We start from the raw sequence: 72,089 nt of genomic DNA, 5'->3' as shown, positions 1-72,089 counted from the left end.
TGCACAGTATTCCAGATGTGGTCTCACCAAAGCCTTGCACAATTGACACAGGAATTCCTTATTCTTGTACTCCAATCTGCTTGCAATAAAGGCCAATTTGCCTTTTGCCTTCCTAACTGTTTGCTGCATCTGCATGCAAAATGCTTTTTTTCCCTCATACGAGTACACCTAATTCCCTCTGAAAACATTTACAATCTTTTAAAAAACATTCTGCTTTTCTATTATTGCCAGCAAAGTGAATAAGTTTACACTTCTTCACATTATACTCTGTCAATTGTTGTCCACTCAGTTAACCTAACTATATGTCTTTGAGGCCATGCTGTGTTCACCTCACTGCTAACATTCCCAGCTAGCTTCATTCACCAAAAAACTTAGATCCAATACTGTTTGTCACTGCATGTAATACACGAGTATAGATTGTAAATAGCTGAGGCTCCAGAGCTGATCCTTGCAGCGCTCCACCAGTCACAGCTTGCCAACTTCAAAACTTTCCATCTATCCCTACTCTTTATTTCCTCTTCTTTAATTTTTCCTCTATCCATGTTAATATCTTACCCCCAACTCCTTGAGTCCTTATCTTATTATATTAACATTTTACACGGCACGTTATCAGGTGCCTTTCCCTTTATCTACCCTACTAGTTACATGCGCAAAAAATCAATTTGTCAAACATGATTTTCGTTTTGTAAAACCATATTGATTGTCTGATTGTACTATAATTTTACAAGTGCATTATTAAAGGTTTCCTTGATAATAGCTTCCATCATTTTCCCGATGACTGATGTCTAGCCAATTGTCCTGTCGTTCCCTATTTTCTCTCTCTCTCCTTTCTTGTTCAATGGTGTTACATTTCTTAATAAACTTCTCTAACTTATGCTGTACCCATTTAGCTATATCGTTTATCAGCTTGAAATGTTAGATGACGAGTGTTGCATAGCTTCAAAGAGAATCTGCATTGAAAGATGCTGTACTCAATGTAACTGTGATTAAATGTGTCAATAAACGGAAAGGGGAATAAGACATAATAAGAACAAAGTGATAGTTACTCTGAGTTTCTCTTCACCTCCTTCACTTCCTCAATGCTCCTAGGTCTCATCCAAGAGCTTATCATTTTTGGGCCCTCCCTGATCCTATTCTCTTGTATTTTATGTCATGGAAAAGTAATTTTGATATCAAAACTGAAATTGCTGACAATAGTCAGCAGGCCTGGCAGCATCTTAGTAGATATAAAACATTTTAGGCTGATGACTTTCTATCTGATTCTGCTGTTTGACCTGTTGAGTATTCTCCAAATTTCCTGTTTTTAATTCCAGATTCCCGACACCCACCTTGTAAGGAATGACCAGCAAGTGTCCAAACTGCAGCCAATTTTGTTTTTTTTTAAATTGCTAACCACATATCGTACAGCTAGGCTGTGTTCAAATGATTTTCTGTGTGGAGGACTGCTAAGTATGTTAATGTATCAATTTTAGTTGAAAGTTCCATCTTGACTGTTTGTGTTTGAGTATGAATGTTAAGCAATGAAATATTGAAAGGTTATCTTAGGTTTAAAATGTGCCACCTGTATTATGTGCAACAGGTCAACAGACAACAACTTCTAACAACATAATTGAGGCGTATACCACATACTATTGTGAACCTATACATTGGAAACTTTCATAGGTTCGACTACCATGTGTCCCAGATCCTGTGGGTACAGTGCATTGACCCTCACCAGCATCCCTTCTCGAGGCAGTGTCCTATGGGAAGGGGGTCTAAAGCCAACCTTATTCACCCTTACCTCATGCAGCAGTACCTTCCTTCTCCACCCACAAAGCAAGGGTTTAGGAAGCCATATCATTCTATTGCTTGATTATCTTTTTATGCCTCTACATTGCCATCAACCATTTTTTTTGCCCAACATAACCTTTGGAAAAATGCCATAACTTCTAAACTGCACGCTGCCTTTGAAAATTGCACCATTATTGTTTGTCTTCATATGCAGCCATTTATTGTTAAGATGCACTCTGAAAGATCAATCCAATTAGTCCCTCCTTTGCTAGTCCCCCTTGGCCTTCAGCTATTGGCTCAAATATCTTTGCACAAAACATATATGGGCCGATCTTACTGGCCGTTCACACCACGTTCCCGCTGTATGGAGAATTTATCACCCAGCCAGTTCTCTATTCACTGCAGCGGGCTGGGAAACTGCCACCAGTGTTAATGCCCGTAACATTCTGGCCATATGTCTTTTTGTAATTCAAAATCAGGTAAAGGAACACCATAGAGACATAGAGGTTTACAGCATGGAAACAGCCCAACTTGTCCATGCTGCCCTTTTTTTTTAAATCCCTAAGCTAATCCCAATTGCCCGCATTTGGCCCATATCCCTCGATACCCATTTTACCCATGTAACTGTCTAAATGCTTTTTAAAAGACAAAATTGTACCCGCCTCTACTATTACCTCTGGCAGCTTGTTCCAGACACTCACCACACTCACTGTGAAAAAATTGCCCCTCTGGACGCTTTTGTATCTCTCCCCTCTCACCTTAAACCGATGCCCTCTAGTTTTAGACTCCCCTACCTTTGGGAAAAGATATTGACTATCTAGCTGATCTATGCCCCTCATTATTTTATAGACCTCTATAAGATCACCCCTCAGCCTTCTATGCTCCAGAGAAAAAAGTCCTGGTCTATCCAGCCTCTCCTTATAACTCAAACCATCAAGTCCCAGTAGAATCCGAGTAAATCGTTTCTGCACTCTTGCTAGTTTAATAATATCCTTTCTATAATAGGGTGACCAAAACTGAACACAGTATTCCAAGTGTGGCCTTACCAATGTCTTGTACAACTTTAACAAGACGTCCCAACTGCTGTATTCAATGTCCTGATTAAACCAAGCATGCCGAATGCCTTCTTCACCACTCTGCCCACCTGTGACTCCACTTTCAAGGAGCTATGAACATGTACCCCTAGATCTCTTTGTTCTATAACTCTCCTGTGGTGAACCATCGTTGGTTCCCACTAGATAGTACTGAACCAGGGTCTGGCCAGTACTATGAGTATGTATATATGTTGCTGTTGGGGTTAGGGATGGGTTGTTCTACTTGTTGCTGTTGGGGTTAGGGTTGGGCTGTTACACCTTGTATTATAGTTATTGTGGTACATCCCAGTCGGGCTCCGCCTCCTGGGAGAGGTATAAAGGTCTCTGCTCTGTCTGGGACCCCTCAGTCTGGGATCGTGTATATAATTAGTAGCTGCATTGTTACAGCAAATAAAAGCCTTTATTTCCTGAGCTTCTCAAGCCTCGTGTGTGATAACGCGCATCAATTTTATTTGCTGTAAATAAACTCTCATCGGAAAAAAAAACGATATAGAGAGTATGGAGCAGATACTGAAGCCTGAACACCTTACACTGGATCCACGTGCAGCGGGCGCCTCTAACACCTTCGACCACTGGTTGAAATGTTTTGAGGACTACCTGGCAGCCCCCGCAGCGGTCACCACAGATGATGACAGACTCCGGGTCCTTCATGCGAGGGTAAGCGACACTGTCTACCTCGCGATCCGTGCGGCCACCGACTACACAAAGGCCCTCGAGCTTCTTAAGAAGCGTTATATTAAACCGCCCAACGAAATGCATGCTCGTTACCTCTTAGCCACTCGACGACGGCAGTCCGGCGAAACGATGGAGGAATACGCGAACGAGCTCCTACAGCTAGCCAGGAGCTGTAACTGCAAAGCAGTGTCGGCAGAGCAGAATATGAGCGACCTCGCTCGAGATGCGTTTGTGGCGGGAGTCGGATCATCTTACATCCGACTCAAACTACTGGAGAAAGGTAATCTTGACCTCACCCAGTCAATAGAACTAGTGGAGATGCTGGAGACGGCCTCCAAAAGCATAGTATTGTATCCTGAAGACCACGTGGAGACAACGTGGCAGGAGCAGTCGCTGATCCCTCCTCGTCCCTCGGGTTCGAAAAGCTGCGTGATGGCGTGCTCACACTCGGGCCAGACGACGGCAGCAGCTCCGGGCGGCCCGTGGTGTTACTTCTGTGGGGGAGCGAAGCATACTCGGCAATGGTGTCCCGCTAAAGCTGTGTTGTGCTCCGCCTGCGGTAAGAAGGGGCACTATTCGAAAGTGTGCCGATCTAAATCTGCTTCTCGGAACAGCAGTGCGGCCTGCGATTCCTCGGAGCCCGGTTCTTCGTCATCGGCATCGTCGAGGGTTTCGTCCACGTGCGAGGCCAGGACGACGCCATTACGGTCGACGGAGTCGGAGAGGTGTGACTACCAGGGGTCGCTGGGTTTGGCGCCATCACCCACGTGCGACCTATGGGAGCGGCCATGTTGGTCGGCACCGACCGCGAACGACCAGCAGGGGTCATCCTCGTCAATCTCAGCCGCCTGCAGTGGCGCTCATGAACCAACGGTGGCGTCGATCATCCTGGACCAGGCCAAGCCTCATAGACTTGACAAGTCTATGATGGACATTCAGGTAAACGACCACTTGATTTATTGTCTGTTTGACAGCGGGAGCACTGAGAGTTTTATCCACCCAGACGCTGTGAAGCGGTGTGGACTCCGGATTCAACCTGTCAAACAGACAATTTCTATGGCATCAAGGTCCCGGTCTGTCACCGTGCTAGGGAGTTGCGTGGTAACTTTAACGGTGCAAGGCACAGTTTACGAGCGTTTCAAGCTCCTGGTGTTGCCACACCTTTGCGCGCCAATACTTTTCGGACTAAACTTCATGGTCCACTTGAGGAGTGTAACCCTACAGTACGGTGGGCCACCCCCTTCACTTTCAGTGGGAGAACAGCAGCCTCCAAATTGCCCAACGCTCCCCGCCTGTAGCCTCTCGACGCTGAAGATTACCACACCCTCCCTGTTCCAGAATCTTGTGCCAGGCTGCAAGCCCATTGCGACTAAGAGTAGATGTTACAGCGCTGAGGATCGGATCTTCATTCGATCTGAAGTTCAGCGGCTCCTCAAGGAAAGGATCATACAACCTAGCGCTAGTCCGTGGAGAGCGCAGGTCGTGGTGGTCAAGAGTGGGAACAAACCCTGGATGGTCATTGACTATAGTCAGAGCATTAATAGATACACGCAGCTGGATGCGTATCCCCTCCCGCGCATATCTGACATGGTCAAACAGATTGCGCAGTACCGGGTGTTCTCCACCATAGACCTCAAGTCTGCCTACCACCAACTCCCCATTCGCCCAGAGGACCGACAATACACGGCTTTTGAGGCGGATGGTCGCTTGTATCACTTTCTCAGGGTTCCCTTTGGTGTCACCAATGGGGTCTCGGTCTTCCAGCGTGCTATGGACCGAATGGTGGATCAGAACGGGCTGCGGGCTACCTTCCCGTACCTGGATAACGTCACCATCTGCAGCCATGACCAGCAGGACCACGACACAAATCTCCTGAATTTCCTACGCACTGCATCTCGCCTGAACCTGACCTACAACAGGGAGAAGTGTATGTTTCGTACGCGCCGTTTAGCCATCCTCGGATACGTGGTGGAAAACGGGGTCATTGGCCCTGATCCAGACCGTATGCGTCCCCTCTTTGAACTTTCCCTGCCCACTAGTGCAAAAGCACTGAGAAGATGCTTAGGCTTCTTCTCTTATTATGCACAGTGGGTTCCCAATTACGTGGACAAAGCCCGTCCGCTCATCAAGTCCACTTCTTTTCCCCTAACACCAGAGGCCCGATTGGCCTTTGATAAACTAAAAGCCGACATCACGAAAGCTACGATGCACACTGTTGATGAGTCCATCGCCTTTCAGGTGCAGAGCGATGCATCTGATTTCGCCCTGGCCGCCACACTTAACCAGGCGGGCAGGCCCGTCGCCTTTTTTTCCCGCACCCTCCAAGGCCCCGAAATTCGGCATTCAGCGGTGGAAAAAGAGGCCCAGGCCATTGTGGAGGCCGTCAGGCACTGGCGCCATTACTTGGCGGGAAAACGGTTCACCCTGATCACGGACCAGCGGTCCGTGGCGTTCATGTTTAATAACACGCTGAGGGGCAAGATCAAGAACGACAAGATCTTGCGGTGGAGAATTGAACTCTCCACCTATAACTATGACATCATGTATCGTCCAGGGAAACTCAATGAGCCCTCGGATGCCCTCTCACGTGGAACATGCGCCAGTATACAGGAGGACCGTTTGCAGGCTCTCCATAATGACCTATGCCATCCTGGGGTCACTCGGCTCTACCACTTTATAAAAGCCCGCAACCTGCCCTACAGGTCCATAACAAGAAGCTGTCGGGTATGCGCGGAATGCAAACCGCACTTTTACCGACCTAACCGGGCACAACTAGTCAAGGCCACTCGTCCCTTCGAAAGACTGAGTGTCGATTTTAAGGGCCCCCTCCCCTCAACAGATCGGAATGTGTACTTCCTCAACATCATTGATGAGTACTCGAGATTCCCTTTTGTTATTCCCTGCTCTGATACATCCGCTGCCACGGTTATCAAGGCATTCCATGATCTTTTTACCCTGTTCGGGTACCCCAGCTACATTCACAGCGACAGGGGCTCGTCATTCATGAGCGATGACTTGAGGCAATACCTGCTCTCATACGGGATTGCCTCTAGTAGAACCACGAGCTACAACCTTAGGGGTAACGGACAGGTGGAACGTGAGAATGCTACAGTCTGGAAGGCTGTCTTACTGGCGTTGAAGTCAAAAAGCCTTCCAATCTCCCGTTGGCAAGAGGTGCTCCCTGATGCGCTCCATTCCATACGCTCACTCCTGTGTACGGCAACCAACGCTACTCCCCATGAGAGGCTGTTTTCATTCCCTCGGAAGTCTTCCTCTGGGACCTCATTACCGTCTTGGTTGACGTACTCAGGACCTGTCCTCCTGCGGCGACATGTAAGGGCCCGCAAGTCCGACCCGTTGGTCGAACAGGTCCATCTCCTCCACGCCAACCCTCAGTATGCATATGTGGCATACCCTGACGGGCGAGAGGACACGGTCTCGATCCGAGACCTGGCGCCAGCAGGGGACGTAGAAACCCCTGTCGCTCCCATAGCCCCTGTTACAAACCCCATAACTCTTGTTTCCCCTCCGGACACGGCGCGGGCAGCATCGGGACCATTACTTAACCCTTTTACTCCCGTGTACAGCTTGCCTGAGTCCAGAGGATGGTCGCCACTTCAGGGCGTGTCAGAACTCCATGGATTACCATCACCTCAGGGTCAACCGGCCCGTGAAACTGTGGAGGAACAGTTGGACATCGCCTTGGGGAGAACGCCACCGCGAGTGCCTACTCCGGTGTCATCGCCGGTATTGAGGAGGTCACAACGACGGTGCGGTCCCCCTGACCATCTGAACTTATAGACTGATGACAAATTATTCTGTTTTTTTGTACCCCGCCGGCCTTTGTCTTCAAAGGAGGGGTGAATGTGGTGAACCATCGTTGGTTCCCACTAGATAGTCCTGAGCCAGGGTCTGGCCAGTACTACGAGTATGTATATATGTTGCTGTTGGGGTTAGGGATGGGTTATTCTACTTGTTGCTGTTGGGGTTAGGGTTGGGCTGTTACACCTTGTATTATAGTTATTGTGGTACATCCCAGTCGGGCTCCGCCTCCTGGGAGAGGTATAAAGGTCTCTGCTCTGTCTGGGACCCCTCAATCTGGGATCGTGTATATAATTAGTAGCTTCGTTGTTACAGCAAATAAAAGCCTTTATTTCCTGAGCATCTCAAGCCTCGTGTGTGATAACGCGCATCATCTCCCCAATGCCCTACCATTAACTGAGTAAGTCCTGCCCTGGTTCAACCTACCAAAATGCATCGCCTCGCATTTATCTAAATTAAACTCCATCTGGCATTCGTCAGCCCACTGGCCCAATTGATCAAGATCCTGTTGCAATCGGAGATAACTTTCTTCACTGTCCACTATGCCACCAATCTTGATGTCATCTGCAAACTTGCTAACCATGCCTCCTATATTCTCATCCAAATCATTAATATAAATGATAAATAACAGTGGACCCAGCACTGATCCCTGAGGCACACCACTGGTCACAGTCCTCCAGTTGAAAAACAACTCTCTACGACCACCCTCTGGCTTCTGGCAAGAAGCCAATTTTGTATCCATTTAGATACCTCACCCTGGATCCCGTTAGATTTAACCTTATGCAACAACCTACCATGCGGTACCTTGTCAAAGGCCTTGCTAAAGTCCATGTAGACAACATCAACTGCACTTCCCTCATCTACCTTCTTGGTTACCCCTTCAAAAAACTCAATCAAATTTGTGAGACATGATTTTCCACTCACAAAACCATGCTGACTGTCCCTAATCAGTCCTTGCGTCTCTAAATGCCTGTAGACCCTATCTCTCAAAATACCTTCCAACAACTTACCCACCACAGATGTGAGGCTCACTGACCTGTAGTTTCCAGGCTTTTCCCTGCAGCCCTTTTTAAACAAAGGCACAACATTTGCCACTCTCCAATCTTCAGACACCTCACCTGTGACTAATGATGATTCAAATATCTCGGCTAGGGGACCTGCAATTTCCTCCCTAGTCTCCCACAATGTCCTGGGATACACTTCATCAGGTCCCGGGGATTTATCTACCTTGCTGCGCTTTAAGACTTCCAGCACCTCCTTCTCTGTAATATGTACACTCCTCTAGACATCACTATTTATTTCCCCAAGTTTCCTAACATCCATGCTTCAGAATCGTAAAGATCAACTTAATATTTCCCCATTCATTTATTACTTATTTATGGTTTGCAAACTCCTTTGATGTTACAAATGAGCTGCATCAGGCAGTGACCAAATCTATTTCAGTGTAATTGCCCATGCCACTCTCATTAGCCACCGGGAAAACAGATGCCTCTATGTGAGTGGAATCCCCTTTCAATCATCTCTTACTGCTACTTGTAAGGCTCATCCCATTCACTCACTGAGACCAGAATTTTTATTAAATGGAAATAATGGTTGTAAGCTAGGTTCCCACCACATTGTGACTTACCCTAGCTCTGTCATGTACAAGATCTTTTAACATAATATCGTTAATATGTTTTTACTAATTTTACACATCTTTCTTTTTTCGTTGCAGCCAGCACCTCTTTATGAACTGGTCGCTTCAAATACATTTCAGAATGCCATTAGGATCAAAGCTAACATGAGGCGAGCCCTAGAGGAGTACCTGATTGAATCTAGTTCCTGTCGATGTACCCCATGTCGAAACAATGGTGTTGTTGTTCTTAAAGGTACAAAGCAATTTGTGACTGGTGGACAATGAAGAACATTATTCTTAAACAATAACAATTTTTGTTCTTTCCTTCAAGTCAACTTACTGAAATAATTACAAAATCCTTGCTTACAACCACAGTAATATATAGTGCACGCTTTCAGATTGTCACTGGGAGTGTGGAATGCCTTTTTTTGTTGGAAAAAGAATAATGTACTTTAATGTACAAGGTCATATTCTCATAAATCACTGCTCTTCCCTTGATCGTTAGTAATCATTAATAATGATGAAAGCTCACAATTTTTAATTAAAAAAGGAATTTCACCATCATTCCTCAACAGTAGAAATTATAACACCAGCTTTGCGACAGTTGAATAAGACAACATTTGTTGGCTTTTACATGTGATAATAAAATTCTCCTTCATTTTTATAAATGTTTTAAGGATTATATTCAATGATTCCTTCCATATTTTCAAAGAAATGACAAATTAGTAGCCTTGATGATAATAAACACAATAGAATCCACATCTGGCTGCCTCAGTCTTTGCAATCAGCTGAATAATACAAGTCGCTACCAGTTAATTACAATTAAAGACTGCAGAATGAAAAGTTGTTGTCAAACATCAGTCATGAAATTATGTTATAATTGCAGGAACCAAATGTGTCTGTATATGTCCTGCTGGCTTTCGTGGAACTGCCTGTGAGATAACAACCAGAGAGGGTAAGCATTACTAATTGCGTTAATGAGAGGAATAATAATAACATTTTTAGCCCCAGAAGATTGCAAAACACGACCAATAGCCAATGCAGCATGATGTTGGAGCAGTGGCATGAGACAGGTTTGTATTCATCATCCTTTGTTTACTGAATCCCAGCTTCAGTTGCATGACAAGGGGAAAATTGGAAGCCATAAGCTTCCTATGAGTAAAAGAAATAGGATGCATGGTCACCCTTTACTACTGTTAAGATCCAACATGCCCACTTTTGCAGCAACTTGTCACTATGGTATAGAGAGAGCAAAACTTCATAGGGAGAGTAAAATAATTTAAAAATTAAAGGTGACTTTTTGTGAAAAATAATTGATTGTTAATTACTTTTGGATTCAAATTGACCACTCCATTTAATGAAATTCTACATATTTCGTTTTTTGATATCGAAAAGTAATGTAATGTAAGAAAGTAATATAATAAGTAATATAATAATATAAGGTAACTAAGTGGTTGATGAAGGAAGGGCATGTAAGAAAAGTAATATAATAAGTAATACAATAATATAAGGTAACTAAGTGTGCTGATGAAGGTAGGGCAGTTGATGTCATATACATGGATTTTAGTAAGGCGTTTGATAAGGTCCCCCATGGTGGGCTTATGATGAAAGTAAGGAGGTGTGGGATAGAGGGAAAGTTGGCCAATTGGATAGGTAACTGGCTATCTGATCGAAGACAGAGGGTGGTGGTGGATGGAAAATTTTCGGACTGGAGGCAGGTTGCTAGCGGAGTGCCACAGGGATCAGTGCTTGGTCCTCTGCTCTTTGTGATTTTTATTAATGACTTAGAGGAGGGGGCTGAAGGGTGGATCAGTAAATTTGCTGATGACACCAAGATTGGTGGAGTAGTGGATGAGGTGGAGGGCTGTTGTAGGCTGCAAAGAGACATAGATAGGATGCAAAGCTGGGCTGAAAAATGGCAAATGGAGTTTAACCCTGATAAATGTGAGGTGATTCATTTTGGTAGGACTAATTTAAATGTGGATTACAGGGTCAAAGGTAGGGTTCTGAAGATTGTGGAGGAACAGAGAGATCTCGGGGTCCATATCCACAGATCTCTAAAGGTTGCCACTCAAGTGGATAGATCTGTGAAGAAGGCCTATAGTGTGTTAGCTTTTATTAACAGGGGGTTGGAGTTTAAGAGCCGTGGGGTTATGCTGCAACTTACAGGACCTTGGTGAGACCACATTTGGAATATTGTGTGCAGTTCTGGTCACCTCACTATAAGAAGGATGTGGAAGCGCTGGAAAGAGTGCAGAGGAGATTTACCAGGATGCTGCCTGGTTTGGAGGGTAGGTCTTATGAGGAAAGGTTGAGGGAGCTAGGGCTGTTCTCTCTGGAGCGGAGGAGGCTGAGGGGAGACTTAATAGAGATTTATAAAATGATGAAGGGGATAGATAGAGTGAACGTTCAAAGACTATTTCCTCGGGTGGATGGAGCTATTACAAGGGGGCATAACTATAGGGTTCGTGGTGGGAGATATAGGAAGGATATCAGAGGTAGGTTCTTTACGCAGAGAGTGGTTGGGGTGTGGAATGGACTGCCTGCAGTGATAGTGGAGTCATACACTTTAGGAACATTTAAGCGCTTATTGGATAGGCACATGGAGCACACCAGGATGATAGGGAGTGGGATAGCTTGATCTTGGTTTCAGATAAAGCTCGGCACAACATCGTGGGCTGAAGGGCCTGTTCTGTGCTGTACTGTTCTATGTTCTATAATAAGACAGCATGTTTTTTTCTTGATTTAGATGTTGCTGTTGATGGGAAATGGAGTTGTTGGTCATCTTGGTCTGAATGCAGGAATAGGCAAAGAACAAGAACACGACAGTGCAATAATCCACCACCAGAAAAGGGCGGCCAAACATGCAAAGATGATAATCAGCACATAATATCATGCTGATGAGGAAGTAATGCTCTTTGAGCATCTTCACAGCTTCAGATTTTGGGTTCTTGTTTCAGTGGAAGAGAACATTTTAGTGCATTAAAAGTAAAATATGTAGTTAAACAATGGTTAATGAAAGTAAATGGAGATAGCTTAAAGAGGACAGTTAAATAAAACTCAATTCATCCTTAAATCTAAACCGTCTTTTTCCTGCTTTCCTTTATGAATGGATACATTTATGTGCATTAAGGTTATTGAGCTATGGATTTAACACAAAGGAACCATGTCAGAAACACTGCGCCAACTGAAGCTGTTTCAGCTGAATAAGCAAAAAACATTTCACAACTGGCATACACAGGAGGGTCAACTGGTAATATTCATAGAAATTAATAAAAAGATAATTAAACTCTTTTGTAACTTTGTGGATGGGGATGATGTGCCACTTAATTGTCTGAAAGAGTTAAAGGATTAGGCATCACTTCCAAAAACAAATGTATGGGTATAGTATTTAATTATTAAAAGTTTAAAGTGTATTTATTAGTGTCACACGTAGGCTTACATTAATAAGTTACTGTGAAAATCCCCTGGTCGCCACACTCCGGCGCCTGTTCGGATACAATGAGGGAGAATTTAGCATGGCCGATGCACCGAATCAGCATGTCTTTGAACTGTGGGAGGAAACCGGAGCACCCAGAGGAAACTCATACAGACATGGGGAGAATGTGCAGACTCCGCACAGTGACCCAAGCCAGGAATTGAACCCAGGTTCCTGGCGCTGTGAGGCAGCAGTGCTAACCACTGTACCACCGTGCTGCTCATAGACTAAAGAATTGTGAACCATTGTGAAAAAAATCTTACGAATTCCCAAGGATCAGTTGCATCAAAAGGATTTATACACGGTATGGGAGGGGGGGAATCCTGCCCTCTGTTTCTCTCTCCACAGATGCTGCCAGACCTGCCAAGGTTTTCCAGAATTTTCTGTTTTTATTTCACTTGCTGCCCTTGCTCTTTGAGCTGGTGGAGATCACAGGTTTGGAAGATGCTATCAAAGGAGCCTTGGAGAGTTGCTGCAGTGCATCTTGTACACACTGCAGCCACTGTACACTAGTTGTGGAGATGATGAATGTTTATGATGTTGGATGCTTTGCCCTGAATGGTGCCAAGCTTCTTGAGTGTTGTTGGAACTGCACTCTAGTACTTCATCATACCCCTGACTTGTGCCTTGCAGATGGTGGACAGACTTTGGGGATCAGAAGGCAAGTTACTCACTGCACTGATTCCTAACCTCTGACCTGCTCTCATAGCCACAGTATTTATATGACTGGTCCAGATCAGTTTCTGATCAACTCCCAGGATGTTAATGATGCCGCAATAGTAATGCTGTTGAATGTCTAGGGAAAATGGTAAGCTTCTTTCTTTGCTGGAGATGGTCATTGTCTGGCACTTGTAAAGTGTGGATGTTACTTGCCACTTGTCAGCCCAACCCTGAATGTTGTCCAGATCTTGTTGCACACTGGCACCGACTAGGTGCTGTGAATAGTACTAACACTGCGCAATTGGAGAGTTTGATGGGTGAAATCTACTTCTATTCCTCAGTTGCTTTTCCAATTTCTTACTGTACCTGTATGAAAATCAACAGTCACTGATGTAAAATATACCCAGATCCTTCTGATATCCACATTTCCTAATCTCTCACCATTTAAAAAATATTCTGCTTTACAATTTTCCTACCAAATGGAATAACTTCACATTTCTCCACTTTATATGCTATTTGCCACATTCTTGCCCACTTACTTAACAGGCAGAATCTTACCAAGTTTCTAAAGTGTCAGGCTCAGACTGAAAAGTGACGTGAAGCTCTCCAGCTACACAGACCAGTTTTCTTTCCAGGTCTTGAGTCTCCCTGACTAAAAAAATGAGAGTGCAGAGTTTACGCCCTGACTCTGGTGAGGTGGCAACTGATGGGGCCATTAAGGCTGACTTCACAGAGATCGGGGTGCCATCTTTGAAGGGCGCCCCATCGGAACTAAGTATAAACTCCCCCCCCACCACAGAGATATATCATTGGGGCGTCTCCCCCCCCCCCTCTCCTTGTCACGTACAATCATCAGGGACAGATCCCTCCTACCCCTGCTGACAATCAGTGGGAGATACCTACCATCCCCCACACCACGCCCTACCACCACCTCTGCAGCTCCGGAGGAATCCCTTTGACTGAATCCCATTTTGTAAAAGCTGCTCATGTTTGAATATCCAGTGGGCTGGGGTGGGGGGGGGGGGGGGGGGGGGTGAAATCATGTGGCAGGGTAATGACATTGAAATTTATTCAAATGCAATAAAATGATGTTCTCGATCTTTGTGGGCACAAACCTTGTGACGTCACCAGCAAGGAGTGGGGAAAATCAGGAAACATCATCTCTCCAGAGAGAATCATGTTTCTCGATTGTCTCCAGGTTTTCCACCCGTGTCGCCGTTCTCTCTGACAGTGAACAGGAGCTGAAATCACCCCCTCGTGTCTAAATCCATTTTGCTAGTTCTTTGTATTTTCCTCACAGCTTATTTTCAAACACAATTTTGTATCGTCAGCACACTTTGATGCATTACAGTACTGCACTCCACCCTCTCTTATAAGTTGTGCAGGTTGGTTAGCTCAGTTATTCTGATTTTCTAAGTTCCCTGTTAGCCTTAGTAATAGATTCTAGCTTTTTCCCGGCAGACTAACTGGCCAACATCTCAAGTGTTGTGAATGGAAATGAATGCTGTGTCATCATCAACAAACATCCCCACTTCTGACCTTACGATGGAGGGAAGCTTATGAAGCTGCTGAAGGAGGTTAAACTCAGGACACAATCCTGAGAAATTTCCGCAGTGAAATCCTGGGGCTGGGATGATTAACCTCTCATAGCCTTTATCATTTGTTCTAGGTATGACTCAAACAAGTGGAGAGCTTTCCCCATTGACTTCAATATTACCAGGACTCCTTGATGTCCCATTCAGTCAAATGCTGCCTTGATATCATGGTCACTCTCAACTCACCTCTGGAATTCAGCCCTTTAGTCCATGTTTGGAGCTAGGCTGTAATAAAGTCTAGAGCCAAGTGGTTCTCACGGAATCTAAACTGAGCATCAGGAAGCAGTGAAGCAGTTTCCCTCAGAATTGTATTCTGGGATTGTTTCCGCTCATTATATTACCTTACCTAAGTCATTGATGAAAGTGTATCTGGATGAGGCCAAAGCACTAATCCAGACAGTATCCTATTAGTTGCACCCAGACAGCCAACTTGGAAATGTCCACTTTATTCCTGCTTCACTGTTTTCTATCTGTTCTCATTCCATATTAATTTATTCCGATTTTTGTGAAATAACCTCTTGTGCGGCTACAGAGAGTCTTGTCAAATTTACAGAAAATACTTAAACAGGTGGCAGAGGAAATAGTTTGAGGTATGAAGAGAAACTTAAGAAAATAGGCATCAAGGTAGCAATCAGATTATTGCAAAATAAGTGCCACTTGGGATAATGATCCTTTCCATCACTTAGCCAATGATTGATAACAGAACCACCAAACATCCCATGCGATCTTTCTATTGGCTTTGCCTGATTGCCCTTAAATGATTGTGAATGACTGTGAATCAGTCTGATCTTTCACATAAATTAATTAATTTTAAAAATGAGGAGCGATTGACTAGGTTAGGATTGTTTTTGCTGGAGTTCAGATGAATGAAGGGGGATCTCATAGAGACTTATAAAATTCTAACAAGATTAGACAGGTTAGATGCAGGCAGAATGTTCCCGACGGTTGGTGAGTCCAGAACCAGGGGTCACAGTCTGAGGATTCGGGGTAGACCATTTAGAACGGAGATGAGGAGACATTTCTTCACCCAAAGAGTGATGAGCCTGTGGAATTCATTACCACAGGAAGTAGTTGATGCCAAAACATTGAATGTAGAACAAAGAACAATACAGCACAGGAACAGGCCCTTCGGCCCTCCAAGCCCACGCCGCTCCCTGGTCCAAACTAGACCATTCTTTTGTATCCCTCCATTCCCACTCCGTTCATATGGCTGTCCAGATAAGTCTTAAACGTTCCCAGTGTGTCCGCCTCCACCACCTTGCCCGGCAGCACATTCCAGGCCCCCACCACCCTCTGTGTAAAATATGTCCTTCTGATATCTGTGTTAAACCTCCCCCCGCTTCACCTTGAACCTATGACCTCTCGTGAATGTCACCACCGACCTGGGGAAAAGCTTCCCACCGTTCACCCTATCTATGCCTTTCATAATTTTATACACCTCTATTAAGTCTCCCCTCATCCTCCGTCTTTCCAGGGAGAACAACTCCAGTTTACCCAATCTCTCCTCATAACTAAGCCCCTCCATACCAGGCAACATCCTGGTAAACCTCCTCTGTACTCTCTCCAAAGCCTCCACGTCCTTCTGGTAGTGTGGCGACCAGAACTGGACGCAGTATTCCAAATGCGGCCGAACCAACATTCTATACATCTGTAACATCAGACCCCAACTTTTATACTCTATGCCCCATCCTATAAAGGCAAGCATGCCATATGCCTTCTTCACCACCTTCTCCACCTGTGACGTCACCTTCAAGGATCTGTGGACTTGCACACCCAGGTCCCTCTGCATATCTACACCCTTTATGGTTCTGCCATTTATCGTATAGCTCCTCCCTACATTATTTCTATGTATTCAAGAGGCAGCTCGATATAGCACTTGGGGTGAATGGGTTCAAAGGTTATGGAGAGAAAGCAGGATTAGGCTGTTGAGTTGGACGATCAGCCATGATCGTGATGAATGGTGGAGCAGGTTCAAAGGGTCAAATAGCCTCCTCCTGCTTCTATCTTCTATGTTTCTATGTTTAATTCATGGATTGTGAGCCTTGCTGGCTAGGCCAGCATTCATTGCCTTTCCCAAATTGCCCTTCAACTGAGCAGCAATTAGAGATGCGCAAAAATAACTCACAGAGTATGGAGTCACATGTAGGCCACACCAGGTGATTACTAGCCTAGTGCCAGTACTGCTATGTCACCACCTACATATCCGTACACCACCCCATTCAAAGTATAACTAACCTGATCCCCTTCACATTTACTGATTTGGTTTGAACATCTGCCACCATTTTCTTTCTTTTCCTACCTTCTGAAGTCTCTTTTCATCCTTCAAATGATTTCCTCAGCCACCTGTTTAAGTATTTTAAGATCCCCCTCTAGCCCTGTATGCAATGACCAGAAACAGTCCCAGAATATAATTCTGAGGGCAACTGCTACCCACTGAGAAACAGCCCCAATTTTAACTGGAGAAGAAGACCAAATATTAGACCAGCAGGTTGGCATCAGCTCACTGCCCTCACTGAGGTTGGTTTAATGTCTGGAGCTCATTCAAATAAACCGGGCTAGACTCCATCCTGAATCAGTTATCAATAATGCTAGCCTGGCATGCTTGTGCACCAAAAAGCCAGGCACCTGTTGGAATGGTTCCCAGCGATCAGGTAAAAGGTGTGAGGGGGAAGGGTGCGTCCAAATCCCAAGTGCTGAGGTTTCTTTCTGGGTGCCCAGAGGAGCATTCTTGGTCCTCCTGGTCCAATTGTGAAGCTTTTTGAAATTATTTACAATTTTATTCCTCTTCTGAATCTGTTGCTCCTTTGTACCTAGTGCCCCTGGTGAGGCCCATCCAGATGCTCCTGGTGAGGCCTATCCTGGTGCCCCTGGTGAGGTTCATCCAGGTGCTCCTGGTGAGGGCCATCCAGGTGCACCTGGTGAGGTCCATCCAGGTGCCCCTGGTGAGGCCCATCCAGATGCTCCTGGTGAGGCCTATCCTGGTGCCCATGGTGAGGTTCATCCAGGTGCTCCTGGTGAGGGCCATCCAGGTGCACCTGGTGAGGTCCATCCTGGTGTTCCTGGTGAGGCCTATCCTGGTGCTCCTGGTGAGGTCTGTCCTGGTGCTCCTGGTGAGGTCTGTCCTGGTGTTCCTGGTGAGGCCCATCCAGGTGCTCCTGGTGAGGTCCATCCTGGTGTTCCTGGTGAGGCCTATCCTGGTGCTCCTGGTGAGGCCCATCCTGGTGTTCCTGGTGAGGCCTGTCCTGGTGCTCCTGGTGAGGCCCATCCTGGTGTTCCTGGTGAGGCCTATCCTGGTGCTCCTGGTGAGGTCTGTCCTGGTGCTCCCGGTGAGGTCTGTCCTGGTGCTCCTGGTGAGGCCCATCCTGGTGCTCCTGGTGAGGCCTGTCCTGGTGCTCCAGGTGAGGTCTGTTCTGGTGAGGCCCATCCTAGTGCTCCTGGTGAGGTCCATCCTGGTGTTCCTGGTGAGGTCCATCCTGGTGCTCCTGGTGAGGTCCATCCTGGTGCTCCTGGTGAGGTCCATCCTGGTGTTCCTGGTGAGGCCCATCCTAGTGCTCCTGGTGAGATCCATCCTGGTGTTCCTGGTGAGGCCCATCCTAGTGCTCCTGGTGAGGTCCATCCTGGTGTTCCTGGTGAGGCCCATTCTAGTGCTCCTGGCGAGGTCCATCCTGGTGTTTCTTGTGAGGCCCATCCTGGTGCTCCTGGTGAGGTCCATCCTGGTGTTCCTGGTGAGGTCCATCCTGGTGCTCCTGGTGAGGTCCATCCTGGTGTTCCTGGTGAGGTTCATCCTGATAGGGTTGTTATGAAGGTGTACGGTGTGTTAGCTTTTATTGGTAGAGGGATTAATTTCGGAGCCATGAGGTCATGTTGCAGCTGTACAAAACTCTGGTGCGGCCGCACTTGGAGTATTGCGTATAGTTCTGGTCGCCGCATTATAGGGAGGATGTGGAAGCATTGGAAAAGGAGCAGAGGAGATTTACCAGGATGTTGCCTGGTATGGTGGGAAGGTCTTATGAGGAAAGGCTAAGGGACTTGAGGCTGTTTTCGTTAGAGAGAAGAAGATTAAGAGGTAACTTAATAGAGGCATACAAGATGATCAGAGGATTAGATAGGGTGGACACTGAGAGCCTTTTTCCTCAGATGGTGATGGCTAGAACGAGGGGACATAGCTTTAAATTGAGGGGTGATAGATATAGGACAGATGTCAGAGGTAGGTTCTTTACACAGAGAGTAGTAAGGGCGTGGAATGCCCTGCCTGCAGCAGTAGTGGACTCGCCAGCATTAAGGGCACTTAAATGGTCATTGGATAAACATATGGATGATATTGGAATAGTGTAGGTTAGATGGGCTTTAGATTGGTTTCACAGGTCGGCGCAACATCGAGGGCCGAAGGGCCTGTACTGCGCTGTAATGTTGTTCTATGTTCTATGGTGCCCATGGTGAAGCTTGTCCTAGTGCTGAATATGGTTCATAGAATCCCTACAGTGCAGAAGGAGGCCATTCAGCCCATTGAGTCTGCACCGACAACAATCCCCCCAAGCCCTATCCCCGTAACCCCATAGGTTGTCCTGCATTAAAATCCAGTTTGGTCTGATTGACATCATCAGATCCTGAGTTTTGAATTTTAACAAGGGTTCCACTAGACTAGTGTGAAGACCTCACTGGCTGGCCAGAAGGCAACAGTTAAAAGAGTAAATATCATGAAATCAGTGAGGAAGGTAATTGTAAAAAGGTCAAGTGACGGGAGTGCAGGAGTTCTCCCCGGATTGTGGGCCGAACACAAGTAGCTGCTCAGCTGGTGAATTAAGTATTGTTTGTTATAAGTCCTTGTGTCAGTGTTTGGGAACCCAGCACTTCTACATGATGTCAGGAGTTTAGAAATAGGAGACATGGTTCACAGCATTGTTGTCTGATGGATGTTGCAGTGCTGGATCCTCACTTGGTTCAGTGTCGCCAACCTCCCCATCAGCGCAGGAGTGGTCAACCTCCTCCCCAGCCAGCTCTACGGCTCTGTCCTCAAAGTCTGAGGACTGCCAGCTCTGGCATCCCTCCAACCATTTGGGATCCCTGCCTCTTGTTATGTGCCAGCTTGTCCTGCATGAAGGCGGATGGAAAGTGTGTAAGTAGGACATGCCAGGGCAGAATGAACGGATACTTGGCATGTGTGGATGGTGAGTGGGACCAGCAAGGTGGTGAGGACACAACCCACAGGGGAGATGGAGGTGTGTGTGGGAGAGTGAGTGGTGCTGTCCCTTGAGCTGGCAGTGAGTGAGATGTGTGAGAGGTTTGTGAGTGTGTGCGTTGAGAGTTATGAGAAAAATAACTTCCACTGGCAGAATGGACGAGATCATTTATCCTCTTCCTGCACTGGATGGCTGTCCTCTTCAGCAAGGCGATAGCGCTGACCATCACTGTCACCACCTCCCACGCCAGATTGGGGATCTTGCAGGCAGGTCTTCACTCAAAGCGCAGGTATATCACATTGCAGCAGGCCTCCACTGTGGCCAGCAGGCATTCCAGGGAGGCGTTGGTGAATTTTGGGGCAGTGTGCTTCTTCACTTTCACAGCCATAACTTCCCAGCAGCAAGTGTGCAGTTATGTGCAGGGACAGTCTTTAAATGGGATGCCTCGACCAGTAAAGTGCTGAGGTGACGGCGGGGTGGGCGAGTCAGTGGCGGCCTGCCAGTGATACAGCGTGGAACCAGTCAAAGGTTTGGAACTAAGTGCTGCACTATATGGTGTGAAAAACCACCATTGCTGTCAGTGAGTTCAAAACTGTTTTGCCCAATTTGTCTTTGCCAATTTCTGAGAAAACCTCATCATTTATCATTTCCCTTTTATTAATGGTATATATTTATTCTGTCACTTGGCATTCTTTCTTAATAAAAAATATATTGTTGATCTACAGTCCAATATTCTAATTTATTTTTCCACCTCACTTCAGCTAGCTCATTCTTCATCTTTTTAAAATCTGTCCCATCCATGTCTGTGTCCTTTCTCTCTTAATATTTAGAGCTTGGACTCATACTGAACTCGTCTATCTGTTCTATTTTAATTCCAATTAGTGATGCCAATTCCCTTGGAGATATGTTTCAAAATCAGATTCTGCTATTTTCTTTTACAGAATTCCATTCCCTTTTTATTTATTTCCTGCCCAATCAGTAAGTGGATAATTAAACTATCATAATTCAATGATTTTATTGTTTCTACTGACCTTCCTAAATTTTCTGACCGTTCATGCCAATGGGATTTTACCATCCTGCTGCAGTGAACGGCGATTTGGCTTCTTGCCAGATTCTCCATCTTCGCTGCAGCCGGAGTGTGGCGTGAATGGGCAGTAAGATTGCACCCTTTCTCTTTCATTCCCTCCCTCAGTTTAGAGCTTGCGGTACAAGCCGCTAATGTAACAAACCTTTTAAAATTTTAGCTCTGTTTAAAGCTTTTAGTTGTACATATCTTCAGCGAATAGAGTCTCCCTTATCAATATTATCACATTGTCTAACCTATTCTGTTCCTCCTAAAAATATAGGAAGCCAGATGTGATTTACTTCCAGCTCCTGTCCAGTTTGCAGCCAAATTTCTATTGGTCCATTAAAGTTATGGTGGATCTTGGTCTTCACCACATGAGTAGTAATCTGGTGCAGCAGACCATCCTTCATGAACCTTAAGATCCTCATTCCACTCATTTATTTACTGATAACACCTGAGGCTGAAATGTCACAGTAAGAAGTCTCACAACACCAAGTTAAAGTTCAGGTTCATCTGAAGAAGGAGCGACACTCCGAAAGCTTGTGCTACCAAATAAACCTGTTGAACTTTAACCTGGTGTTGTGGGACTCCTTACTGTACGTACCCCAGTCCAACGCTGGCATCTCCACATCATGGCTGAAGTGTCAGCCAGAACAGGGAAATGCTAATCTTTCTTTAGAATGCCCAAGGCAGCTTTATGGAGCCTAGAGACAGGGGGTGGGATTTTCTTCCCCCTCCACGGTGTGTTTCTCAGTGGCGAGAGACAGCACACCACTTGTTGTTGGCGGGATCGTATGGTCCCGCCGTTGTCAACGGGGTTTCCCATTGAATGCACCCCTCTCCACTAGGAAACCCACTCTTTGCTGATTTAAAATATTACATCGTAACAAGTTGCTTCCAGACATCAGTGGCCTGATAGGATCCCATGGGAGAATGAAGAGAGACCATCGGAGAAAGACACGTTGCTTGAAGGGAGAGCAGGAAGATAGGGCAAAGGGCTCACAGCAGGAGGATTTGTCTACTGAAGGTGTTTCGGGAGCATTTATCTTACCTCAATCAACTTCAGCAAGGGCCAATGCATGAGAAGTCTTCACTTCAGAAAAAAGGTGGCAACTGAACTTTGTCAACTGCAGACTCATAGGGAAAAGACAGCACTGTCTCAGGCTGTCAAGGTGACTGTGGCTCTTAACATCCATGCACTTGGCTTCTACTGAGCTGCTGTTGGTGATGTAAGCAACATTACAGAGTTTACAATGCACAACATACAGCACTAAACATCTTTATGTGCAACGAAACAGTTTAATCTTGTTTCCGCTGGCCAGAAAGAAACACAGTAAGAGTTTTAATAACACCAGGTTAAAGTCCAACAGGTTTATTTGGTAGCAAATGCCATTAGCTTTTGGAGCGCTGCTCCTTCGTCAGATGGAGTGGAAATCTGCTCTCAAACAGGGCACAGTGACACAAAATCAAGTTACAGAATACTGATTAGAATGCGAATCTCTACAGCCAACCAGGTCTTAAAGATACAGACAATGTGAGTGGAGGGAGCATTAAGCACAGGTTAAAGAGATGTGTATTGTCTCCAGACAGGACAGCCACTGAGATTCTGCAAGTCCAGGAGGCAAGCTGTGGGGGTTACTGATAGTGTGACATAAACCCAACATCCCGGTTTAGGCCGTCCTCATGTGTGCGGAACTTGGCTATCAGTTTCTGCTCAGCGACTCTGCACTGTCGTGTGTCGTGAAGGCCGCCTTGGAGAACGGTTACCCAAAGATCAGAGGTTGAATGCCCATGACCGCTGAAGTGCTCCCCCACAGGAAGAGAACAGTCTTGCCAGGTGATTGTCGAGTGGTGTTCATTCATTCGTTGTCGTAGCGCCTGCATGGTTTCCCCAATGTACCATGCCTCGGGACATCCTTTCCTGCAGCACATCAGGTAGACATCGTTGGCCGAGTTGCAAGAGTAGGTATCGTGTACCTGGTAGATGGTGTTCTCATGTGAGCTGATGGCATCCGTGTCGATGATCCGGCACGTCTTGCAGAGGTTGCTGTGGCAGGGTTGTGTGGTGTCGTGGTCACTGTTCTCCTGAAGGCTGGGTAGTTTGCTACGGACAATGGTCTGTTTGAGGTTGTGCGGTTGTTTGAAGGCAAGAAGTGGGGGTGTAGGGATGGTCTTCATCAATGACATGTTGAAGGCTCCGGAGGAGATGCCGTAGCTTCTCCGCTCCGGGGAAGTACTGGAAGACGAAGGGTACTCTGTCCACCGTGTCCCGTGTTTGTCTTCTGAGGAGGTCGGTGCGGTTTTTCGCTGTGGCGCGTCGGAACTGTCGATCGATGAGTCGAGCGCCATATCCTGTTCTTATGAGGGCATCTTTCAGCGTCTGGAGGTGTCTGTTGCGATCCTTCTCATCCGAGCAGATCCTGTGTATACGGAGGGCTTGTCCGTAGGGGATGGCTTCTTTAACGTGTTTAGGGTGGAAGCTGGAGAAGTGGAGCATCGTGATGTTATCCGTGGGCTTGCGGTACAATGAGGTGCTGAGGTGACCGTCCTTAATGGAGATGCGTGTGTCCAAGATGCCCTCATAAGAACAGGATATGGCGCTCGACTCATCGATCGACAGCACCACAGCGAAAAACCGCACTGACCTCCTCAGAAGACAAACACGGGACACGGTGGACAGAGTACCCTTCGTCGTACAGTACTTCCCCGGAGCGGAGAAACTACGGCATCTCCTCCGGAGCCTTCAACATGTCATTGATGAAGACGAACATCTCACCAAGGCCATCCTAACACCCCTACTTCTTGCCTTCAAACAACCGCACAACCTCAAACAGACCATTGTCCGCAGCAAACTACCCAGCCTTCAGGAGACCAGTGACCACAACACCACACAACCCTGCCACAGCAGCCTCTGCAAGACGTGCCGGATCATCAACACGGATGCCATCATCTCACGTGAGAACACCATCTACCAGGTACACGGTACATACTCTTGCAACTCGGCCAACGTTGTCTACCTGATACGCTGCAGGAAAGGATGTCCCGAGGCATGGTACATTGGGGAAACCATGCAGATGCTACGACAACGGATGAATGAACACCACTCGACAATCACCAGGCAAGACTGTTCTCTTCCTGTGGGGGAGCACTTCAGCGATCACGGGCATTCAGCCTCTGATCTTTGGGTAAGCGTTCTCCAAGGTGGCCTTCGCGACACACGACGGCGCAGAGTCGCTGAGCAGAAACTGATAGCCAAGTTCCGCACACATGAGGACGGCCTAAACCGGGATGTTGGGTTTATGTCACACTATCAGTAACCCCCACAGCTTGCCTCCTGGACTTGCAAAATCTCAGTGGCTGTCCTGTCTGGAGACAATACAAATCTCTTTAACCTGTGCTTAATGCTCCCTCCACTCACATTGTCTTAAGACCTGGTTGGTTGTAGAGATTCGCATTCTAATCAGTATTCTGTAACTTGATTTTGTGTCTCTGTACCCTGTTTGAGAGCAGATTTCCACTCCATCTGACGAAGGAGCAGCGCTCCGAAAGCTAATGGCATTTGCTACCAAATAAACCTGTTGGACTTTAACCTGGTGTTGTTAAAACTCTTACTGTGTTTACGCCAGTCCAACGCCGGCATCTCCACATCATGACTACCACAGAAAGAAGCAGGCAGGGAAAGCTGGAAGTGGGAGGGTTTGCACAGATTGCAAGCTTCCACATGGTTCAGGTTACCAACGACTGCACTCATATTTTCTTGCATGCACTTCATGTGAATCTGGTCATTTTCATGAACTCCTTCAATGTGCAGCTAGTTTGACCAAAGGCAACTTGCCATGCAGCCAAATGTCCATTATCATGGCAATAGTCTTCACTCCTTCATTCTATGGAAGTCGTCTGTATTTGGTCGACCATGCAACTCAAAGGCTGGTTTCCGGGGAAGGAATTCTGTAAAATATTGGAAACCAGGTATATTTTGCCTCTTCTTTATTTTTCATTAGACTTACATCAGTTTTGAAAGCCTGTAGAGAAGTTAATATTGCTAATATTATTATTTTAATGTTTCATATTTTCATAAATCCATTCTTTTTCTGCTGTAATGTTGCTGAAAACAATTGATCAGACATTAAGAAGATGAATGTGTTTTGGTCACAATAATGTCAAACTCATTGCTAACTCCCAAACCCATTTCAACATGTTGACCAATCAACTGGTAACGATGGTCCTGGAGGTGTAAGCTAAGTGGTTGTCATCACTGTTTTGGACAGGTCTGTTGAATCAGCATTAATTCTTCCAAAGCCTTTTGCTGTTTTTTTTTCAATAAATGATGGCCCCATAGGTGTCAATTTAAATGATTCACATCAGTGAATGTACCTCAATATTCATTGCATTTAAGATACCAACATAGAGAGCAGAGTAACATCTCACTACATATCATTGCATAGCATATGGAGATAGTAGCCGTTTGAAAGTAAATAATGTAGTGTCATGTCTAATAAAGGCATATAAAGCCAGATGATCTTTAAATCAATGCTTTTAAACATAGATACAAACAAGATGTTAAGATAGCTGCCATAAAGCATATGAATTTTGCCATTTGGATTACAGACAGTATCAAGTCTTCAGCAAATATCTAATTAAATGTGATCATTGGCAAAGGTACCTCATAGCCATTTGTGGAGTACACACATCCTATTGTTTAAGGAAGGGCCAATGGTTAAAGACTAAGGAGTCTCCAGATTACCCTCTCAGTGCTTCATACTTGACAAAAGGGCAGAGACAAACTCAATGGCCGCTATGAAATTTCCATTGTTTCACAATGGCCTCCCCATCCAAACCAGACTAGGTTGACTGCAGAAATATTAACTCTGTGGTCATGAGATTGAAGATTGTTTCAGGAACTGCATCTTTATTACCCCAGACCCAGCAAACCCATGAAAACCAGCCTCTGAAACAAACTGCAAGTCATCAAACAGCCAAAGTACTTACCTGCTCCGGTTTCAAAGTTTACTTGAGAGCCAACCTCCTAAGTATTTGAGTATTCACAACTTTCTTTCACTTTACAAGATTCTCCCTTCAACTTTACATCATCAAATCCATTCAAGAAACCATAGACCTGCTACATGGGAGGCCGAAAATCAAAAATCAGCGACTGAAGTAACTATAATCTGTAAAAGTGCACTATCTCTATCTGTTTCCAATCTTTGTATGTGTGTGTTTGGGTATGAATGCTTGTGTGAGATCAAGTGTCAGTTGTTGCATTAATTCAGGGTAAGTGCATCAGAATAAACAACATTCCTTTTTTTAAACTCACCAAAGCTTGCTGCTGAATTATTTAATTGGCATACGCAATTCCAAGGATAAGAAAAGGCACATGTCTTTCCACACATAACATACTGATCATGGGCAGTAAGTGAGCAAATACATTCTGTCAGTGACAACAGTAAGCCAAAATGCATTTTGTAATATTTTGTTTAACAATAATGAGTTTGTCTGTTCTTTCCAAGGCATGTGGCACCACCATCTTTAGGAGGTGGATGATCACAGTTCCGTGTCCGTTGTTTCAAACCATTTTGGCATGGCGTCCATCCTGACCAACAGCCCCAATTTCCATGAGTGGGCCCTATGAAAATGAAAGATGTAACTGTGAAATATTCCCAAAGTCAATTAAGTGCAATTCGTTTCAGACTGGCAATATATATTTAGAAAACCACAAAACCAATGGTAGCAAGATCATTTCACACTGCCTAGCAAATAAATAATTGTGCAAGTATCTCTCCAGGCATGAGCTTTTTTTTGCCTGGAATGTACTCACTACATTTAAATCATTAGTCTCTGAAATGATTAGAATAAATAAACATAGATTATACTATACCATCAAAATAATCCCATGAATCTTAGAATCCCTACAGTGCAGAAGGAGTCCATTTGGCCCATTGGAGCCTGCACTGACAACAATTCCACCCAGGCTCTATCCCCGTAAGCCCACATATTTACTTACCCTGTCCATTGCCCTAACACTAAGGGGCAATTTTGCCCCTATGGTTAAGTATAGGACAAAATCTCAACCAGATGCACTCTTCCTTCACATATTTGGCATTCAAATTGAAATTCAGATTTGAGATTTTAAAAAATTGGCTGAACCATGCATGTGACAGGATTGTATAGCCAATCACAATGTCCATATGCTGCTGCAGCCCACGGAGTTCAACAACAGTCGGACAAATAAACTCAGCCACAATATTATAAGGGTGAAACCCCAAATGTCATTCTATTTATTACATTTCCCGTTATTCTCAAGACTGGCCAGCCGATAACACATTTCTGTGGTGCGCATTAAGCTGTATCATTACATGTGTCCGTATCAGCGCCAGGAGAAAACTGCAAAGACAAGTTTGGAATGTTGAACACAAAGAGTCAGAATTTGGCGAAAGGTTAGTTTTGAAAGGAATTTGAATAAGCCCAATTCAGAGTATTTCAGATAGACAGAACTAAAATTGTTTAAAGCAGAAATTAAATAAGTAGCGAAGCAAACATCTGAAGGGATTAAAATCACTGTATTTGGCACAAAGGAGTGAATTATAAGGTCTGTGGATTGCTGGTAAGTTTTAAACAGTAACATGGATCCTTGCCACATGGAATCTTGTAATAACTTGTCACAATTTCTTACCCTCTCGTTTAGTTTCCTGGCATGCTTTCCCTTCATAACCAGGCAGACATTCACAGGTACAGGCATTGTTGAAAAGAACTGCTTTTCCATTATTATAGCACACGGGACACCTGCAAGGATGAAATTCTGCCAAGTACTCTTCCATTGCTCTTTTCAAATTTTGCCGTTTGCTTTCAACACCATGAAGATTACTTCTGGCCACCAAGTCATAAATTGGCATGATCTAGAGTATTAAAGAAATGGAGTTTTGAGTTAATTCAATGGTAAAAGTCTGTTTCTTAAGTCAGTGTTCTATTTTTCTATTGATTTGCCTATTAATACAAAAATGTTGAACATATTGAATTAATACCTGTTAGAACCAGGTTTAAGAGTTTGCTAACTCTTTTCCTTTATATTTAGTGTCTTTCTAAATATTTGATTCAAGATCATTATGACAGCTGTTTGTAACATTGCTATGGTTTGGGTTTTGCTATATCTCAGGCTTTGCTGCTGATTGACATGTAAAAGTGCTAAAGTAAAGAAAAAACATCTGGAATTAAGAATCTACTGATGACCATGAAACCATTGTCAATTGTCAGAGAAACCCATCTGGTTCACTAATGTCCTTTCGGGAAGGAAATTGGCCGTCCTTACCTGGTCTGGTCTACATGTGACTCCAGAACCACAGCAATATGGTTGCATCTCAACTGCCCTCCAAGAGCAACTAGGGAAAGGCAAGTAATGCCGGCCAGCCAGCGATGCCCATACTCCCAGAGATTCATCTCCAAGGAAAATTGCAAACCTATTACAGATCATGTCCATATGTTGTCTACTCACTCTCAACTGTTCATGTTCTGATTTTGCCATTGCTCTGATGGAAAAATTATTTTCCTCTAATTTATTGTTTCAACCTTTTCTTTACCAATTATCAAAGGCCGTGTTTAACATGCATTAAAACATTCCTCAGTAAATGCCTTTGGTTCACAGATCTTCAGTGCTTCAATGTAAATGAAGGTAATTGTTCTTTTGAGTTCTTAAGCTTCTCACATGGCCTATTTTGACAGTCAATGTATTAATTGCACGAGATTAAGATATGGGATGTTAGTTTTATTTAAATAACTATTTAATTGTAAAGTTTATTTATTAGTGTCACAAGTGGGCACTGCAATGAAGTTACTGTGAAAATCCCCTAGTTGCTACACTCCAGCATCCATTCGGGTACACTGAGGGAGAATTTAGCACAGCCAATGGATCTAACCAGCACGCCTTTTGGATTGTGGGAGGGAACCGGAGCACCTGGAGGAAACCCACACAGACACAGGGAGAACATGCAAACTCCACACAGGCAGTGACCCAAGCCAGGAATCGAACCCAGGACCCTAGCACTGTGAGGGTCTAACCACTGTGCCACCACGTTGAAATGGACCTAAATCCTAACTCTGCTTACACTTAAGTACATTGCTCTGACGGCATATTTTTACCTCAAAATCAATGACAGCTGGCATGTATTTCAAAGATTTACCCCAACGTCGATACATTTTGACATCTGGTATTCCTCGACCTAGCAGTCCAGCACTTGCTTTCAAGTCTCCCCCTATTACGTGTGGGAGAACATCTTCGACAAGGCTACTGGAACGGTCTGAAGCTAAAATAATAATGAAAGAAAACAATTACTTTTTCACACAATAACGTAATTTCCTTCAGGTGAACAGCATAACATACATAGAATGAAACTAATACAAGAAATGCAAAAATTATTTTTGAGTATCTTTTTAAATTCAATAGAAAGTACTTCCCTGTGATAGCTTTCTCCCCCATGCTGGGTTTTTTCTTCTATCATGCTATTCGTATTTTAATGAATTTTCAGATAAATTATAGCATTGAAAGAGAATAAAATGCCTTCAGTGTTCAACATACAGGGTTGGATTTTTACTCAGAGGCAGGGGAGCAAAGGAAACCTAGAACTAGAGGGTTATCAGAGGTCCTGCTAAATTTTAAGGCAGAATATGATTAACGTTGTCTTTCTCTGTTTCCTGACCACTGTCAGACGGATCGAGATGCTGACTGGCTGTCAGGAGGGCACACCTTTGACACCACATTACAGCTGGATAACAGAGAGGAGGGAGAGTGGGACCATGGACTGGAGATTTGTGGAGGGTTTGGCAGGGGTTGGGGGGTGGGGGGGGGGGGGGGGAGGTGATGATGGAGATAGACCTGGGAGATCAGAGGATGTGGCGGTGTACAGGGAGTTGAGATCAGAGGGTAAGATCGGGGGGAGGGGGGAAGGGACAAAGGAGACCAGAAATGAAAAGGTACTTATGTCCTTGATTCAGAAGTCCTTGCCTTCCTTTAACCACCAGATTTCCAGTATGTTAGAGGGAGGGTTAAAATATCCCACCCCACTCGCTTAAGTGTCAACATGGAGCGTAGAATCTTTTTAGCCCAGGTCATATCACATAAGTACAACCTTATAGTTTCCCACAGCAGTGATCCTTCTGCCCAAGTGAGATTGAAATGTTACTGTCATTCTGTTCTAAGTTCTTTGCTGTGGGCCCATGCTAATTAGGATTCAGTTAGTTTGCCCAATATTAATGAATTCTGGCATCAAGGTAAGATATCCTGACTCTGCAACTTTTAAACTTGACTCTAGGCTGCGGTAAGATGTCCTAAAATCACCATTTACAGAGTGCCCACTTTACCTCTCCTCTTTGGAAGTATCTTTAAGTAGTTCCCTCAGGAAAAACAGATACTCATCCCCAGATTATCAACCTGTAAGCCCTTCTGATATGCCTATGACAGGTGCAAAGAGTGAGAGAGTTTTCTAGTCAGTCACAATCATGTGGTAGCTATAAGGTAACTGTCTCCATGTAAATTGGATCCACGCATAAGCTCTTGCCCTGGGCTGTACTCCATGGCAAGCAACCTCCTCGCTTTGAGGGACTGCGAGAGCGAGAGAGAGTTGCCAATCCTACCATAGCCATGATATATATGCTCTAACAAAATAAAGAAAGTAACTTTAACTCTCTTGAGAAATGCCACCATCAAACATTGTGCATCTGGTGCAATGGGACAAAAGAAAGATAAGAAATTTGACAGCAAAAAAAACCAATTTTGTTCATAGGACATAATTTAGTTTTGTGTTGCCTTGACGTTCCAACATGGTGGTGTTAAAATCCCTGGAGAAGGTAAACTCTCATCACTTTGTTTTGGACTTTGCTGAATCTACAAGGTTAGCATTCACGCAAAACTGAAATCACTTCACGCTGCTGGTAAACGTGTGACATTGAGCGCATTTGTAAGGGTAAATGTACTCAACTGAACTATTACATAATTCAGAATGTTTCACCTGCAGATAGGATAATGTCTGGGTCACAGTTTCCTACTCATTTTCATAAAAAGAGGCCTGAAAGCAGAAAATGTGTGCAGTACCTCCACTTTTGATGGCCACAAGAGATTCTGTTTCAGTGCCATCGTAACTGGGATCAGTGTGATGTTCACAGCACTCCTTGATAACTGGAGTGGACCTTAATAAATCATCTACAATGTTTGTTGAAAATTAATGGGTTACATTTCATAAAATGCGGCAACGCAACAGTGCTTGCCAAAGAAATGCAATGTCGCTACAGTCCCAGAAGACCATGGGTTGCACTCCCCTTTTGAGAAAGGGCAAACTGGTGATGATTTAACCTAAGGGTCACCACAACTTAGGCGAGAGGCAAGATTGAGAAGGTGTCTTCAATGAATAACTTCAGCTGGTCTGGGAGTTGAGCACATGCTGTTGGCATTTGCCCTGCATTGCGAACCAGCCGTCCAGCCAACTGAGCTAGCCCTCTTTTGGACCTCAAAGAAGACTGCCCACAAAGATCTAGTGATCTTTTATCCTGACAGTAACAAAACATGTGCTGGAAAAAACGACGTCAGCAACAGGGTAAGCAGTCAATCAAATTGACATATTCTCCCAGACAGTATTCAAGGGAGTTAAAAACATCTTTCGTAATAATTAAAATTTTCAAATAGGGAATTAAATGAAGAAGATTAGATCTAGATATCAACATAAACAAACTTTAAAAATTTCAAAGTATGTGGATTTTTTATCATAGTGGAGAAATGTGATATTCCATGAATATAAAATTATCGTTTGATGGCAAGATAGGCTGCTTATCAACAATTAAAAAGCTAGTTGCCATTACCAAGCTATGCATCATTCAGCTACTTTAAAGTTTATTTATTCGTGTCACAAGTAGGCTTACATTAACCCTGCAATGAAGTTACTGTGAAAATCCCCTAGTTGCCCCACTCCGGTATCTGTTCGGGTACACTGAGGGAGAATTTAGCATGGCCAATGCATCTAAATAGCACGTCTTTTCGGACTGTGGGAGGAACTAGGTACAATGTCGTGATGAAAGATTACCAACCCGAAACATCTGTTTCTCCCCACAAATGTTGCCTGCTAAGCATCCACAGTATTTTGTTTTTGTACACTGCCAAGGATTTTTACAGTGAGCATAACAGTATAAGAGTGTAAGTGTTTACTAAGTCACTCATTGATTAGGGACTACACTCTGTGGGACCTGAACCTTTGGAGGAGCACAGAATCACTGACAGCAACTTTTGGGTTTCCCTATTATCTGCTCATTTGTTGACTCCCAAAGTTGCTGAATAATGGTGATAAATGTTGACAATTTCCCATCATTATCTCCACAAAATTTGGGTTAATAGTTGAAACATAAACCTAAATTATCAAGGGTGACTGAGGGACGTGAGTAAATATTTCTCTTTAAATAATCAAACTTTTAGTATCATATGCTTCACCTTTAACTGGGGGCGGGGCGGGGGGCGGGGGGGAGGAGTCTCGGATAGGGCCGGCAGGGATGTGTCCAGGCATGTCACATATGCAGGTAATAAGCTAACGGTGGTTTACCACATCCTCTAAAATGGTTGGCAAGCCACTGCGTTCAAGGACAATAAAGCATGGGCAACAAATACTGGCCTTGCAAGTGACAACCCTTGAGTTTTTAAAAAATTCTATAGGAGTAATAAATAACGTTAAACTACTATTATTACAGAAAAGCCTACTATAATTTAATGTTATGATTCAGAGTCTGTAATTGTGGTGGTACTTACTTGGATTATGCTTTATTACGTTTTTACAGCCTTTGCCCTTTACTACTGCACCTATTTCAGCAGATTTCTTCGACATCACAACTCCTAATGATCCTGTAATACAATATCCAGCTTCGGATGCAGTCACACCTTTAAAATAATGAAAGAACACTTAAATATGGCACTTAGATGTGACTTCACTCAGAATGTGCTTCAGTGTTTCTGTATTTTGCTATCATGAGCACGGTGGTACAGTGGTTAGCACTGCTGCCTCACAGCACCAGGGACCCAGGTTGAATTCCAGCCTGGGGGTGGCTATCTGTGTGGAATTTGCACGTTCTCTGAGTGTCTGCATGGGTTTCCTTCAGGTGCTCCAGTTTCCTCCCACAGGCCAAAGATGTGCGGGTTAGATGGATTGGCCATGCTAAATTACCCCTTAGTGTACAAAGATGTGTAGGTTAAATGGTTTAACCATGGTAAGTGTATGGGGTTACGGGGATAGGGTGGGGGCCAGTGCCTGGGTGGGATGCTCCATCAGAGAGTCAGTGCAGACTGAATGGGCTGGATGGCAATGTGGTGTGATATGATTGGGTTAGGGACCATTAAAGTTTTGCTTAGACAAAGCTTGAAATTCCAGTTACCCATTAGGAGAATAAAGCCACAAGATTCCACAGTTCTAAACAAGCAAAAAAAAGTTACACAAAGTCAGAAAAGTAAAACAATTTACAATATCTATCTTATACTCTAACATCCAGAATTAAAGTTCGATAAATACACATTAACAGGCAAACTGTGATTACACACAGCACACTGCACATCAAATGGCAGACGAAACCAAGGTAGCTTCCATGGATTTTTCAGCAACCCATCAAGATGTCAGTGCCCAATGTACCACAAAATCTCGTTTAAAATTTTTCTTTCCCTAACAAGGTGTTTCCACTCTTCACTTTTGATGATCTAGCCTCTGAGTTCCATCACAAGCTGTTCTGACTTGGATTGCCACAATGAACACTCACCTGAAAATCTCTTCACCTGAGATTGTGTTCCATAGGATTCAAAAAGCTGCCCTCCTGCTTTCAATTATTATTGCAACTCTCTCGCAAACCACTAGCTTCATGAAGCTAGCAATGTCCCTGTGTTTCTCTGAGCTCCAGCCTCCCAGCTGCCTCAAACTATAAATAGCTCCATGGGCCTCTTCTGAGCCATAATTGCCTGGCACAGAACAGTGACCATCCGTTGCCACCACCTCAGCCCTGCAGGACCTTTCTAAGCCTTCACTCTCTGGAGCATGCTAACAGTTTTCAGGGCTTCTCTATTAGGAGCAAACCACAAGAGGTCAAAAACTGTAACTAATCCCCCCTCCAAGCAAAATCATAGATAAATTGAAACCAAAAGAACCTTCTTAACCTCCACCCATCTCCTTAACAATGTAGCCTTCCAGTGTTTACTGAACATTTTAAAACTAATTTAGATATAACTGTTAAGAACTCCACTAATGTTAAATGCAAGGATACCCCAATCCCAGAGGGGTAACTTGGAACACTGGTTCTTTGTGGTATATATTTTTAAGTTAGTATACTGTGAGAAAAGATAATCAAAAGTTAGTAAAGAATAATTATTAACTTACAATGAAACACATGACAGTAGAACTATAATGTATAATAGTACAGGTAACTACACTGATGACTATTCACATAAGTATCTCATTAAGTTTCCTCTTTGTTCCCAACTATTATGTTCCCTGAACTCTGAGACACCCTTTTCCCCAAACAACATCCAATATTATACAACTCTAGGAACTAAATCCAGCAGATAGTTACCACACACAGGCTACTTGCCTATGTTTGGGAAAACCATCTTCAGTTTCAGCAAAGGAATGATCTTCTCTGTTGAGTTTTGGATTCTAAGCAGCTGTCCTTGTGCAATAACTTGTTTTTGGGGAAGACTGTTTTCTGCAGCTGAGTATGACTATCATGGTAACTGCTTCTATTGTATCCCTTTCTCCAGTTATTGTGCTATGGATATATCATTCTTTCTCTTTGATCTTACCCACTCTGTGGACACAGCTTTTAACATCTAACTGCCAATTCTCTCCACTTTGAAGTTCTACATCCATTGTTTTCCCTAGTCACATGGATAAACGCTTGTCTATCTCACTGGTACGCTAATTCGCATACAAAACACTGCTTCAGACAGCTGAACCTATCAACCCATTTTATCCCCTTTATTTATTTTATCCAAAGTTCATTTTTAGATTTTAATTGTCCTCGATTCTTAACACTAACTCACAAAAGAAAACATCTCTCTGGACTGTTCTTCTTTGCAAACAGTGGCACTCTTTAAAGTCCAGCATTTTAGTTACCTGACCTTCACAACTACAATCTTCCTGGAATCAAACATTGGCCGGGAGTCTACCATCTTGCCTGACACGAAATCGGAGTGGGCGAGGGTCCGACAACAGAAATCTCCGTCGACCTCGGGCGGGAATTTCCGGTCTCGCCCGAGCGAGGCAGTAAAATCCCACCCATTGTCTCTAAAATAATGGTACACAGGAAGTAAAATATTTTATTCCTCATAGAATTTGAGAGGAAATTTACACCAAAATGGCAGTCAAGTTACTTAGCAAAACTGTATGAAATGACGTCCATAAATGCTTCCAATGGCCACAGTAATGTTCCACATGAAAACAATGGCTCAGAAAAGACCCTGCTGTGAACTTATAAGATTTGCAAACCTATAAATTAGTTCTGAGATTATCTGAAAATGTGCCTTTGTGTACTTTCCACCAACTTACTGGAGCATCTTTACAAATGTTTTTGATGTCACATATATATATATATATATAAAATATATAGTTTTCTTTTTGAGGAGATCGAGGAGAGACTTCATGAATCACAAAGGGAGAAAAAAGTAAAGGAAGATAAAAATGCAAGTAGAAATCGAAAAACAGCAAAAAGAAGCTAAATAGTGATGATAGAAAGGGAGACCAAAAAAGAAATTAGCAAGAATACAGCAGGTTGAAGGCAAATAAATGGCAACAGGAAGGGAACTAGAAAGCAAAGCACAACACAGGATGATAAAAAAGAACTACAGCAAAATGAAAGAGAAAAGTTAAATTTGAAATACTGATTGATTTCTAATGGCATTGCACACAATGCTGTCCATTTTAGCTGAAATGCATGGCAATGGATCAACTGTCTGTTGACTCCCTGTCTGATTTTCCTTTCTATTGTACTAATCGATGAAAGGCATTTAATTGCATACACACAGTTTTCTCATCCATTGCAGCAGGTACTGCAACTGACCGATAACAGTCACATATTTATGTTCTGGCAACATGGCAGACAAGTTTGAGCTGGCATTGCTTAACTTTATCTTGAAGTAATTTTATAATATTAACTCAGTATAACTTTGTTGAAGCAACAATATAGTATCAATTGACACAAACCTTTCTCTGCCAATGCCTTCTTATTAAGGACAATTGTGAACTCATAAACACCTCCCAGTGTTCCTGAGGCATAGTAATGTGTACCATAATCCGCAAGGAATTTCGCATACATTCCATAATTGTATTCATCTGGAAGTTCCATAAGGGATTGAGCCATATCTTCATCCAAAAGCAAATTGTCTCTCCTCATTTTGAAGTGAGCAGTTTGAACTTTCGTACGAACACGAACAAAATTAACATTCTAAAAAAAAATGCCAGTGTGTTATCTGAATAATTCTGAATAACATCACAAGTTGCGTTCATTAAACGAATCTATCAGTGTTTGCATTGACCCTTAGGCAGCAAGTAGGCTCAGGTAAGCTCCAATCTGCCTGATCTAATCAGTTTGCTTTGCCTTAGAACCCGCCTGGATTCCTCTGAAAAGGGCACAGATCAGCATAAGCTATGTCATTAACAATGTGTATTTACACCCATGTGCTATTAGTTTCATAGAAATCTGGAATGCGTGGCTTAGATAAACTGTTGAAAAATACTTTCTTCTAAGGTGTAGATCTGCACTATTAAGTAGACATGAATCAACTCCATTTTAATGGCATTGTGTCACCATGATAGATTGAATTCTAGGAAGTTTGTTGGCTCTGATTGTTCGTGTGCATATCTTCCATATAGTAAATGGTATTTTTACATATAATGCCACAGTGTAGTCTGTGGCTCGTCATACATATAATGACACTGCAGCCTCTGTCTTATCTTTATACAATGTATATCACTGTGATAATGGTGGTGCAATTGAGATGAACATATATATATATTTTTGTATTTAAGAAGAATATTTAAAAATTCAGCTTTATTCTATAGGTAGTCGATATGTCTGGAGGGAATGCAGCTCAGATGTAGGGAGAGCGGGATAATTACTCATTTCAACCTTGCAAGTAATTATGTTTAGTGGAGTTAATGGACTTTTATTTACATAAGGTCTCCTGAGATTTCAGATAAGAATGATCGACAGGGTCATGTGATGATGTGGTTTATGTGCAGAGAGAAAAAGCTTTTGCAGAAGGCCATTCAGTTTGCAGCTGAAGCGTGGTTGAAGTTTGAAGGATTTCTAAGGCTTCTGGAACTCTTTCTCTTTTTGGCACAGTGGTTAGCACTGTGAAGCCAGGGGCCCGGGTTCAATTCTGGCCACGGGTCACCGCCTGTGTGGAATTTGCACATTCTCCCTGTATCTCCGTGGGTTTCCTCCGGCAGCTCTGGTTTCCTCCCACAGTCCAAAGGCCTATGGGTTAGGTTGACGGGCCATGCTAAATTGACCATAGTGTCAGAGGATTTGCAGGGTAAATATGTGGGGTTACGGGAATGGGGCCAGGGTGGTATTGTGGTCGGTGCAGACATGATGGGCTGAATAGCTTCCTTCTGCACTGTAGGAATTCTATGAATCTATGAAAGCTTCAAGACTGCCTACACTCATTACAGCATGTATATTTATAATTGCTAACTATATTTAAAGTGGCATTCAAGTCTGTAAGAGGAATGTTGCTTCTTTGGAACTGAAAAAGTGATGAGTAATTAAAGCAGTTTCTTTTTCATTTTTAAATATTGTTCAACTGTTAATAGTCAAGTTGCTTCACTTGTTAGAGTTATATTTAAACTGTGTTCTTAAATAAAGTTTGTTTTACTATAAAGGATCCCTACTTTATCAGTGGAATCATTCCTGGAAAGAAGTATCCTTTCCTCACATTTATACCAAAATAGAAACAGTTATTTTGGAAGAATTTAAAAATTCACTTCCCACTGTAGTGAGAACTCACATGGAACAGCAAAGGGTTAAAACTGTGAGATTAGCAGCAGAAATCGCAGATGATTTTCAATTAATCCATAAATCAAGGTTTGGTTTGCAATATCAATTTCAATCAGTGAAGAATAGAAACTGGGAAAAAGAGAAATCCTGAGGTGGTCAAGGCAAAGGAGATCTCGATGGAGATAGTAAGGACAGTTTGCTTCAAGTTTAAAAAGGAAACATATGAGGGTGGAAGAGAGATAAGAAACATTAAATGTTTTCATTGTCATAAAGTTGGGTACACAGAGTCACAGTGTTGATGACTTAAGAAAAATACTGGGAAGATAGGTGTATTAAAGCAGGATAAGCCAGTTGGGTTTGTTAAATTGGCAAAGGAAACCATGGTTGAAGTGGAAGAGGTGCAGAAGAATGTATAACCTGTTCAGAGGTTAGTTGATAAGCAAGTGTCAGATCTTTCTGAAGATTTTATTTGTATGTCTCTAAGGTTTACTCTTGTGTACAAGGTGGAGTAGGTAAAGAGGTTAAATCCTTGAGGGACACCTGGAGCAAGTCAATCTTTAATGGTGAGAGGTGAGGAGATATGTAGCTCAGAAACAGTAATGCCAGAAAAAATGGTAATATGTGGAACTAGAGGTGAAGGGATTTGAGTTTGCATGAATGGGGCTTCTTTAGAACTGGAACAATCATAAGCTAGAAAGAAAAATTGTTTCCTTTCACTCTTAAATATTGTTCAATTATTAATGGTCAAGCTGATTCATTTGTTAGAGTTATATTTAAACTGTGTTATTAAATCAAGTTTGTTGGTTTTACAATAAAAAATCTCTACTTTGTCAGTGGAATCATTCCTTGAAGGAGTACCCTTTCCTCACATTTATGCCAAAATAGAAAAATTGTTGGGGTCTAGCCTGGCATCCTAATGCAACTTGGCATTCTGGTCCAGGTCCAGGTCCAGGACCCTAACAATCACACACTGCAGTCTTGTGCACTATCTATGCTATTCCTACAATTGGAGAATACAGCAAGCTCTATGTTGTCATGTGTGCTGTCTGTGTGTCACTTGGTGTAAACAATGTGGGCGGGATTCTTTGCCCCACTCAACCCTCACCTCCCCCCCCCACTTCCTCCCTCCCTCCCATGGTGTGTTTGCTAGCAACGGAGGTGTCTCACCATTGACCACCAGCATAAGCATCTGGTCTCACCAGTGTATGTAGCATTTTGCATGGCTTGCCTGCCTGCCGACGGCAAACCTGCCACAAAGAGGGTTGCCTTTGGCGGGACCAGAAGATCCCGCTGGTGGGAAAGGCCAGAAAATCCCACCCTGTGTTTACAATGTACAGCGCAATCTATATGTTATCCTGTGCATGGCACACTACTCTCTTTATGTTGTCCTGCGTATGAAAACCAATACAAGAAAACTGAAGCACACTGTTAATTTATGTTATTTCTGTATTTTACATATGTAACATGTGTCATGTTGTATATGTGGGAAAAAAAACAATCTGATAGAATCTCACTCAGAAACCTATGGAAGAAAAAAGTAACAGTAACACATGCAGAAGTTTCTTTATTAAAATAAACCTTTCTTGTTCACCGAAATCAGAAACGCTTTGGTTATTTTTACATCTTGCAACAATTATTTCAGAATTAAAAATTTTACAATTATAATCTGTCATTTACTTACCTTCCCCACAAACCTTGTTACATTTCTAAGAAATGTGGAAAAATCTGAAAACCCAAATGTAGCTTTTACAACAGAAATTGTTAAACTGACTCCAAAGTCAAAAGAATCTGTACGCATCACTGTTGTTAATAAATTGTGTACATCATCGTAAACCTCCATTGTGAATCCAGAATCAGCAATTGCCTACGAATGAAGTACAAAACAAGTGAAAGATTTTAACAGTATTCAGAGGTAACATTTATTATCTTATAATTAATTACTGCAAGATTTATGGTTGAAATTGCATCCCGACACATGATTTTTAATAATTCCTCTCCAATTTTCTCCCTCCACGTCATATGCCACTGACCCATACTAACTGTAATGACTCAGGAAGCCCAACTGGATAGGAACATAGTTTATTACAGAATGCAAAGTAAAACCACTACCGTGGTGTGTCATCATAGAATCATGGAATCCCTACTGTGCAGAAGGAGGCCATTCGACCCATCGAGTCTGCACCGACTACAATCCCACCCAGGCCTTATTCCCACAACCTTAATTTTCCCTGCTAATCCCCCTGACATTAGGGGCAATTTAACAGGGTCAATCCACCTAACCTGTACATCTTTCGACTGTGGGAGGAAACCGGAGCACCCAGAGGAAACCCACGCAGGCACAGGGAAAACGCGTAAACTCCACACAGTGACTCGAAGCTGGAATTGAACACGGGTCCCTGGCGCATTGAGGCAGCAGTGCCACCCACGACACACTAGTCGCAGCCTGGGAGTACTGTTCAGCAGGCCCAGTCCTGGGCCTGCCTTATAAAAGACTCAGGTAATGACTTCCAGCTGGGCAGACCACTGCCTGTTACCACAGGAAATCTTACTCAACAAGCCCCACAGGGAGATCAATCAGTGATTCCCCAGGGACCTCGCGGGGCTTATCACACTAACCCACAGCTACCTTAATGCCTCAGTGGCCTAGAAACTGCATTGGATTGAATAGCCTCCTTCTGTGTTTTAAAGCTTTCAGATAAAAAAGTGTTAAATAGGCTCAACACAAAGAAATAGCGGAAAGGAAAAATAGCCACGAAAGACAAAGTTTGGTGAAGTGATCATAACAGAAAAGTTGAACTGGTTCACTGGCAGTGATTATATTTACATGATTAAAATGTATAGTAACATAATTCTTTAAACGGGAGCTGAATGAACGTCTGAAAGTCAATGACATCCCTAGTTATTAAAGGGAGGTACAACAATCGGTAGGTGGACTTGGCTTTTAGTAGGAGGGGGGGAGGGGGGGGAAGAGGGGGGCCCTCTGTCAGGAAGATACCGGCAGCAAGACGAATGAGCCCACAAATGGCCAATTTACTTATTGCAATTGGTTACCCGCTCCTGCCTCCATGAGGATCACCTAAAGGTGGGAACGCGCTGGCTGCCTTACCCAACACTAATTATTCACACTTCCCTGCCATTCCCACATCGGGGACAGGGAAGGTTCTGTCCAGTGAGAGCTGTGAAAAAGAGCAAAAAGCTTTCAGACCTTCTCCTACCTGTGAAACCAAGAATGTCTGCAGCAAGTTTTATTATGGACAAGTCAGAGAGAAACAGAAGGAACTTGTTTTACATAAGTATTGTCAATCACTTCAGCAATGTTGATTTATAAGGTAAGATAGACGTATATCAAATAACAACGTTTGCATTGTTTGATATTTTTGACGTTAAATGTCCCTGTTTTTTGCAAAAATTGGTGCTTTTCCTGGGGCAGACCTGATGTTCTCAGGCTGAATTCCCTGTCATTAATTCCCAGTTCATATTGCAAGGGGTGGAACCTGCCAGAGGTTTGTCCCAGGTGTTGTGAATGGTCACTTGCCCCATGCAAATTAGGTGCATTTCCAATGACTCTGTAAATTCTGGAGAAGTTCGCACTAACAGGGCACCAGCAGCTATGGAGCTGGTCCAAGGGCTGGGGTTGCAGTCCTGGAATTTTTGAGACTTGTACGTAGAACTCTTACATCAATATGAATCTTACATCAGCTCGGGAGCACAAATCATATGACATAAAACACCATCAACAAAGAAATCTGCTGACTTTCCAGAACAGGAAATTGGACAGGAAATGGGTGAAGGGTGACCATTGGTAAGTGTCAAATACCTGATTGGGCAGTAGCAACGTGGAATGTAGCCACAACCTTGGAAATTAGAGTTAGGACAATTAAACCACGAGAGCAATGATGGATTGAAACATTTTTATTGGAGGTATGTGATAGAGCTGCCATCAACTTATTTTAGCAACTGGTGAAGGTGCACAAAATCTGTGTTTCATATCCGTGCATGGAAGGTGGAACTGCAAACTGAATTCACTGCTTACCTCAAAACGGTATTTAAATAAATTGTATGGTTTTCGGAAATACTTCTCATCATCGTTATAGTAGAGGTGTTCACACTCACTGTCATATCGCAGTTCCCTCCAGTCTCCGTTGTATACATACTCACAATATCCACCAAATCCAGAATCTAAAACAGTTCTTTCACCTTCATTCGTTAAAATGTTATAGCTTTAAAAAAATAGGAGAACAAATCCAGCACTTAATCAATAAATGTACATTTTAATATTGCAATACTCTGCCAGCAATTCTAAGACTTGCTACAGGCAGTGATTTTGAAATAACATCTAAAACAGGCATGGAATGCGCACCCAAATCCATAAAGTGAGGCAGCTGACTAATTAATAGAATGAGGACGTGTTGGTGGTGGGGTCGTGCAGGGGGTGGGGGGGGAGTGCGGAAAATCAAGTGAGACTCGTGGGGCGGAATTGTACACCCCCACACCACCGCGCCCCACCGCCCCCCCACCCCAGTGTGTTTTGCGGTGGCAGAGGTGGTCTGTCGTTGGCTGGTCATAGAATCATAGAGTCAGAGAGGATTACAGCATGGAAACAGGCCCTTCAGCCCAACTTGTCCATGCCACCCAGTTTTTACCACTAAGCTAATCCCAATTGCCTGCAGTTGGCCCATATATCCATCTTCCACATGATACCCATCTATACCCAGCTAATCCATGAAACTGTCTAAATGCTTTTTAAAAAGACAAATAAGTACTTATAAATCTTCCTTTTTGTGGCAGGATCTTCCAGTCCCGCCATTCTCAATGGGGTTTCCATTGTTTGCCGCCTCCGCCCCGGGGGGCCCGTGGCTCACCATCAGCAGGACTGGATGATCCCAAGCAGCGGAAACGGCTGTAAAATCCCACCCATGATATTGGGTGGTGCCTCTAGTGAATGGATTAATGACAGAATTCCCACTCCCATTCCCACCATTTCCACACCCATGACTATTCTCCCCCTCCCCGCACAACCATCCCTCTCCCTCCTTGTTTCTGGACAGTGCCATGGATGTTTTATGGTAGAAATGACCAGGGGTGGATCTTCCCCAAATGGAGGTATTACATGCCTCAGTAGATACCTTGGCAACAGTGGACGGAGGTAGCAGAGCACATGAACACCCAAAGTCTGATGTCACAGACCTGGCAGCAATGCAGGAAGAAATGCAATAACCTGATCGGAACTGCTAAAGACTGCAATTCACAAATATAGTTTTATAATAACCTGCACAAGCCTGTATTACTCCACTTGTAACCCAATACTAGTGGGCATTTGTCACAGAGTGAATATACAGAATTGATTTACTGACAGGAATATAAAGAATGGATGGACAACATGTTGAAATAAGGTGCATGGAGTTATTACCTCTGAGTGTGCAAACAACACTGGAACATAGAACTGATGTTCTAACAAAGAATCAATACTGGAAACTTGGGAATTGTAGATTCCCAATGTGAAATGAAAAATTAAGATAGAGGAAAGTTAAGTACATTGGCCTCCACCTCCAGATGCCTGTCTTCAATTTGATTAATTCCACTTGATATGAAGAAACGGCTGATGCACTCAATACAGCAAATTTTCTGGGCCTTAACAACATCCTGGCTGCAGTATTAAAGATTTGAGTTCCAGAGCTAGCTTCACCCGAGCCAAGCTGTTCCAGCTACAGCACTGGCATTTACCCAATAATGTGGAAAACTACCCAGGCAGGTCCTTTCAACAAAAGGCAGGACAAATCCAAATGCCCCCTTTACTTTCAATCTTCAGAGCAGTGATGTAAGGTGTCATCAAGCATTATGTACTCAGCATTAACCTGTACACTGACACTCAGTGTGATTTTCACCAGAGTCACTCAGCACCAGGCCTCATTACATCCTGAGCCCACACAAAATGTTGGAAAATGCTGGAGTTTAGACTTCATTGAAAAATATTAGATGCTGAGGTCTCTTCATCAGGTGGATGTGAAGAGCATGTTTCATAGAATCATACAACCCCTACAGTGTAGAAGGAGGCCATTCGGCCCATCGAGTCTGCACCAACCACAATCTCACCAAGATCCTCTTCGTGTAACCTCACATATTTATCCTGCTAATCCCCTGACACTAGGGTCAATTTCACATGGCCAATCAACTTAACCCGCATCTTTGGACTGTGGGAGGAAACCGGAGCACCCGGAGGGAACCCACGCAGACACGGGGAGAATGTGCAAACTCCACACAGACAGTGATCCAAGGCCGGAATTGAACCTGGGTCCCTGGCGCTGTGAGGCAGCAATGCTAACCACTGTGCCACCTGGGTTTTCTCTTGTTGGGGAATCGAGAACTTGGGGTCACTGTTTAAAAATAAGGGGTCACCTATTTAAAGGAAATGAGGCAAAATCTTTTAACCCAGAGGGTCATGAGCCTTTAGAACTCTCTTCCTAAAAAAGATGATGGAAGCAGAGTCTTTGGATATTTTTAAGGTGGAGATGGATAGATTCTTGGTAAGCAAGAAAGTGATAGGTTATTGGGGGTAGACACGATGCAGATCTGAGGTTGCTATCAGATTAGCCATGATCTTATTCAATGGTAGAGCAGGCTCATGGGAGCAAATGGCCCACTCCTGCTCCTTGTTCATATGTTTCATATTAACAAAAGAGCTGAATTCCATTGACATTAAGATAGCATTTGGCCGAGAGTGACATCAAGGAGCCCTAGCAAAACTGGAGTTAATGGGAATCGGGGAAACTTTCCATTGATTGGAGCCATACCTAGGAAGATGGTTGTGCTTGTTGGAGGTCAGTCTGAACCCTAGGACATTACTGCAGGAGTTCCTCAGGGTAGTGTCCCATGCCCAACCATCTTCAGCTACTTCTTCAATGATCTTCCTTCCATCATACAGTCAACAGTGGGGATGTTCATTGATGGTTGTACAATAATTGTACAGCCATTGTCTGCCACTGTCTGCAGAGTTCTCTTGCTTAGTATTTGACTTTAAAGTTGTAAATTTGTCGAATCTTGGCTTTTGCTTTCTCTCAGGCTGAGTTTACAAGTCACAATTCTCCAGGATTATTTAACAATTTTTGTTGTTTCACATCGCGTTCGGAGGCCATGGCCGAAACTCTACCATCTCGCCTGCACTGATTTCTGGGTGGACGAGGTTCCCAGAATGGAAATCTCCATTAGCCTCGGGCGGGATTTTATGATCTTGCCTGAGCGAGGCTGTAAAATCTCGCCCCAGATGTTCAGGTGTCAAATTGAGGATCGGAGTTTAGCGGCAGGTTCTTTCAAATTACACTCCTGACTCTGAATTGTTTAAAAAGATTTCTTAGGACTTGTAATTTTAGAAGATTTAGGTCACCCTTGTTAGACCTGCTGACTCTGTGCTCTGAGATTTGAAGCTGGACTCCTAAAGGAGACACAGTGTAATCTTTCTCTGCAGTAAGCAAATTTAAATCTCTGTCTTCAGCTTCCAAGCCTTTCTAGAAACTTGTTCCTGGTGATTTTTCCTCCTCGAATCTGCTTCTGGAGCTCCTTTCCAGAATACTTTGCTGAGTTTCTTTTCACGGTTTTCCAGTATTTTAGCTTTTCTTTGCATTTTCTACAAGGTCCTGGTTTTTTCCATAAGCTGCCACTGCGTTATCAGGTGTTGGCTACACTTCAGTAAGTCTAAAGAAGTATTCGTAGTCATATGCAGTTAACTATGAGTCTTTATTGACTTTTAGAACTATTTACAAATATTCACTAAAAGGTACAAACTATAGGTTCTTTCCATGCTTGCTGGCACACCTGGCTCTGTCCAATGTGAGACTGATCCTGGGTATGGGTCATGTGCTCTCTTGCATCACTGCGCTGTCGCAGTCCCACATTAATCCTATAGCTGCCAGATCCTTATACTACAATTTACAGCATGGGCGTTTCCTTAGGTCTATTTCAGAAAGCTACAAGGATTACTGATGGTTTTGTGACACAGTGGGTAGTGTTCCTGCCTCTAAGCCACTAGCTCCAGGTTTGGGTCCCTCCCCAGGACTTGATGGTTGAGGAAGATGTGTTCATAATGTAGTCATTCAGGTTGAGTAGCAACCCCTCCAACACAATCCAATGGCAGGTGGCGAAAGCAGGAGAGATTCCTGATCAGCCATGTGAAGGAAAGAATGCTGGAGTCCCTACCACCATAGCTCCAGATTACAAAATGATGTAAAAGTTTGTGTTGCCACAGCAAATGTAACACACACTACATGGATTGCTGTTGTGCTCAAATGGACTCATTTGTGATCCTGTCGATGGAGATATCAGCAGACTATTTATCAATATTGAGAGATTGTATAATAGTCATCTGATCTGATATCACATGTTTCACACTGTGACCCAAAGTTAAAATGATCCCATTTAAGTCCAGGCCTGTACAAATTTCATAATGAACACTATGCTTGAATTATGTAATAACTGATTCCATTGCTGCTTTCTCAGCAGAGGTCTACTGACTGGATATTAATCTACTTGTCAGAGAGCATCATACAACGTGCAGGTTATAGTGCACACGTGTAATAACACACGACCATTAAACTAACATGCAAACATAAACGACATCGAAATGAATTAAAGAATGAACTCCAGCTGAATCTGGGCTAAAGTGATTAACACAACTTACCCAGTCATAATTGCTTCCAAACCTGGGATTAAAAACAAGTCACTACAGAAAGTTCTGGTCTCATCTAGATGATCAGATTCACAGGTGTCCTCATCTGAAGCATCTGCACAGTCATTCTCACCATTGCACAGCAAACGTCTTTTAATACATCGACCTAAAAGAATATTCATTATGATCTTAAACATGAATTTTGCATTAGTCATTTCAGTTTACAAAGGCATTTTGAGTTTTTTCAATGCCTAATATCACCTAATCACTCACAGTGCAGTGTTAATGTCAGCCTACTTGTGACACTAATAAATAAACTTTTAAACTTTAATCACCACATTCTGAGGTACATCGTCTTTCTAATGAATCTGTTCAAGCTCAGTGCTATTCTGCTCGATCATCTCTTATCTAAGTTTCTCTACAATAAAAGAATATTTATTTTCTTGAACTTTTAGTTCAGAAAGAACTTAATTATTAATGAGTTAAGCTCCTACTGCAAGAAAATAACTCAATGTGAAGAAAATAGTGTCAATAGACAACTAACTGTTTTGTCACTGAAAATGCAAAAAGCTTGTTGGTTGATGTATTATTTGTCACACGTATAGGAGATTATGGGCAGTCCAGCCTGGGAGCAGTCTCACTTGGCAGCAGTGTGGGAAAGCAATTAAATCACACTTCAAATCTACTGATTTTATTTTTCCTGTGTTAATGCTAGTGAGTGAAATAGCAGAATAAGAAAGCACTTGAAAGGTAGGTTGGCAGGTTGCCCCTAGCTCATGGTAAATGCAAAATCCAATGTTGGGACTGAATTATATAGAAAATGAAAATTGCCACTTTGTCAAAATATCACACAACTACTGGAGAGGAGTGATATGAAAGAAAAAAAACAGGTAGCGCTTGCAAAAGCATCTTTCTGTTTGTATTTCCACCACAATTCAGTCCATCACATGGTCTCTCTGGCATTGACTTCCACTAAAAGGAGGATTTGGAATCATTGGCCAATGGAATGCAAACAAAACATGGACAAGTTTTAAGTATATTTCAATCTTGATCTTCAATTATTATTCAAAGAGTTACTTACCTAAACTGCATTGAAACTGATCACCACAGTTATTGCTCGGTACACATTGTTCAGATGTTTGACAGACAACTTCTTCCCAGAGAGATCCAATACAATTGCTACCACCAAATGTGGCTGGTCTCTTCAGATTCCTATATCTGGACTTTATCATAATTCAAATATATTAGTGATCAGTCCTGTTTATATATAGAGCATAACCACTAAATGCAGATCATCACATAAATAAACTTTAAAATTGAGTATTATTTTGCATGTCATAAATCACACAATGCTTCAGTCACCATATAAATATGAGAACATGAGGGGTATAACAACCATTTGCTGTTTGTTTGCATGCAGATTCATCCAGACAGTTTATACCCATCTCATCAATCAACATTTATAGCAATATTTCATAACAAAACCAAGTTTGTGAAGACTGCATATCAACATCCAGTCTCTGATTAGGATGAGCCTGTTTGGCTGCAGGAGCAGCACGGTGGCACAGCGGTTAGCATTGCTGCCTCACAGCGCCAATGACCCGGGTTCGATTCCCGGCTTGGGTCACCGTCTGTGCGGAGTCTGCACGTTCTACCCGTGTCTGCCTGGTTTTCCTCCGGGTGCTCCAGTTTCCTCCCACTGTCTGAAAGATGTTGGTTAGGTGCATTGGCCATGCCAAATTGTCCCTTAGTATCAGGGGGACTAGCTAGGGTGGATGCAGGGGGTTGTGGGGATGGGGCCTAGGTGGGATTGTGGCCGGTGCAGACTCGATGGGTCGAATGACCTCCTTCTGCACTGTGGGATTCAATGAGAAGGAGCAGGAACCCCTGCAGGTCAGCATTTTTAATCTAATAACTAAACTTTCAGCAGTTCCCATTGGGTTTCTGTTTAAATAAATTGAAATGTCAGCTTGGCTCAGTTGGTAGCAGTCTTGCTTACAAATCAGTAGGTCATGGTTTCAAATTCCATAATGGGCTTTAAGGATGTGATCTCTAAGTTGATTTGTTAGTGCAGCATTGATGGAGTGCAGCTTCAGAACAAACATAAAACCATGAAGCTGAAAGTCTGCCCAAGTGGATGTGAAAGACCTTGTGGTGATATTAAAAGAGAGGGTAGCTCTCGTTGTTTCCTCATCAATCTTATTCCTTTAACCAATGCCACCCGAAACAACAAATTATCTAGTCAGTCATTCATTAGTGGTTTGCTGAACCTTGTTCAACACAAATTTAACCTGTCTAACAATGGGCACGACATTTCAGAAGTAACAAACTAGATACAAGGTGCATTAAATGCTCCTGAGGACATGGAAGGCACAATACAAATTCAAGTTTTTTTCCTTAATTCTTGTCTTTGCTCTGAATATTTGTTACTCTTCTTTGTTCTATGTAATTATGCTCCACAAATCTCACGTTACTGGGCTAGAAGTGCAATAAGGTCCATTCAGAGGGTGGGGAGGAGTGCGGGGGGGACATTCATGGCACGTGGTTAGCCCATGCATATTGAAGGTAATGGAGGCGGCACACAAACTTTGTGCTACCTGCTTATTTCCATGGTATTGACACGCAGTCAGTGTTAAATGCATTGCTGAGTGGCTGCACAGTCAGTGTCCAGATGTGTGAGGTTAGCAGCAGTTAAAGATAGCTCGCACTTCTTAAATGCAGCTCTCAGAGGGGAAGTGCATTTTGATTGCAGCAGCTCATTTTACTGGGCATCGCGGTCTCCTATTTCTTTTGTCTGCATGTTATTCAGGACACCAATCTGAAAATTCATCTGCCTCATCTCACCCATCTAGCATTATTGCAAACCATAAACCCATATATTGCAGACACTATTCAACCATGACAGCTGCATCATTGCACTGTACTCACTGGTAAGTTATCCCTCTGTCTTACAGGAGGAGATGCCATACAACCAGCAGCAACAGGGACAGACCAGTAGGAGAAAGGTGCACCTTCATGTTCTGGACTTCACGGAGAGAAGATGATAGCCTTTAGCATCAGGGCCACTGCTGAGGCCACAGAAAACAACAGAGCTAGTCATCGCTGATGACCTTGTGCCTAATCCTCCTTCTCAAATCTCACTTGCCTCTTAGTACCATAATTTCCTTTTATTTACAGGTGTAAATGGTGTAAGCATGCGTCACGTGTCTCTGATTTCCCCTCAGCCCGACTGCACCACTAGCCCCTCGCCACTGCATTTTCTGTATTTTTCTTTAAGAAACACAAGAAGTGCAACTTGACAAGGTAATAGAGGAAGACCAAAAACAGCAGTTCCAATTAAAATGCATGATCACTTGATTTCATACTCACAGCCCTATATATGTGTGTGTGTGTGTGTATATATATTCATGTATTGCTCTACCTATGTATAACCTAAAAGACTGTTATGCCTTGCAGGTGTGGATGACATTAGGAAAGAGATAGTTAGGGAAGTGAGACATTGAAGAGAGAAGTACTTAACTACTCTGGCTAAACTTAGAAGCTGGCCATCAAAACAAAAGGAAAGTGAAAAACAAGCAGGACCAGTTCTCAAGGTTAACAGACCGGTTGTGTGGAATGAAATGTAATAAAGAACCAGAGGAAGGGTCGACGCTTTTCCCTCAGTAGGGTAAGATGTAACTCTCATTGGAAATTGTGACAGTCAAGGAACTTGGAACCTCTTCAGTACGGGGATATGTTTCTTTATGTGATCGCAGCTGCATCTGGGAAAATCCCAACAGCCAAAGTAAGTAATTTTAGGGAGTTGCAAGGACAAAACCTGAGCAAAAAGAGACCTTGTATGTGTCATTCTTATAATTGGACAACAACATGATGAATGTTAGTCAATGATTGGTCTCGTGAAATTCGGTTCTTTGGAATTATAGAAAGGATATAAGAAGGGATGCGAACAGAGAGAGGGTGTAGAAGATTTCAGGAGACACTCAGAGGTCAGAAGGTGAAGGCACTGGTTACTATGACTTTTATTTGAGGCTAAAGGGGTAATATAGCTCTCCATTAAACCTTACTGTTCCGGCACTGTAATGTTTACAAGTCTTGGTTCCCACCTTTAACTGATCTTCATGCTGCAACGTCATCTGAAATCATGCCATCAGTTTGCCATGTTTAAGCTGGTGATACCCAGCTCCACCTCTCCTGCATCTCTCTTTACCCCTTCCCATACCTTTCAGTTGTCTGACTGCCTGTCCAACATGCAATAGTGAGAGGAACAAAACCATTGCCTTTGGACCCCACTACAAATTCTGTCTACTCTGCTGCAAAACCTACCTCTTCCAGCTGTTTGAAGTTGAACCAGACCTTGGTGATACATTTGGTCCTTAGAAGAGCTTCAGACCACACATCCACACCATCGCTCTATCCATCTATTTCTATTCCTGAAACATTGCCCAGCTCTACCCCTGCCTCAGCTTTTCTCCTGTAGAAACCTTCACTCATATCTTTGTTACCTCCAGACTTTATTATTAAAATACACTCCTGGCCAATATGCCACATTGTTCCCTCCGCAAATTAAAAGATAATTTAAAATTCTTCTGCCTATGTCCAAACTCACATGAAGTTCCATTCACCCTTCTCCCTTGCAGACCTGCACTGGCTCCAAGCAAAGGCTCGAATTTAAAGTGTCCTTGTTTTTAAATCCTTCTAAAGCCTCTCCCCTCCCTCTTTCAGCTCTGCAACTACTCCCCACAACATCTCTGTGCTCCATCAGCTCCAGCCTCATGCGTATTCCTGATTTTAATCATTCCACCATTGGTTGCTATGTCTTCAGCTGCATGGACCCTTTATCTCTCTGCCTCTCTACTTCACTTTCCTCCTTTAAAATTGTCCTTAAAATCTATCTGTTTGCCTAAGCTTTGGGTCTAATGGGAAATATTGCAGGATCTAAAGCCGTTGATGAGGATGACTGGGTCATTTTGAATGAGTACAGGCTGCGGTTAATTAGAACACACCAAGGTTGAAAATTGATTTAATCAATAAATGAACAAGAAGAAAGAACAGTACAGCACAGGAACAGACCCTTCAGCCCACCAAGTCTGTGCTGCCTCTCTAATCTAATATTTTCTTGCCTCTATGTGGCCCATATCCCTCTATTCCCTGCCGAGTCGTGTTAAAGTTTATTTATTAGTGTGAAACAAGTAGGCTTACATTAACACTGCAATGAAGTTACTTTGAAAATCCCCTAATCACCACACTCCAGCGCCTGTTCGGGTACACGGAGGGAGAATTTAGCATGGCCAATGCATCTAACCAGCACGTCTTTCGGACTGTGATGATGGAATAAAGAAGAAAGGGAAACACGTTGTCCCCTTAAATGTCTCTGTAAAAGCTTTTATGAATGTCAGAAACCCATAAGCTAGGGCAAGCTCTGAATTCTTTAACCTTTTATATAAGAATATTTCACTGTAAAAACAACCTTTTTTCAGCTATATTCAGTATTTTTACAGCAATTTGAAGCTACCAGCAGATAGAAAAGAAAAAGATGTCAAATTTTATAAGCATGTTGTGATGTTGGATTTTTAAAAATATTTTGGGATTATGGTGTTATTTTTCAAAGAAATCTGTGTGTGTGTTTAATTAAACTGGGAGGAGGAGGGATGTTTAATGATAACAGCTTGTCTGTGAGAACTGCGTGAGAGGTAATTCTGCTCCTATGTCTTATGGTCTTATAGAGATGAGGAGGAATTTCTTCAGCCAGAGAGTGGCGAATCTGTGGAACTCTTTGCTGCAGAAGGCTGTGGAGGTCAGGTCAGTGAGTGTTTTTAAGACAGAGATAGATAGGTTCTTGATTAATAAGGGGATCAGGGGTTATGGGGAAAAGGCATTAGAATGGGGATGAGAAAAATATCAGCCATGATTGAATGGCGGAGCAGACTCGATGGGCCGAGTGGCTTAATTCTGCTCCTGTGTCTTATGGTCTTATAGGTTCATTTGTAATGTGAGGTTATGGTGAGGTTGGACTTGCAAGTAAACAGTTGCATCTAAAATTCACATTATTGGTAAAGACTTGGCTTTTCAGCTATTCAACTTTTAATGGGAGTTTCAAAGTGACAACATTGTTTACAACTTACAAAGGATTTGTAACTAAACAAGGGAATGTAGATTAAATTTTACTGACCCAAAATTAGAGGCAAAATAGGAGAATCTGAAAGATTTTTATATTTGGAGCTCAAAGCAATGTTTGAGGACAATGAACAAAGAACAAAGAAAATTACAGCACAGGAACAGGCCCATCAACCCTCCAAGCCTGCACGACCATGCTGCCCGACTGAACTGAAACCCCCAACCCTTCCGGGGACCATATCCCTCTATTCCCATCCTATTCATGTATTTGTCAAGACGCCCCTTAAAAGTCACTACCGTATCCGCTTCCACTACCTCCCCCGGCAACGAGTTCCAGGCACCCACTACTCTTTGTGTAAAAAATCTGCCTCGTACATCTCCTTTAAACCTTGCCCCTCGCACCTTAAACCTGGGCTTAAAACTGATGAAATCTGAGATGAAAGGGAAAAAAGATACTTCAGGAAAGATGTTTAGTTGTTTTGTGATGACTGTGTGGGAAAATATCCTTGGTCCAGATCTGTGCGAGGAGAAAGTGTGAGAGTTGTGAATTTCAAGCAGCCATCCAATTTCAAACCAGAAAGTCCTTGGATGGGATTTTCCAGCCTCCCGCTGCTTGTTTGGTGGCAGTGGACGCAGCCCACCATTGGCTGATGGCAGGATCTTCTGGTTCTGCTGCTGTCAAAGGGGTTTCCCATTTTCTCCACTGGGAACCCCATGGCGGGTGTTCGCCATCAGTGGGACTAGAAGATCTCGCTGGAAAAATGGCCAAAACATTCAGCCCTTTGTTTTTCAGAAAGCAGTTTGTTTCTGAACCTTCATTTTGGATTTCTATATCTGAGCGGAAGTGTTTGAGGAGCTGTGTAATGTGCACTTATTAACGTGACAAAAATTATTTGCCTTAAATAATTTTACTGGATTTTGCAAGAAGTAGTTTGCCAAGAAGTAGTTTGTGTGTTTTGACCAAGTGGGTTTTTTGGAAGGTTGTTCTGTAACACTTTAACCTTATTTGCTAAAGAGTTTATAAAATAAATCTTTTAATTTTTAAAAACTCTAATGGTGTTATTGGAGTTCTACGCTTTTGGAGTCAGCAGCTTTTCCTCCTCATTTTCAAAATACCTCAAAACAAGGTTTATGATCAATAAGGCAAGTTTCCCTCTGGGGAGTTGACTTGCTTAGCAAATTACATCTGCTATGGTCATAACACATGACAGTCTTTTTTATTCATTCTGTGTTGATTAATAAAATATTGGTTTGAATTAATTTGGAACTATCGAGTTTTAAATAGTGTTTCAGTTGTGAAATTCTGATTTTCATTGCCACTACAGTGAAATCCTGGCAACTGCTGTAAATTGTGTGAAAACTTCCAGCTCCGGGCATGAAACGTCCATATCTAAAATTGACAATTTTGAATTTCTTAAATGTTTAATGATTTAAAATGGAGTTTGAGTGCATATGAGGTGGTGCTGTTTGATGAAGCATCTTCCTTGTTCAGGAAAATATTGCATCGGAGACTTCTATGAAATATGCAAAAAAGTTTGAAAATTATTCATTTTAAATCTCTGTTCTAACGAAGATGATTAATTTCTAATAGAGTTAAAACACTTTATTTACATACATAAGTTTTAATTTTTTTATTTAGATAGATATATTTTTAATGGGAAATTATCTTCTATTTTGCCCTATTCTGGGCACCGCACTTTAGGAAGGATAAAGGCTTTGGAGAAGATAGAGAATAGATTTACTAGAATAAGTCCAGGAATATGGGATTATGGTTATGTGAATAGATGAAAGAAGCTGGGTTGTTCACCCTGGAGTTGAGAGGCTTAAAAGGAAGTTAAAATCAAAATTACTCGAGATAAAAGAAAAACAACTGGCAGAAGAGTCGATAAGCAGGCAGCACACACTCAAGCTGATTGGCAAACGGACATCATTTTTTTTTACAGAAATGCAGATTATAAACAAGCACCCTGAATGCACCCAGTTTCAGTCTGTCTACTTACAGTGAATTCTCAAGTTTAATACCCGAGAAGGCAGGCCTAACCTCAGTTTAATCAATATATGGAAAAATCTTTATGTGCAACAAGTGGCTAGGATTTGGAGCATTGCCTGATAGGGTGGGTGGATATAGATTCAATAGTAGCCTTCAAAATAAACTGGAAAGAGAACGTTTCCTTCTGTACTGTACTATTTTATGATTGAAATTTAATCTAAAATATCGGCTAGGATTATGTGCCTACGTTTGCCATGGTCGCAAATGGCAATGTGGACAGAAAACTTTGAGAGAGGCCAAAAAAGAGAACCTTATCTGCAGATCCCCACCCCCTGGTCATTGATGTAATGAGGTTCCCACCCGGGAAGATTAGGAACCTCATTTAAATTCCATTAATGGACTTCCATGCTCTATCTTTCTCCCACATTTGGATTTCTCCCCCTCACTGATGTGACATCACATCGACAACGTCTGGAGCAACGTGAAGCTGGTGAAGAGACCATGCGGGGAGCGTACAGGTGAGTATATCCCCCAGGTGGGAGAGGGACATGATCGGCAGTGCCCTGGCAGGTGCAGGAGAGAGGGGGGGAGAGGGGATCTCCGTGCCCGTGAGAGGTTCTATGTCTTCATCTTTAGTGCTGGAATTCAAGGCGCTCTTTAGTGAGGGCTCCCCGATCTCTGGAAAGGTGACGTTGCCGATGGAGTGGGTTCTGTGATGGCTTGGGACAGGCCTCCAGCAATCTTTTTGCCTAAATGTTGACAAATATGGTGAGAAATACAGCTGGGCAGCTGGTGTACTGTTCATCATTTCGCTCCCTGAGCCAGCATTTAGAAAAAAATTGAAACTCCTGCCCCCTGTCTTCTCTGATGAGGATGTTTTAATTTTAAAAAAATATTTATGTAGCTGTAACAATGCATTCTGCACTCACTCCTTTTCTTCTCCCCATGTACACAATGAGTGGTAACCTCCCCCTGTCTGCGTGGGTTTCCTTCGGGTGTTTCAGTTTCTTCCCACAGTCCAAAGATGTGCGCGTTAGGTTGATTGGTCACGTGAAATTGACCCTACTGTCAGGGGGATTAGCAGGGTTAATATGTGGGGTTGCAGGAATGGGCCTGGGTGGGATTGCTATTGGTGCAGACTCCATGGGCCGAATGGCCTCCTTCTGCACTTTAGGGATTCTATGATTCTTTGTATCCCTCACTGTATCCCAATACATGACAATAATAAATCAAATCAGAAATGATTTTGCAATTCCTTTGAATAAAAAATCCAGAAAATCTTTTCTAAATTTTAACAAATGCGTCTAACAACACCTGATAAATAAGCTTACCTATTCTGCTGTCCATCGCACAGAAAGCCATTTTGTTTTTATTTAGTTCATTGCACAACAACATTTGCGTTGTTATATTTGTTTATTCATATATCTGTACTTTTAATGGGAAATTTTCTTCTATTCTGATCAGTTAATAAAAAGGTAAATTTATATATTGCGCATAAATTTTATGACCATGAACTTGAGCTCCGTAGCATCATTAGTACTGGTGCCATGGAAGCCCCGGCGTGAAGTAATGGCACACAGAATGTTTCCAGCATCTGCTGATAGGATGCTAGTGCAGACATGCTGTGTGTGCAGCAGAAGCATGCAGAGGGGGTGGACTGCACTGTCAATTAGCCTCTAACATAGGTTTGATGTGCCATCTGTCAATTTGTACCATGCAGGTCCAGTTAACTAGTACTATTTAAAGGGATAACCATCCAACTTCCAGGTGAGAGGTGAGGTGCAGAGTTTGTACTGCATTGTGTCCTTTAAGAGTTTTGCTAACCTTTTGGATTTTCAAAGGAGTGGAGCTGGATCTTGACACAGAAATCAGAGGAGTCCATTGCCCTGTCAAGATCAAGCTTGGTTCAATAACGGAGGCTGTAATTGCGGTCCCCCCTGGGCTGCAGCATGAAATGAAAATACATATCGGTCAATATTGAGGGAAAGCAATGCACTGAGAGAGGAGGAGAGCTCTCAACAAAAGACTCTATCACCTAGAGTCTTTAGACAATCCTTTTCATACTCCATCTCAGCCAAGAAAAACACATGTGGATCTTTCTTTCAGTGAGGAGGTGGCCTCTGGACCATTCAATCTCCTGCAGGCTGCTCTGCAACTGAGAATGGCATTGCCAGTGACCAAAATCACCCACAATCTTTTGCTAAGATCATGTGGAGGTCATGGAATGATGTTATGTGCAGCAGTATAGAAGGACACCGGTTTGTGTGATTTGTTATATGCGGCAATGCATAGTACATTTGCACTGAAGAATAGGTCTTAAACATGCTCAGTTATTTGACAATAGCATTCGTGAAGAGGTTAGTGTAGCCAGTAGCGTGAGACAACTTTTTAAATGATCCAGGCACTGCCAGATACGCCATTGAAAAATTAACTAACTTTGAAAGAATAAGAATAGTTAAACACACTAGTACCCGTCAGAAGGATTGAAATTGAGGTTGAAGCAGTGACGTATATAGAATCTGGAACTGAAGCTGTACATTGCTGAATGTGGAACATGAATGTGGAACTCACCTGATGAAGGAGCAGCGCTCCAAAAGATTGTGATACCTGATTTGATTTGATTTGATTTATTATTGTCACATGTATTAACATACAGTGAAAAATATTGTTTCTTGCATGCTACACAGACAAAACATACCATTCATAGAGAAGAAAATGAGAGAATGCAGAATGTAGTGTTACAGAGATAGCTAGGGTGTAGAGAAAGATCAACTTAATGCAAGGTAAGTCCATTCAAAAGTCTGACAGCAGCAGGGAAGAAGCTGTTCTTGAGTCAGTTGGTACGCAACCTCAGACTTTTGTATCTTTTTCCCGAAGGAAGAAGGTGGAAGAGAGAATGTCCGGGGTACATGGGGTCCTTAATTATGCTGGCTGCTTTGCCGAGGCAGCGGGAAGTGTAGACAGAGTCAATGGATGGGAGGCTGGTTTGCGTGATGGATTGGGCTACATTCACGACCTTTTGTAGTTCCTTGTGGTCTTGGGCAGAGCAGGAGCCATACCAAGCTGTGATACAACCAGAAAAAATGCTTTCTATGGTGCACCTGTAGACGTTGGTGAGAGTCGTAGCTGACATGCCGAATTTCCTTAGTCTTCTGAGAAAGTAGAGGCGTGGGGCTTTCTTAACTATAGTGTCAACATGGGGGGACCAGGACAGGTTGTTGGTGATCTAGACACCTAAAATCTTGAAGCTCTCGACCCTTTCTACTTTGTCCCCATAGATGTAGACAGGGGTATGTTCTCCTTTACGCTTCCTGAAGTCGATGACAATCTCCTTCGTTTTGTTGGCATTGAGGGAGAGATTATTGTTGCCGCACCAGTTCACCAGATTCTCTATCTCATTCCTGTACTCTGTCTCGTCATTGTTTGAGATCCGAACCACTACGATGATGTCGTCAGCAAACTTGAAAATCGAGTTGGAGGGGAATTTGGCCACACAGTCATAGGTGTATAAGGAGTATAGCAGGGGGCTGAGAACACAGCCTTGTGGGGCACCGGTGTTGAGGATGATCGTGGGGGAGATGTTGTTGCCTATCCTTATTGATTGTGGTCTGTGAGTTAGGAAGTTCAGGATCCAGTCACAGAGGGAGGTGCCGAGGCCCAGTTTCATGCGAATAATAGTGTTGAAGGCTGAGCTGTAGTCAATAATTAGGAGTCTGACATAGGTGTCCTTGTTATCTAGATGTTCCAGGGTTGAGTGCAGGGCCAGGGAAATGGCATCTGCTGTGGACCTGTTGCAGCGGTAGACAAACTGTAGTGGATCCAAGCAGTCTGGGAGGCTGGAATTGATTTGTGCCATGACTAACCTTTCGAAGCACTTCATAATGATGGATGTCAGAGCCACTGGACGACAGTCATTAAGGCACGCTGCTTGGTTTTCCTTCAGTACCGGGATGATGGTCGTCTTCTTGAAGCAGATAGGGACCTCAGATTGTTGTAACGAGAGGTTGAAAATGTCTGTGAATACCTCCGCCAGCTAGTCCGCGCCAGATCTGAGTGTTCACAAATAAACCTGTTGGACTCTAACCTGGTATTGTGAGACTTCTTACTGTGCCCACCCCAGTCCAATGCCGGCACCTCCACATCATGGAACATGAGGATTAGGGAGAAATAAAACTTAGCAAGAACTATCAGCATGATGGATATGGGTAAAGAGAGAATTTGAGAATCTTAAGTCCAGGCATGATCTATTGCTTGAAATTCATCAAAGTACAGAAAACATAAAATTAGCAGCCCCCCTGCACATTAAGGACTAGGATTGAGTGAGAGGGTACAAATAGAAATCCTCCCTCCTCAAGGTGTGGACAATGAGAGTGTCTGGGAGAGGTTCTCCAGCATTTTCATTAGTTGTTTATGAGGATGAATGCTTAATTAGGATATGTGTAAGAATATTACTGCCCTGTAATCCAAAGACTATTTACATACATGTTTTGTTTTATCTTTGCAGAACCTATGAGAGAGTTATGTCTTGCAGGTGCAAATTACATTAGGGAAAGGGAAATAGGGAAGCAAGATATTTAAAAGAGAAGTATGAAACTACCCTGGCTAAACTTAGAAGCTGGCCATCAGCAGAGAACAACAGAATGTGAAAAACAAGCAGGAACAGCCATCAGTATGAGAACCAAGGTTAACTGACTGGTTGTAATGTATAGAATCTGGTAAGGCACAATAGGAGGGATTGATGTTTTTTATCCTCGTTTGGATAAGGATGCCTCTCAATGAGAACAGTAAAAGTCAGAATGGGGATATGTTTCTTTATGTGGCCACAGCTGCATGTGGGGATAATATCCCCAATAATTAAGATCAATGATTGGGGGAGGGGTCATAAAATGAGACATAAGCAAATAGGGGCCTTGTGTATATTTATACCCCTAAAATTGGACGATAACATGATGGGTATAAGTCAGTGATGGGCTATCAAAATTGGGTGCTTTTGAATTATTGAAAGGAGTAAAAGAAGGGGTTCCAAATAAGCAGAAGATGTAGAAGTTTTAAGGAGACACTGAGGACAAGCCAGTGGTTCAGGTAACCATTTATTACTGCAACATTTACCCAAGCCATAATAAGATAATATAACTGTCAATTATACCACGTAAACTATTGCACAGATAATGTAATATATTAATCTTACTTTTGCTGAATAAAGTTTAATCATTACTACCATAAAGGTCAACTTTAAATAATTGGTTATTAGAGTTTAGTGGAAGGAAAAATGCAGAATGTACTTTGGATAATGGAAGTCTTGTAGCATTCCTGCCTCTGAGCCAGAAGCTCTGGGTTCAAGTCCACCCCAGGACTTGATGGCCAAGGAAGGTGCGTTCATAATGTAACCTAATAGGTTGAGTTTCAATCTGCAAAATCCTTCTTTTATACATCAGTGGCAGACAGTAACAGTGGGAGAGACCCCTGATCAGCCATGCTTAATGCAGAGTGACATCCCTCAAACTATAAGCCTCTGGTAACAGGCTGGCAACCTGTTTCAGGAAAAACCTCGCTATGGGAACAGATAAAAGTTTGCCTTGTGCACCACTAGATGCAGGAAGAGAAACAAAAACAAACAACTTTAGACAATAGATTCAAGAAGGATCTGCACATGGGGAGTTATGGAGCACAAGCAACCTGAAGCTCTGGTCAAGGATACACATGAGTTCTGCTGCAGAGGACTCAGAGGACTTCCATGTTCCAGGTCACAGCTGGAACATGGAAGTCCTCTGAGTCCTCTGCAGCAGAATTCATGTGCATCAGCATCCATAACAAAATATGTGGCGCATTAGGAAATCCGTCAGATAACCATCATAGAATCCCTACAGTACATAAGGAAGCCATTCGGCCCATCTAGTCTGCACCGACCACAATCCCACATGGGCCCTATCCCCATAACCCTACGTATTTACCCTGCTAATCCCCCTGACACTAGGGTCAATTTAGCATGGCCAATCAACCTAACCCGCACACCTTTGGACTGTGGGAGGAAACCAGAACACCCAGAGGAAACCCATGCAGACACGGGGAGAATGTGCAAACTCCACACTGACAGTGACCCGAGGCTGGGTCCCTGGCACTGTGAGGCGGTAGTGCCGCCGTGCCGCCCAACATAATCTGCATTCAACGTTTAAGAGCATGGAGGAGACCAACACCAAATTAACACAGGATTTTGTACAGAACTTGGAGTCTTTCCGGAGTCTATTCATGGTCAACTCAATACAATTTTGGACCCAGCCATGATGTAAGGTTTGATGGCCGAATCCTACTGTGCAAGCTCAGACAGTTCCCATCATGGCTATGGATACCAGTATTGAGAGGGGCAAGCCGAGTATCGCAGAAATCCAACAATCTGTCCTCCCTCAAATTTACTAGGGTTGTTGACACTCCCTCCCTTATGGGAGTGGCGCTGGCTTCATGGAGAACAAACTTGCTGTCCCCTTTCTGGATTGCAGCTTTTGTGATCCCATCCCTTTCACTCCATCAGTGCTTTTGCTGCTACCTGTCAGCCAGCCAGCCAGCCAGCCCACACTGCTGCTCCCCATGCTGAGATGGTGCTCAGAGCTGTTCAAGGTAATTCACTAAGGACATCTGCAGTCCCATTCATTGAAATTCAGCAGCCTTCCAACGGCCATGCTGCAGCACATTGTCAGAACACTGGGACAGGCAAAGGCACACAGAGGACAGACACAAAGGGAATGCATGAGGGTGATTCATTGACATTTGTATGTAGTATAGCATGATTCAACTTATAAGTATGGTTTGGAATGTCAGTCGAGCTTTCATTTGCTTCGTGGCCAAGAGAATGAAGTGATGGTCAGTGACAAAGAACAAAGAACAGTACAGCACAAGAAACAGGCCCTTCGGCCCTCCAAGCCTGTGCCGCTCCTTGGTCCAACTAGACCAATCGTTTGTATCCCTCCATTCCCAGGCTGCTCATGTGACTATCCAGGTAAGACAGAGGGGAGTTAAGGAGTGTGGTACTGCTGGTGAATGTGGTTACCATAACTGCTGTTGTACCTGACTTAGTTGGTCACATACAGCCCAAGCAGAAAGGGATTGTCCAACTTGCAGTCTCCTTTCCCCTTCTGCCTCCTCCTCCTCCTTTTCCATCTCCTCATGCTCCTTCAGCAGCTGCCACATTATTACCTGCATTCTTCAGCAAATTCAAGCAACTATAAAAACATGCACCAAAAATTGCCAGAATAAACAAACTGGCAACTAATCTGTTTGTAGAATCCATAGGTTAGGCGGATTAGCCATGGTAAATGTGTGGGGTTACGGGGATAAGATGGGGGGGAGGGCTTGGGTGGGATGCTCTGTCAGAGAGTTGGTGCAGGCTCGATGGGCCAGATGGCCTCTTTCTGCACTGTAGGGATTCTATGATTCTATAACTTTAGGACAGAGTTGAGGAGATTTTTCTTCACTCAGAGAGTGGCCAGCTTCTGGAATTTGCTATCACAGAAAGCAGGTGAGGCTAAAACATTGTGGGGGTGATTCTCCCGCTTAAGCCTCCCGGCCCAGCTGTAGCAGAGCAGTGGGCCGGGAGGCTTAAGCGGAGGCCGTGAAGAGGGCTTCCCGCTGGGCACCATGGCCTCCGCCCGTCTCCAGCCGCCGCATTTCCAGTGCCATCAGCTCTGTTCCGGAAATCGGCGCTGAGCTAAATTAATTGTGTTAGTGGGGATTAAAATCTCATTAGTGGGCCCAGAACTGAAGTCTCTGGGCCCGCTAGCCTCTTTCCACCCCCCCTCACCAGGAGTGTTTCACTCCAGTGAGGTTTACAATAGCTCCCCACCAGCAGGGAGCTGGCAGGCCGACCCCACTGGAGTGAATGGAGGCCCCCAGGAGATCGGGGGTAAAGGGGGGTGTCCCCTGGGCATTTCCAGCTTGGCAGTGCCAGCCTGGCCCGCTGGCACTGCCCAAGGGGTAAGTAAAAGTGGTAATGCCCAAGAGGCACCTTGTCACTACTCACTGGGCATTGGGCAGAGCCAAGGGGGTAGGGCCAGAGCAGAGCAGGGCCTATAAGGGGCACGGCCTCTAGAGGGGGGGAAATCGGTGGGAGTGGGGGGTCCCGCTGGCACTCTGCACTCACAGTGACAGAGGGAGGGAGTCCATCGATCGGGGCTGGCCATCGGGGTCGGGGGGGGCGGGGGGGGGGGCGCGCTGGCCTGCTGGCGCGGCGGGTCGGGGCTGTGGGTGGTATCAGAAGATTGGGACTGCTTGGAGGAGGTGGGGGAAGATCGAAGGCTGGCTGTGGGGGGACAGGGGCCGGGGATCGGGGCTTGGCCGGACATGTCTGGGAGGCCAGAGATTGGGTGGCGGGGTCACACGACCAGCATTGCGGGGTCACAGGGCTGGCCGGCGATCGAGCTGGCCAGTGATCTGTAGGCCAGCAGTGCGGGGCTACTGGACATGCACTGATCTCAGCTATAACAGATCGGAGAATACACAGTGGCCTGCTCAGCGCTATGATGCCGGCCTCTCCAGTGGGAATAGGCCCCGCCCACAGATTTCTAGCGCGATTCACGCTAGGGCACTTTGTGATATACAGAGTGTATGAGATTCATTTTGAAAGTCCTGCTGATAAAACCAGCAGGATTTACTCCAGTTTTTATGCAAACTTGGCGCTGAGAATTTCTTTTGGCTGTATGTTTTAAGAAAGGGTTAGATATAGCTCGGGGGTAGAAGAGGATCAAAGGTTATGGGGGAAAGCTGGATCACGCTATTGAATTGGATGATCAGCCATGATCATAATGAATGGCGGAGCAGGAGGAGGCTCAAAGGGGATTCTCCTGCTCCGTTCTTCCATGTTTCTATGGCACAATTCCTGAAAATGCCTGGTGTTGTTAAATCTCTTACAATTCCTGAAAGGCAGGAAAGTGTCAGTCTTACTTCAACACTGCCTTCACGGAACCACTGACATTCCACACATCAGGTGCATACCTACACACAGAGATTATTGTGTTGTTACTTTTCAAAAATCTCAGTTGCTGCTTTCAGAATGTTATCAATTATTATGGGAATTTGGTGCTGTTAGAGTGATAGACTACAGATTCAGTTATACAATTCTCAAGCCTGTCTTTCTGCAATAATTTAACAGATGCAACATTTTCAGCAAGTCATCAAATCCCAGAAGTAAATATTTCGTCTCACTTAATATTTGATCTGTCTTAGTGAAAACATTCATACAAATATTTTCCTTGCAAAAGATAACATGTGTAATAGATTAACCGAAAAAACGCATGTCTGATCAAATGCAAGCTATTTTGAAATCATGTTTGTTTTAAGATTAACTGGGTTTATGCAACTAGCTCAGAAATAATGATGCTGGCCAGGAAATTCTGGAGCCCTCCATTACAGTCAAGAATCATTACATAGTATCTCACCTAAACTGATTCTTTACCACCTTAGCCAAAACTGGACACTTATAACTTCTTCAATCTTTTTTCTTACATTCAGTAGATATTTAAAATCCATTTGCTATCACCAACCACTATGACTTGACTTAACTTGCCTCTCCTATTCTATTTGAATAGAATAGGATCATTGTTTCTTAACATGAAACATAACTGTACCGCTGTAACTCCAGCCATAGATAACAGCCACCCTTTCCTAACATGCATTGTGATTGTAAGAATCTAACGATACTTGTAAATTGGATATTTTATTCTCCCATTCATCTTCCCTGTTTGTTCAGAGAGAAATGAAGTGACCAAATCTAGGATGGGAAAAATTAGGTGGAATTTTCTGGCTCATCCCGCCGGCGGGATTTTCTGGTCCCATCAACAGCAAACCCCCACCACGGATTTCCCAGCACCGAGGGATGGATTCAATGGGAAATGACCAGAAGATCCCGCACTGGCCAACAACAGATCGCCTTTCGCTGCCATGCAAAAAATGCCACACGGAGTGTGGGCGGCACGGTGGCACAGTGGTTAACACTGCTGTCTCACAGCTCCAGGGACCAGGGTTCAATTCCTGGCTTGGGTGACTGTCTGTGTGGAGTTTGCATGTTCTCCCCGTGTCTGCGTGGATTTCCTCCGGGTGCTCTGGTTTCCTCCCACAGTCCAAAGATGTGCGGGTTAGGCTGATTGGCTATGCTAAATTGTCCCTTAGTGTCCCGGAAAGCATAGGTTAGAGGGATTAGTGGGGTAAATGTGTTGGATTATGGGGATAAGGCCTGGGTGGGATTCTTGTCGATGCAGACTCGATGGGCCGAATGGCCTCCTTCTGCACTGTCGGGATTCTATGAGTGCGGAGAATCCTCCCCATTGTCAATATTCACAAAGCTGACCTGAAATGACTCTATTCTGGTCATGCCTGGACACAATTTTAGTTTGTTTCCATTCTTAATATTTATATGCTATTGTTATTTACACAACAACTTTCCAAAGCAATCAGAAAGCTTTTAGTTTCTAAGTAACAAGGGTACTTCAGTGTACACTACATCAATATAAAGTTAACTTGGAATTCTTTCAAACAAACTCACTTGTTTTGAACTCAACATCGGGTTAGAGGTATGATGGGTTGCATCTGCCAAATCAATTGCTCTTACTTTTTATTCACTCAGCGGATATGAGCATCACTGGCAAGACCAGCATTTATTTTCCAAACCAAACTGATCTTGAGAAGGAAGTGGAGAAACTCAAGACACAAGTGATGAAATATTGTTTGAGAGGAAGTTCTGGAGTTTTGGCAGAGTGGCAGTGAAGGAACAGCAACATAGTTCCAAATTGGGTTGCAGTGTGGTTTGGAGATGGCAAAGTTTCCATGCATCCATTAATCTTCTAGGTAGCAAAGGGTTTAGAAGGTGATGTCGAAGGAGCAGTGCGTCTTGAAGATGGTAGACACTGCTGCCATTGCGTGGCAGTGGTGAAAGGGAATGACTGTTTAAGACGCTGCATGGGGTACAGATAAAGCAGGCTGCTTTAACCTGGATGGTGTCAAGCTTCTTGAGTGACATTGGAACTGCACTCATTCAGGCAAGAGGAGAGTATTCCATCACACTCTTGCGTCTTGTAAATACTGAACAGGGGGCTTAGAAGGTGAGTTACTTTTCACAGAATTCCCAACTTGTTCCAGTGAAGTTTCTGGTTAATAGTTACCACCCCCACCCCCTCATCACAGTCCCCCGCCACACCCCCCACAGCTTCCCCCATCACTTTTCTGATATTGAGAATGGACTGGTGTGCATTAATTGGTAGTATTAGATTTGTATTGCTTTTAGTTGACAGGGTACACCTTTACAATTTTTCACATTATAAGGTAGATGCCAATGTTGTAGCTGTACTGGAATAACTGGGCTAGGGGCGTAGGTAGTTGCGGAGAACAAGTCTTCAGTACGATAGCAAGGATATCATCAGGGCAGCATGGCCTTTGCTGTATCTACTGTATTCAGCCATTTCTTGATATCATGTGGAGTGAATTGAATTGGCTGAAGACTGACTTCTGTGATGCTGGGCAGCTTAGGAGAAGGCCAAGACGGCTCATCCATTTGGCACTTCTAGTTGAAGGTGGTTACAAATGCATCTGCCTTATTTTGCACTAATGCAATGCTTGTGAAATCTTCTCCTCCTCTGGTTAATTGTTTAATTGTTCACCATCATTCACAACTGGGTGTGACAGGACTGCAGAGCTTTGATCTGAGACATTGGTTTTAAGGTTGCTTAGTTCTGTCTGTTGCATGCTGCTTCAGTAGGAAGTTGATCATGCCTGACCTAAAATATCACAGGGTCCCAAATCAATGTTGAGGGCTCCAATGCCATTATCTCCTGACTTTATACCACTATACCACCAACTCTACCAGTGGGATAGGACATACCCTTCGATGATGATGGAGGAGACAAGGTTTTTTTAAATTCATTCATGGGATGCGGGTGTCACTAACTAGGCCAGTATTCATTGCCCACCTCCAATTGCCCTTGGTGGTGCTGAGCTACCTTCTTGAATTGCTGCAGTCTCTGAGGTGTAGGTACACCCACAGTGCTATTAGGAAGGGAATTCCAAGATTTTGACCAAGCAACAGTGAAGGAATGGCGATATATTTCCAAGTGAGGATGATGAATGGGTTAGAGGGGAACCTTCAGGTGGTGGTGTTCCCATGTGTCTGCTGATCTCGTCCTTTTAGATGGTAGTGGTCATGGGTTTGGAAGGTGCTCCTAAAGGAGCTTTGGTGAGTTCCAGCAGGGCACCTTGTAGATGGCAGACACTCCTGCCACTGTGCATCAGTGGTGGATGGAGTGACTGGTTGTAGATGGTGTGCCAATCAAATGGGCTGCTTTCTCCCACATGGTGTCCAGCATCTTGAGTGTTGTTGGAGCTGCATCCATCTGGAGAGTATTCCATCTCACTCCTAACTTGTAGATGGTGGGCAGGTTTTGGGGATCTGGAGGTGAGTCACTCTCTGCAGGTCCCCAGCCTCTGATCTGCTCTGGTAGCCACAAAGTTATGATACAGTGAGTAAAACACTGTCATGCATTTGCTTGAGTAGATGGTGGGACAGCTCTCCTTGTGTGGGTTTTAGTTCCCAGATGTTACTTAGGAGAGTCGATTTTATCGAATCTGGAGCCTTGGTCAATGTTGGATGTTCCACCAGTTTTTTTTTCTTATTCGGTTTTCTGAAACAGCATTAGCACTTCGAAAGTTTGGCTTATGGAATGTGAATAGGGTAGAACAGAGGTAGCCTTAACGGAATTTTAATTCCAACATAACTGATCTGGAGACCTTGACAGTGACAATGGAGTCTTGAAAGATACTAATGTCTCAGCTTTATGTGCAAGAAGTTCACAAAAAACAATTTTTCATAAATCTCTTTCAGATGTAGTTTGACCTGCTGTTTATTTCCAGCATTTTTCCATTTTATTTGTTCTTGTTCCTTACATTTTTCTATCAAATTATTTCCCTAAATGAAAAGTTAACTTGCCTTAGTCTATGAAATCGTACCTTTTTGGTTTCACAAGGGGAACACCCTGTCCATGGTGCCCACTGGCCAAGTTGACAGTCAAGTGCGGCCACACTTCGGATTTTCCGGGCAGAATGATTCGTGCAACAATGTTCTGAACTATGTTAAAAAAAAGAAATTTGTTCAGTGTTACAAGATTCTTTTTCTGCATAAAACAAATTGTTTATCTATTGTTGAAGATAGGGCCCAAGATGCTAAGCATGACTTTATGCACTTAGTGTCCAGAGTTACTCGAACAGATGAAGAGGTTTAAAATGTTATTCCTTCCTTCAAAGGAGTACAAATGTTTGCAATCGATCATATTCATTGAGCTCACACTTTGGAAATACTGCTGACAGACAGCTGGCTATGCTCCGCTGCTACAGCTCACCATTGACAGAGAGCAGTAATCTCCCACCTCCCACAAAGCAGACTGAAAGTGCAGCAATTGTGAAGGAAAATGCTGCTGAATATGAAAGGGTTACACACAATCTCAAGGAATTGTAGATTGGCATAGATAAATTTATGACTGATTGGATTCTGGTGGCATGTTGATGGACTAACAAGAAACTTGTGGCTCTCTGGTCACTCGCATTTGCAACTAGCGGGAGTGCAAGGAGGTCAGCAAATTTTAGCAGGAGATCTTCCATCTACAGAGTGACAAGCTCTCAAAGTTCAGGGTTTTACTGTACTGGGATGTACAGTTGCCTATAGACGTTCTTGATGCCAGCACAAACTTATTAGAGATTACAAACTTATGGGGCTTCCTGTTCTTTTGCTTGGTTTGTCCCAGAAAGCACATCATTTCACACAAATAAAAAGCAATTGCATTTTGAACTAAATCTCTGGCCTTTGGGAGCAAGTTTTTTTTTAAATGTGTTGGCCTATTTTGGAAGTTACTGAGGGATAAACGGAGCTGATTTTCCTGACTCCCTCAAGGCTAATGCCATTTTCCTGTAAGGTTTAACAAAGACAACTACAGCTTGCATTTATATAGCACCTTTAATGTCGTAAAGGTTATGTGGTCAGCAGCTAATAGGAAGAAAGACGAGAGAGCAGGAGGTGGCCTCAAGGACAAATGAACTCACAGAGCCAGGAGATCAACTACAAAGGATAAGAGTTTAGTGTAAAGGCAGATTCAAACCTTTTTCTTTATCCTTTCATGGATGTGGGTGCCATTGGCTAAGCCAGCATTTGTTGCCCATCTCTAATTTCCCATTGTTAGCCTTGGCAGAAGTGTGTCTTGGTTGGCAAGGGGAGTGATGCAGCTGAACAGATAGTCTTCAGTTTAATTATAGAGTCCATGAACACTTTGCAATGAATAGAGGTGAAAATGAGAAGGGACAAGGGTTTAGGAAGAGATTGGTAGCGGAGAAAAGAAACTTGGAGGTGATTTTGAGTCCGTACTCTGTCTGTGGGACTGGCGGCACGTGCTCAAAATCCAGAGAGCGCAATTCACGCGGGCGAGTTTCCAAGTTCCGATCTTACTGCCCCGCGCCGGTGGAGTAAGTGAAAAACACAGCAGAACCGCAGAGAACTCATTTTAATACATTAACATGTCATTAGAGAGCACTCTCTCTGGGACATCCCCCCTCATCGGATAGTCAGCAGGCGCTGGCGTGACGTCACACTTGCGCCATAGACGTGAACTTGTGGTGGGGGGGGGGTCACCCAGGGTCGTAGAGGTAAGCATAGCCCCCAGGCGAGAGGGCCATTGTCCAGGACTAGCCTGGCACTGCTCCTTGGCACAGTCTGGCGCCATGTCAACCTGGCAGTGGCAACCTGTGCCAAGGGGCAGATCCTAATGAGAGCCTCATGAGGTGGGGGGTTGGGGGTGGAGATTCACTTGGATGTGGTGGTGGCTGGGAGGAGCAGGGGATAATCGTTGGGTGGGAGGGAAGTGTTGGAGTTGGGTGCAGGCTCAGACTGTATGGGGGGAGGGCGGGGTAAAGAGGGCTGACTCTGATGGGTGATGGGGAGGGAAGTCCTGAGACCTTCATGGTGGGCTGCGGGGGTGGAGGTAGTGGGAGGTTTACTCAGACTCTGACCGGGGCACCCTTTAAAGATGACGCCCTGACCTCTAAGCAGTGGGCTTCTGCCAGAGGCCCCGCCCCTCCTGTATGACAACATGAAACATGTCCCCTTGATTTTTTTTGGCAGAATGTCGTAAGATCTGGAGAGAAACACGCCGGTTTTCTCACTGGAAACAACACTCTGCCATTTTTTGATAAGATTGGAGGTTATTTGGTACTCCAGGATGGTCAAGGAGTAGTAAGCAGTTTGGGTAGAGGAAAGCAGGGCCTGATAGTGCTTGCTGGTATTCAGACAGATGTCAGAGAAAAAGGAGGTGGCTCTACGGTTTTTGGGCTATTGAGAAGATGGGAGGAAGAATGTGTACAGTTCTGGTCACCCTATTATAGAAAAGATATTATTAAACTCGAAAGAGTGCAGAAAAGATTTACTAGGATGCTACTGGAACTTGATGGTTTGAGTTATAAGGAGAGGCTGGATAGACTGGGACTTTTTTCCCTGGAGTGTAGGAGGGCTTCGGAGTGATCTTATAGAAGTCTATAAAATAATGAGGGGCATAGATCAGCGAGATAGTCAACATCTTTTTCCAAAGGTAGGGGAGTCTAAAACTAGAGGGCATAGGTTTAAGGTGAGAGGGGAGAGGTGCAAAAGGGTCTAGAGGGGCAATTTTTTCACTCAGAGGGCAGGGAGTGTCTGGAACGAGCTGCTAGATGCAGTAGTAGAGGCGGGTACAATTCTGTCTTTTAAAAAGCATTTAGACAGTTACATGGATAAGATTGGTATAGAGGGATATGGGCCAAATGTGGGCAATTGGAATTAGCTTAATGGTAAAAACTGAGCGGCATGGACAAGTTGGGCCGAAGGGCCTGTTTCCAACCTGTAAACCTCTATGAATCTAGCTCCTGAGGTGGTGTAGGATCACAGCTCATATGCTCTTGTCTCAAGAGCTATGTAACTCTGAGAAACCGAGATACAAAATCAATGGAAGTAAAATCATTGACACCTTTTACCATTCAGACCCATCTGCTCACTCAAAACAACAATTTCATTAAACATTACCAAACCTCAGAAAAATGTAATATTTTATGTAGAAACCCCATACTTATTTTTCAAGATTTAAGAGGCATAGGCTGGGATTTTACCCATTGGAGATGAGCTCTGAGATGTGAGGATTAGTAAAATAGTGGGGAAAGGAATTGGGAAGGAAGCCATGGGATATTTCCAAATACAGAAACGGCAATAGTTCAACTGCCCACCGCCACTGGAGGTGTATGACCAATAAAATGCTTAATTGGCCTAACAATGGTCATTTTACACCCACAACGTCATTCTACCAACATGTGGAGAGTCCACCTGGTACATCAAAGCAGTCTCCCAGCAGCTTCCAAGGGAGGGACCTTACCTTCCTGAGGTTTCATGGCCCAGGAAGAAGCCCCAGTGGCAATGGCTGCCTCCACAGCATCGGTGCTGCCAGTGGAGGGTTCACCTCTCCGATCGCAGGGGCTAGTTAGCACTGGCACATCACCAAATCTCCTACCATCCTCAAGGGCACCTCAAAATGGAGGCGCTTTGCAGCCTCAGCAATGGTCACCTCTATCACTGACACTGCAGAGCTGCTAGCTCTCTGATTGGAACAGTACCTCATCCTTAATTGGATTGCAGAGCCGGTGATTGCCCATTAATTGGCCTTTGCTTGTGAAATTGCCACCGTTGTCCCGTTGTTCACCCACGCAGGCTTGGGACCTGCATTTGGTCCGAAAGTCAGGAGCCACAGTGTGCCGATAAGATCCCAGCCACACACAGTCCACCACAAATAACACAACCAATACAGAAGCCATCCCAGTTTTCTGAAGTGATAAACACTAACCTGGTGCTGATCTGGTTTGAACTGGCAAAATGAGTAAAACACAACAGGCATGCAAAAGATGAGAAGCAATTCATAAACAAATTCATTCTTCGTGCCACAAAAATATAGCTTTTATAAAATAAGAAAATGTTTATATCAAACAACTTGTTACTTGGACGAAAAATATTAAGTGCTGCAAATTCCAAACAGAAAGTATTGTGGAAGAATGTCAAAAGAAAAGGGTAAACCAAACAACCTACTTAATAAATGATTAATAGCAATGTAAATTAGAATGTGAACGGTGGGCCAACTCGCTATTCTAGCTTCATTATAAAACTATCTTAGATCAAATACAGGTTCTTGCAATACTGTATTCAATTTTACACATATTATTAAAATTAATGCTTTGGTTAGAATATTTAAAATTGTTGTTCTGCAATCAATTTCTAAACAACAGTATCCGTTGATACAAGAATGTGTGTTTTCCAGTGAGAAAAAATGAATAATGTTTACCTCA

At 43.6% G+C, this 72,089-nt stretch overlaps 2 protein-coding genes across 2 annotated transcripts in view; one reads left to right on the top strand and one right to left on the bottom strand.

Annotated features, from left to right (window-relative positions):
* The window catches only part of LOC144497764 (uncharacterized), a 214,950-nt gene extending 202,898 nt beyond the window's left edge, over positions 1 to 12,052 (top strand). The window contains exons 23-25 of the mRNA XM_078219203.1: positions 9,076 to 9,229; positions 9,863 to 9,931; positions 11,726 to 12,052. Of these exons, the coding sequence (XP_078075329.1) occupies positions 9,076 to 9,229; positions 9,863 to 9,931; positions 11,726 to 11,877 (375 nt within the window). The 3' untranslated portion in view covers positions 11,878 to 12,052. The remainder of the gene's footprint in view (positions 1 to 9,075; positions 9,230 to 9,862; positions 9,932 to 11,725) is intronic.
* A 14,198-nt stretch (positions 12,053 to 26,250) lies between these two features.
* c8a (complement component 8, alpha polypeptide) lies at positions 26,251 to 71,789 on the bottom strand. Its single transcript, XM_078218473.1, has 11 exons — positions 71,594 to 71,789; positions 67,698 to 67,815; positions 47,694 to 47,835; positions 46,625 to 46,778; positions 41,987 to 42,173; positions 39,635 to 39,817; positions 36,156 to 36,396; positions 32,729 to 32,857; positions 29,086 to 29,249; positions 27,626 to 27,848; positions 26,251 to 26,578 (listed from the first exon to the last, which is right to left on the bottom strand). The coding sequence occupies exons 1-11, from the start codon at positions 71,677 to 71,679 to the stop codon at positions 26,430 to 26,432; spliced, it is 1,776 nt and encodes a 591-aa protein (XP_078074599.1). The 5' UTR covers positions 71,680 to 71,789; the 3' UTR covers positions 26,251 to 26,429.
* Between the last annotated feature and the right edge of the window lie 300 nt (positions 71,790 to 72,089).

The sequence above is a fragment of the Mustelus asterias genome, chromosome 8, assembly GCF_964213995.1.
Source record: "Mustelus asterias chromosome 8, sMusAst1.hap1.1, whole genome shotgun sequence".
In the NCBI taxonomy this organism is placed as follows: Eukaryota; Metazoa; Chordata; class Chondrichthyes; order Carcharhiniformes; family Triakidae; genus Mustelus; species Mustelus asterias.
This window is presented reverse-complemented; position numbering and strand designations above follow the sequence as displayed.

Bases quoted from the DNA above. Each gene is read 5' to 3' on its own strand.
- c8a (XM_078218473.1), bottom strand. From the start codon at position 71,679: ATGAATTTGTTTATGAATTGCTTCTCATCTTTTGCATGCCTGTTGTGT. The intron at 39,818-41,986 runs GTAAGCAGTGAA...CTTCATTCGTAG, and splicing joins TATTTAAATACCGTTTTGAG to GCAATTGCTGATTCTGGATT. The intron at 27,849-29,085 runs GTAAAAATATGC...TTAATACTCTAG, and splicing joins CAGCTGTCATTGATTTTGAG to ATCATGCCAATTTATGACTT.